Raw genomic sequence first — 70,429 nt, forward strand, 5'->3', positions numbered from 1 at the left:
AGCCTCAAAAGCCCTCTGCAAGGCAACACTACCAGAGGGGGTGAATTCCTTTGCACAGCTCCCAGCCAGGCAGTCACTCAGAGGGAGGGCACTGCTCTGGGCACAGGTGAGCAGGAGAGAGGGGCTGGGGGCAAAGACAGAGAAGTCAAACGCCCTCAGCAAGAGTCAGTGCCCAAAATCAGCAGTGAGGAAGGGGAAGGAGATGACAGGAGCAGCAGGAGCAGGGCACAGAGCTTCCCTGGGAGCTGTTTCCATGAGCAGCACAGGAGCCTGGCCAGCAGGGCCAGAGCAGAACAGGGCAGGCTGAGCACTGAGAAGGGGCAGCTCAGCACCAAGGCCATGGGCACCAAAGGGCAGCAATGGAGGGTGGCAGTGAGCAGCAAGGAGAGCAGCCAGAGCAGGGCACACAGGAGCACCGGGAAGCACTGGGAGCCATGGCAGGGCCAGCAGGACACGGGAGGACAAACAGAGCTGTGACAGCACTGAGGGCTGTCAGAGAGGAGACAGCAGCAGTGAAAGCCAAGAGGATGGCGAGCTTCAGCCCAGCTGTCACAGCCCACGAGCCCAGCTGGTGGCAGAAGCTCTCTGGGACAGAAAATATCCCCAGGCTGATGGTGATGGAGAGCAGGAAGGTGGAGCCAGCCATGGGCAGGCTGAGCACACAGGGGGTGATGGGGTTCCTGTGGATGCAGAAGCTGAGGAGCCAGAGCACAGCCCCATTCCCACCATCCCACACAGGCACAGCAGCAGCAGCAGCAGTGGGACAGGCACTTTGCTCCACTGCCTGCTGTCACACTGGCTCCAGTTGTCGTGGCTCTCCTCATTCCAGCTCCCCTGGGATGCCTTCCCACCGGGCTGGCTCCAGCAGGCAGGGCTGGCTCCCTCCGTGCCAGGGGACAAAGTGCTCATGGTGACACCTCTGCTGCTTCTCCTGCCCTCACACAGCTGCAGGGCTGACAAACAGACACACCAGAGCAACACTGCTGTCCCCCAAACGTGGCTTTTCCATCTTTTCCCACCCACAGCTTCCATGTGGAGCAGCACAGGGAGGGGTGAGGGACAGGACAGATGGCAGGGAGGATGTGGGAGCCTGGTCCTGTGTGCCTGGCACAAAAGCCAGGGAGATACCTCCTTCCTGGCTGTGGAAATGACAGAGCTGGAGCAGAAAAACAATTGGAGTAGGAGAGGATTGCCCATGGAAATATCAGAGAGCAAATGGCTTTGGTATGGATCTGAGCTGGACTCTCAGGTGTCAGTTGATATCACTGAGCTGCTGGATTCCTTCAGCAGGACACTCCTTTCAATATTCCCTCCCTTTTCCCACAGTGTTTATAGGTTTGAATTCCCTACAGACCTCAGTTCTGCCCCCAAAATCAATAACCAGGTTCCCCCAATGAGGGGGCCCTGATGAAGGTGGGAGAGAAGAGTCTGACCTGGTTTCCTCTGGCAGCCTGGAGAACTTGCCCGCAGTGCACTGCCCTCAGCTGCCAGGCTCCAGTTGCTGTCCCTGGGCCGGGATCTGCAGGAGGTTCCCTGGAATGGTCCCTTGGGAAAGGGGAGCGCAGCCCGCGGGCTGAGCCCGAGCAGCGTCCGGCGCGGGCTCTGTCCCAGCTCCTGCCACAGCCCCTGCTCTCCGTGCTGCCTCGTGTTCTCCAGGGCTCTCACACACAGGCAGCTGCCTCAGAGCCTGCCACGGGCTCAGGGCTCTGCTCCTCAGCTGCTCTTCACTCTGCCTGGGAAATGAGCATCGGGAGAGAGCCTCAGCAACCACACCTGTGCCCAAAGCACTTGGGCTCCATCTCAGCTTCTATTCTATTTTATAGCAACCTCAATCCTGAAATCTTGTGTTTTGAACTGCCTGAACTCGCCCCCTCTCATTCTTGAGGTGGATCCTTAGGACCTTGCACTACAAATGTGCTAGTAAACTTTGATTTCTGGTTCAAACCTAGTTTCCCCATGTGTATACTGCAGTTTCAGTGGTATTTTACCTTTACCATACAGTTTCCAAGAAGATTAATGCAATACTGAATTCTGTGTGCAAACTGGAGCACAGGCACACTCCAGAGGGATGATTTAGGATGTCAGCAGTGGCATTTCTTCCGTGAAGAGGAAAACCCATGCTGCTCTCTTGGCTTTAATCCTTAGAAAGTTGCAGATTTCCTTTGAGTCATCTTCCACAATCTCTTAGCAATCAGATAGCAGCCTACACTGAATTAGAAGGAATTCCTAAAAAGCTGACGTGAGATGATTCCTATCCAGGCTGACATGTGCCTCAGGGATCTGGGATGCTCCTGCTGGAAACTGCTGGCCCTGGGACCAGAACTGTCACCTCTCTTCCTGCTGACACCGTGTTTGTGTCCCCAGCTATGGAATCTCACATCCCCTCACCAGCCCAGTCCTTTCAAGGGCAAACACTTCATGATCCAGGAGCTGATGGGGCTCCAGGAGAGGCGGAGAGAAACTTTGGATAAGGGCATGGAGTGACAGGACAAGGGGGATTGGATTCCCACTGACAGAGGGTAGGGTCAGATTGGATATTGGGAAAAAATCCTTCCCTGTGAGGGTGCTGAGGCCCTGACACAGGTTGCCCAGAGGGATGGTGTCGCAGACATCTTTTCATAAAAATCCTTTCTTTAGCATTTTCCCTTCTGGGAAGCTAAGGCCCCAGACAAAGAATGTAAATAATTATCTGCTGCTGTGAAATGCAAGAGGTGCAGCTGTGATGGGCCCATATCAGATGTTTACAATTAATGCACAATCAAGGACTGAGCTCTCTCGGACAGAGTTGGAGAGAGCTCCTTTTTATCATTCTTTTTTATTCTTAGCTTAGCTACCCTTCTGAAATATTTTCCTTCAATTTCTTTTAGTACAGTCATAATGAAATATATATATCATAAAATAATAAATCAAGCCTACTGATCATGGAATCAACATTCTTATCTGTCTCTAGTCCTGAAAACCCTTGTGACCATGGACACAGGATGGGGTCAGGTAAAAGCAAACACAAGGGCTCCCATGTCTGAGGAGGAGGAGCATGAGCCCTAATGAAGGGCTGGAAAGGGGATCACAGCACCCTGGTCCCTGATAGCTTTCATTGCATCATAAGGGGATAGGCACTAATCAGGGTGGGCTCTAAGTGCTGCTGACCTGGCTGCAAGCAACTGACTGCTGTCCTTCCCTTGGGCTGTGTGAGCCTGCATTGCAATGACAGAAATGGGAATTCTCAGTTCAGTTTCCTTTCTTGGGGCCAGGGAAGGTTTTGGCAATGATCCTGAAAATCAACCCAGAATGGGAGTTGTTTCTGAGAAGCACACAGATGACTGCACAATGCTGTGAGCACTTCCAGCACTGCCAGCAGCATTCCAGTGCTACCAGCCCCACCAGCAGCTCTCTGCTGCTGGAGGGACAGTGACTCCTCAGGGTATATAAATGAGGAATGGTAGAAACCTGCTGAGAGAGTGAAAGCTTTTGGAGAATGTCCCATTTGGAAAAGAGTTTCTAATCAGAAGGAAATGAGGAGCCATTCAAAGAAATCTGCATGTCGAGCTACTTCCACTATGGCAGAAAAAAAAGGTCAAGACAAATAACACAGAGTAAGGGAAATTCTGATGTAGCCAAAGATGCAATTTCCTACTCCCTTTTGACTCCATCAAGCCTTGGGGAGCAACACCAGGACAGGGCACAGAGAGAGGAGCCAGCAGGACGGCAATGGGGAGCTCCTGGTGATCGGGGCAGTTTCTCCTTCATGTCCCTGACCTGGCAGGAGCCGCTTTAGGACATGGATCCCAAAGGAGCGAGAGGCACCAGGAAGCGCCGCTGATCTGCACAGACCCCTTTGCCTGCTGCTGCCCCACAGGGAACAGGTCAGTGGAATGTTTGCCTTCCTCCCTACCCCACCTTCCTCTCCTGCAGCAGCTGCTCTGTTCCTGACACCCTCTCCCGGTGACTGCAGTGCCCTGCCCAGCTCCTCTCTCTCCTCTTGTGCATCCCATCTGTATCCTAATACTGAAATGGGCCAGAACAAACATTCTAACACAATGCAACGCATGAGGAAGCAGGAATTCTTGACCTGCTTTTTTCTGCCCATGTTCATTTCTCATGCTGTTGGTTTCATTAAGGCCAAGTGGGGCTCCCAGCAGCAGCCACCCACGAGGCGCGACATCGTTATCCTCCTCACTGTGCTCCTCACTCTCCTCCTCAGCCTCTGGACTTTCCTACAGCAGCTCAGTTACATCACTGTGCCCCCCCAGATTTTTCCTGCTTACCTGCATCCCCAGTAGCATCAAACACTTCATGTACTTCTTAGTGGGGAGGTGCTGGAGGACAGACTGCCCCATGATGATCTCCCAGAAGCATTCTACTGTGGCGCCCTTAAGGGACTCTCTCCAGAGGGTCTTTGACGAGTAGAAAGAATAAACTGCCTGCAGAAAGTTTTTCCCTCTTGACACAGGCTCTGAACCTGTCCATCCCTTCCATTGCTTTGCTGAAGGACCTAGGCACAAAGCCTGAGGTTTTCCTTGAGTAAACTGATTAATAAATAGTCATGGGATTAATAAATCGCCGGATTAATAAATATCCACCCTTACTGTTTTGGTGTATTCCTGCAGGAGAAGAGAGCAGGAGCATTGCCTTGGGTGATTTTTGTGGGATGCTGTGCAGGGAGCACATTGCAGCATGGCTTTCCTCCTCCCTCCTGGATCCACATGGCTCCAAGCAGTGCAGCTGGGCTCAGTGCTGTTCCCCAGCTCTATTCCCCATGCAATGACCCTCATGGCCTCAGCCCCAGGGAGTGAACTCCATCTCCTTTGGCTCAGCAGATGAGTTTCATGAGTTTCATGAGTTCATGAGTTTCATGAGTTCATGAAAACATGAGTTTTCAGGGAGCTCTTGCCTGCAAAGCATGGGACACCTTAATCCCTGGGGACACACCCCGTATGGGGTGGTGGTGATTCCCCAAATCTCTGCAGGACTGCTGCCTCTGGATGGCAAGAGAGGGGTTGGGGTCACAGGGAGCATCACTCCCCTTCTGTCTGCCTTAAAAAAAGAGAAAACTTTAAATTTTGGAGTTTTTTTAACGTGAGTACTGTGTTCACGTTGAGAGTTGTAATGCTGATCTCTGACCATTGTGGGCAGTCAATAGCCCGAAGCGCTGCACAAGCTCGGGGAAGGCGGGACGGAGGAGGAGCTGTGTTGCAAAGCGGAATGCGTCTGAATGTGGGGGATGGATTACAAAGAGTCTCCAAATCCTGTTAGTATTTTGGGCAGTGTGCCTCTGGCTGCGAGTGAGCACCGAGCGTTTTTACTTTTACCTTATTTTGTCCCTTGCTTTGAAAAATGCATGTATTTTATGATTGGCTTTTCACAAATATTTAAAAGAACATTATATGTGTTGTGTTAGAAAGCAATGCTGTATTTTCTTAAGTACTGGGTTAAATATAATTTTAGGTTATAAAAATGGTTAAAATAGAAACTAAGCTATGTAAGATGCTTTGTTTAAAAGAAAGGACTCGCAGCGAGATAGCAGCCACAGGAGACACCTAGATCTTGCAGAGAAAAAGAATTTATTGCCTTCTTATCGCAAGAAACTAACTTCTTCCCACCTCGAAGGCGCTATTAGGATTGGAAGGAAGAAGTTGATGAAGACCAGACGGAATCCTGTGTTTGAATGGAATTTATGCATCATGTAAGAAGTGTATGAATATGCAACGGGCTATTGTTTTTAAGGGTTAATCCTCTGTTAACAGGTGTCCTTTTTTGGTCTCGTGATGCCCAGAAAAAGGTACCTGAACGTCCGTAACTCTTTGTTTTTATTGTCTCATATTGTCCTAATTCAGTTTGTCCAAATTGTTATTACTCTAATTGTGTTACTATTCTTTTTAACCATTTTATTACTTTTAAACTTTTTAAAAAATTTTAAAAACAAGTGATTGGCGTTTTTCACAATTTGGTAGCAGAGGATGGCTACTAACACCAAGCTGCCGGTGCTTCAGCAGAGTCAGAGTGGGGAAGGCGCGCCCTGCCCTCTTTAGCAGACTCGCTCTGTCTCCCCTGGGGTGACCGACAGACGCAGGTTACGGTCTGTGGACAAAAGAGGCAATAAAACAAAGAGAAGAGAAAAAGGCTCCCTACAGCCGCGGTAATTGACCCCCTAAGAGTAGTAGTGCGCATGAAGAACCCGGGAAGGAAAAAGGATTGGTAAGTATTTCTCAGGGGGGCAGGTACGGGGGTATGAATGTGTGTGAATGAGAGGCGGGCTGGTTGTCCCAGACCTGCTAAGTGAGTGTGGGATCTCCCATGCTGCGTTTTCGACTTTTCGTGAGAAAAGCAGCCAGTAAAGAGACAAAGCAAGTGATAAGAGAGTGAAAGAATCCCCCGGGGTAACTGGGACTGGGTCTCAGGGAGAGGTTGGACCCCTCGGAGGTAGGGAGCAAGGTTTCCTAGCCCAATCCACTAGGAAACGGGACAGGAGGGGCCCCTAAAACCTGCTGGGTTGAGGGATTTCTATTCCAAGAGCATCCAAAAGCCGAGTTGAGCAGAATTCTGTCGGAGTGAGGATATGCCCGAGAACACTCAGAGTGGGACAACACAGCTAGATTGAGGGATGAAAATTTGACCCAACAGCATCCAGGGTTGGACAACACAGCTGGATTGAGGGAGGAAAATTTTTCCTAACAGTATCCGCAGTTGGACAACACAGCTAGATTGAGGGAAAAATTTTTGCCCAACAGGATCCAGGGTTGAACAACACAGCCAGATTGAGGGATAAAAAAATGCCCAAGAACATCCAGGGTTGGACAACACAGCAAAACAAATTAAATGCCCAAGAGCATCTGTAGTTGTACCACACCACTGGGTTGAGGGACGGAAAATGCCCAAGAGCATCTGGGGTTGAACAACACAGATGGATTGAGGGAAAATTACCTGAGAGCCTCTGGGGTTGGACAACACGGCAGGACTGAGGGAAAATTACCCGAGAGCATCTGGGGTTGGACAACACGGCAGGATTGAGGGAAAAATTGCCCAAGAGCATTTGGGGTTGGATAACACAGCTGGGTTGAGGGATATCCAATAGCACCGGGACTGGCCAGGAACACTTAAACTTGAAATAGGTGATGTGAAAGTAAAAGGTACCTTATTGTTGTTTTGTGGTGTGTGAGAGTGAGACACATACAAAGTCAGCCTCAACTTCCCAGGTAGGTGGGAAGGGGGAGGCAGTGGAAAGAGGAGTGAGCGACCTGCACACCAGGCTGTAGCTCCCGGGTAGGTGGGGGCTTCTGGGCCAAAGAGGAACGAGTGACCTGCGAACCAAGCTGGCGTTCCCTGGGCATGTGAGGGGCCGTAGCTGAAGAGTGTGGAAGACAAGCAGACAGCCTCACAGGGGAACGGGCACCAGAGGCAGCCAGAGTCAGGGCCCGGTGACACTGAGACCTGGAGGTAAACCCCAAGGCGAAAGAGGGGGCCACAAGGACCTGTGATTTTCTAGCAATAAGGATCCACTTTGTGTCTTGGGAGTGTGAAGGAATGTGTGAAAGTGAATGAGAAATAAAAGCGAGTGAATGTAGACGAATGAAAGTATAGGTAATGTCGATAGTGCATTTTAAGCCTTATCATATCTCATTGGAGGGAGGTGGATTGCATTGAAAAGCAGTGTGAGAAAAAGGGGGGGTTTTGGGTGTAAGTAGTTGAAAGAAAAGTGGCATTTAAGTTGTTAGTAAAAAGCGAAAAACAGAAGCAAGAGACAAATTGATAGAATATTGAAAAATGAGACAGAAATCCAGTAAGGTGGATACAAGAAAAGAAAAGTGGGAGAAAAAAATTACCAGCAGAAATACCCCAAGATAGCACTTTGGGAGTTATGTTAACAAACAGAAATACAACTCTTTGCAAAATACAGGGTATGCAGAAGTTGATGAGAAAAAAACATGCAAACTTGTGAATTATATACTTAAAAAGAGCATTAGAAAATTTAACACAAAAGAAAGGAGTTATATATTGATACAAGGTATGCCTTTAGAGTAGCACATACCTTAAGAAAAATTTTAAAAGGGAGATTACTTAACTAAAGAAGAAAAAGTTTAGTACACGAGAAACTTATTTTCGAGGTTTTAGAGGCATTAAAATTACCTAAGAGACATAGCAATAATACATATTAAAGGACACCAAAAGGTAAAAACCCAGAAATAAGAAGCTATAATTGGCAGATCAAGAAGCTAAAGATGCAGCAGAAAATAGAGCTGAAAGAGTTAATATTAACTCCAAATGAAGAAAAATTGGAAATTCCAAAGTTTAGAGAAGAAAAAAAAAAGGGGGGGGGAATTTAAACAAGATAGGTGGCGAACAAGATAAATCGGGGAAATAGAAACATCTTGATGGAAGGCAATTAGATAATAAAACGCTTATTAGGGAATAGCAGAGGACATGTATCAGAAAGTCCGGTGGGATACTCAAGCTTTGTGTGATCATTTTTTAAGCAACTATGGGTGTACTGAGATTCTTAGAGTAGAAAAACAAGTACCTGAAAGATGTATAATTTGCCAAAAATTACATAAAAAAGTGATGAGAAAAACAATATGAGAAGGTCGTGAGTTAGCTCGTCGACCATTTCAAAGTATCCAAGCAGAAGTTTAGATTTGTTAAGCTCTGGATTTATTTGTAAAAACCGTTTAGTCTAGAAGAAAAAGAGTATACCACATGCTGGGGAGGGGGGAGGCTGTAAGAAAATAACATTTTTGAAAAGCATTAAAAGCAAAACTGGGAAAGTATAAAGCTGAGAACAAATTACCTCATCCATTCCCGTTCGTTCGTTCCCCCACTCGTTCGCACCACCCCTCCCAGCCCCTGTGCCGGCTCCGGCACAGTCCGTGTGTTCCAGTCCGTCTGTCCCGGTCCGTCTGTCCCGGTCCGTCTGTCCCAGTCCATCTGTCCCAGTCCGGCCGCCTGGCCCGCGGCCGCTCCGCAGTTCGTGCCGGGGCTGGGGTCTGTCCTGCCGTGTGCACCGTGGTTACCGCGCTGGCCGCACCGAGGGGGGGTCCCGTCTGTCCCGTCTGTCCCATCCCCGGCTGCCCTGGCTCTGTCGGCTCCCGCCGCTGCAGCCGCGGTCAGTCCCAGCTCTGTCTCTGCCGGATCAGCCACCGTGAGCCGTGTGGGGGCATCCATGCTCCAGCTCGGCCTGCACCGGAGCAGCCCTCGGGCCACCCAGGCTGCACACCCCGCCTTTGGAGCACCCAGACCCTGAGCTGGGCCGATCCCCTCGGGCCATCCCGGCTGCACACCCCGCCTTTGGAGCACCCAGACCCTGAGCTGGGCCGATCCCCTCGGGCCATCCCGGCTGCACACCCCGCCTTTGGAGCACCCAGACCCTGAGCTGGGCCGATCCCCTCGGGCCATCCCGCCTGCACACCCCGCCTTTGGAGCACCCAGACCCTGAGCTGGGCCGATCCCCTCGGGCCATCCCGGCTGCACACCCCGCCTTTGGAGCACCCAGACCCTGAGCTGGGCCGATCCCCTCGGGCCATCCCGCCTGCACACCCCGCCTTTGGAGCACCCAGACCCTGAGCTGGGCCGATCCCCTCGGGCCATCCCGGCTGCACACCCCGCCTTTGGAGCACCCAGACCCTGAGCTGTGCCGATCCCCTCGGGCCATCCCGCCTGCACACCCCGCCTTTGGAGCACCCAGACCCTGAGCTGTGCCGATCCCCTCGGGCCATCCCGCCTGCACACCCCGCCTTTGGAGCACCCAGACCCTGAGCTGGGCCGAGTCTCCCCGTCCTGCCCCGAGCTGTGTTCCTTTGGTAACCACAGCTCCGGCTGCTATGGGGAACTCTCTATAGGAATCACCTTATCGAAACACTAAAAGTTCAGTTAAAAGAAAGCCCTCTTCTGATTCTTCCTAAAAATACCGGAGAAAAGCTATAGAAGATAAAAATCCAAAAAGAATGGGATAAAGGGATTGGCCTATTTCCATTAAGAGAGGTTCTCATAGGAGGGGATGGATCAGAGCTTGTAAAGGCTCCTTTGACTTCGTCTGAGGTCTGAAATTTTAAGAAATAAGTAAAAGGGATATTTGGAGGATCCCATAGGCATAGCTGAACAATTAGACCAATTTTTAGGTCCAAACATTTATACTTGAGAAGAGATGTGGTTGGTAATGAAAATAATATTTTTCTCAAGAAGAAAGGCAATCAATCAGAGCAATTGAAATAAAAACATAGAAAAAAGATAATCCGCGGGGACTCCCAGAGAAGACAAAATGCCAACTGTACCTCCTGAGTGGGGTTAAAATAATGAGGAGGGGAGCAAACACATGAATAGTTATCGTATTTACATAACCAAGAGAATAAATGAGACAGCATATCAAAGCAAAATACGAAAACAGAAGATTTTTGAGGGACAGCTTTTAGAGGGGAAAGAAGAAACTCCAACTAAATAGATAAACAAACTTGAGAGAAAAAGGGAAATGGTCCTAGATAAGCGGAAGATCTGGAAATCTTTAAAGAAATGGGCACATAAAAAAAAAAAGTCATAGTCTCTAATTTTTTGGGGGGAACAAATACCATCTGGAGCCTGTGATAACTTTAAAAGTGGGTCCCCAAGAAGAAAACTTGGAATTTGTAATAGACACAGGGGCAGAGAGAACCTGACTGTTAAATGTTCCAAAAGGTTATAGTGTGAGCAAACATTTAGTGAAAGTACCAGGGGCAAAAAGAGAAAGTTTTACATTTCTAGTCATTAAAGATGTGGTAATTGAGGGAAGAAACTAAAATTTAGATGGGAGATGTGTTATTGGTCCCAGGGGCAGGTAGCAATTTATTGGGAAGAGTCTTACAAGTGCAATTAAGAATGGGAGTTATATCAGAAAATAGGAAAATGACAGCTAGAGTTTTGAAATTAGGCCAAGAGGATGAAGAAAAAAAAATCAACAAAGAAGTTTGGGCTGGAGAAGGAAATAGGAGAGGATTAAATACCGACCCCATAAGGGTTACAATTGAGAGAGAAGAAAGAGAGAATTTGAAGTACAGAGGTAGTTGGGTAACTCTGAGATGTTAGAATGTGACGTGATGATATCTTGGTGCTAGAAGAGAGCAGAAGTGTGAATGAAGGTTTTTGCATGAAAGGCAGGGAAGTGTCTTAACACATGGTTGTTAAGAGGTTATTCAATACCACTGGGGTCCAGAAAGGCCTTAGCAGAACGGGCCCTGCTTGAAGAGAAAAGAGGATAAGTTGACTGGAGAAAGAAAAAGAATATCAGGAGTACCTGGGGACGCCAGGTTTTGGGTTGTCAGTTTGGGAGGTGTCTGAGCACTCCCTACGAGCGGCGGGGTCTCGGGGTCTCGGCAGGGACCGATCCATGCAGGTGACCCGGGCGGTGCTGGCAGCACAGGACACAGGTTTGCAGCCAGGAGCGGGCTGGCTCCGGGGCGGAACTGCCGGGGGCTCCCAGACTGTCGGGGTCCCGAGTCCAGGATGGCAACGCCAGCCCGGTAAGTGGGCCGAGAGACAGAAGGAAAGAGAAAGAGAGAGAAGAAGAGAGAGAGAAGGAAAGAGAAAGAGAGAGAAGAAGAGAGAGAGAGGGCAGAAGGGACCCAAGGCATATCCCCAGGGTCCCCATGCCCGTGGCTGCTCTCCCCTGCTCCGGCCCTGCAGCCAAGGGGCAGCACCAGGGAAAGGCCAAGAACAGCACTGACAGCAAGGCTGTGAAGAGAGGGGAAGGGGCTAGCACTAAAAGATAAAATCAAAGCAGAGATTGATGACTCTTCAAACCTCACAAAGTAGTCTGTTTTTCTTAAGTAAGAAGTTTTTTGTTTTTTTCTTTTGTGTGATTTGTTTGCTGTTATCGAGAAGGGTTTTTTTTCCTAAAGAAGAAGAGGCTGCTGTAGAGAAAGCTTTTAGATAAACCCAGAAAGTTTAGAAGGAAAGCAAATAGTAAAAGTTAATGCAGTATAATCTTTCCTTTATTACTATGCTATTAAGAAGTCCTTTCCAGGTAATACTGAAGCAACAATCAAAATCACAGAAAGAAGGTGAATTCATGCCAGCAGAATCAAAGGACTTGTGAAGAAACCTGAAAAATGGACTATCACATTTGAACCGCGTGATACCGAACTGACTTTCCCATGGAGACTGAGTGGTTATAGTTTGAGAAAACCCAAATGATCCAAGAAATGTACAAAGAATAACACTGAATTAAGAAATAAGATAACGCTTATATTACTGGTTTCGAGCACTGCCTGAATAAAACATCTCCTTGGGGGAGGAATACCTCAGATAGAAGGATCCAGACTGTTTTTGTATTCTGACCTTAGCCTGAGAATTGTAGCGGGGAGAAGGGGAATTACCATTTCCATTAGTAAACTTTATTTGATTCATTCCAATACTGGACATGCTAGCTGGGTTATAAGTAAATGCTTAAATTGTGAGAGTAATTTGTATTGTGGTTCACAAAATTTATGCTCTTATTGCAAAAAGTGTTAAAGTAATAACATGGTTTTGTGGATGGGAATTATTAGTGCCTGTTGAATGAGAGATACCTGAAGTGGTAAGTGGGTAAGTGGTAATGGGAGAGATACCTGAAGTGTGTAAGAGACCACAGTTAAAGGGTGTCAAAAACAATTTGTCTAGAAATTAGTTAAGAGAAAGTAACATGAAAATAGAGGGCAAGATCAGATTGGTCTCTGTATTCGCCACCGAGAAGATCAAATACACCTGCTGTGGGTTGCAGCCTCACAGGCATGGGAGGTGGGAGTATAAGCCATACTGGGCCTCTGTTATTCCTGTTTCTGGCACTCATTTGTTGTCTTTTCCCTTTTGGGACACCAGCAAGATTGTGTCACAAATGCTACAGAAAGCATCACATGGAAAGACACCAAAGTTCCTCTTTTATTACACACACCCATGTCAACAGCCACTGTTATAACCCATCCAAATTAAGAACTTGTAGGCAAAATGGAGTAAATTATTGGATTACAAGAAACTTAAGAAAAAGTGGTTATAGATTTAGAACTGAATGTCCAAAAGAAGAGAGATGGATTTGTTTTAAATTAATCTTGAAGATACGGTTCAAGATTTCGTAAAAAAACAAATAATAAACGAAAAGGTTAAACAAGCACAGCAATCTAACTCTGTATTGACTCCAAATTATCTGTTGAATCGTATTACAAGATTCTAAGCGGTTATACAAATGATAGCAAATAAGGCTGCCCAGGCATTAGAGTTATTATTAAGTCAGCTAAGCCAAACAAAAACTGTAGGGTATTAGAATAAGTTGGTTTTAGACTATTTATTGGCCAAAGAAGGGGGTGTTTGTGGAAAGTTCAATATATCAGATTGTTGAAAATTGATGACCACAGAAAAGTCATTCTAGCAAAAGCAAAAGAAGTCAAAGAATAAAAAATTATATATGCATATAATAACCCAGGTACCAGTCCAAAAATTAGAAAACAATATTAAAATCTAGCTGGTGGGGTAATGTATTAGAAGAAATTAAGACCTTTCATTTTGTGCTACAACTGTTTCTATATTTCTTCCTTGTGTAATCCCCTGTTTTATTTTGCCATCATAGTCCAGAAGATGCAAATAGATAAGAAATATTGCTCAAGCCAAATGATTTACAAAGAATAAGAGTGGGGATTGTGAAAAATGCATGTATTTTATGATTGGCTTTTCACAAATATTAAAATGAATATTATATGTGTTGTGTTAGAAAGCAATGCTGTATTATTTTCTTAAGTACTGTGTTAAATATAGTTTTAGGTTACAAAAATGGTTAAAATAGAAACTAAGCTATGTAAGATGCTTTGTTTAAAAGAAAGGACTCGCAGCGAGATAGCAGCCACAGGAGACACCTAGATCTTGCAGAGAAAAAGAATTTATTGCCTTCTTATCAGAAGAAACAAACTTCTTCCCACCTCGAAGGCGCTATTAGGATTAGAGGGAAAAAGTTGATGAAGACCAGATAGAATCCTGTGTTTGAATGGAATTTATGCATCATGTATGAAGTGTATGAATATGCAATGGGCTATTTTTTTAAGGGTTAATCCTTTGTTAATGGGTGTCCTTTTTCGGTCTCGTGATGCCCAGAAAAAGGTACCCAGATGTCTGTAACTCTTTGTTTTTATTGTCTCATATTGTCCTAATTCAAATTCTCCAAATTGTTATTAATCTAATTGTGTTACTATTCTTTTTAACCATTTTATTACTATTAAACTTTTAAAAAATTTTAAAAACAAGTGATTGGCATTTTTCAAACTTGCTGTAGTTTAATACAATTCTAAAATTCTAAGTGAAGCGTCATTTCTCACGGGAAAGAAAAAGACCACTTGATTTTTAGGGGAAAATGAAAAAAATCAAGATCAATAACACAGAGGCTGTGGATCTCTGAGCAAGCCGAAGTTGTAAAACCACCATGACCCAGGCACTGAGACTTTTGGAACAGCAGCAGGTCATGGCACGGAGAGGAGCCGGCTGAATGGGGAGCTCCTGGTGATCTGGGCACTTTCTCCTTCATGTCCCTGACCTGGCAGGAGCCGTTTTAGGACATGGATCCCAAAGGAGCAAGAGGGACCAGGAAGCGCCGCTGATCTGCACAGACCCCTTTGCCTGCTGCTGCCCCACAGGGAACAGGACAGTGGAATGTTTGCCTTCCTCCCTACCCCACCTTCCTCTCCTGCAGCAGCTGCTCTGTTCCTGACACCCTCTCCCAGGGACTGCAGGGCCCTCCCAGGTGCCCCCTCCTCTGTCACTGCTTTGGTGGAGCAGTGACAGCACCACTGTGGCTCTTCTCTATTCCCAATTCTGGTGTTGTTTCCCAGAGCTTGGTGCAGTCACAGAGGACTCGGAAATAATTTTACAAATTTGTCTCCGTTAGATTTCCACACCCCCGGAGTAACTGATATTGACTTTTTCCCCGTAAAAATCAAGTGATTTGTTTTCTTTGTTGTGAGAAACGACGCGTCCGTCCTTAAAATTTAAAAAATTTATTAAACTACAGCAAGGGACAAAATAAGGTAAAAGTAAAAACGCTCGGTGCTCACTCGCAGACAGAGGCACGGCCAGAGGCACACTGCCTGCAACAGAAACAGGCTTTGCAGACTCTCGGTAATCCAACCCCGGCATTCAGACACATTCCGCTTTTCCAACAAATCTCCTCCTCCGTCCCGCCTTCCCTGAGCTTGTGCAGCGCTTCGGGCTTCGGCTCCCCACAATGGTCAGAGATCAGCATTACAACTCTCAACATGAACACAGCACTCACGTTAGAAAAACTCCAAATCTTAACAGAGCTTCTTTGAACATTATAACACACATAATATTCATTCAACATTTGCGAGAGTCAATCACCATAGCACCTGTTCATAACATTTTGAATAGCTCCTCATTTCCCCCTAATTAGAAACACTCCTTCCCTGTAGAGTGTCCCATTCTTTAACTTCCTTCCCTGACCAGACAGATTTCTGCTATACCTCCTTTCTCTTCCCAGAGGGGTCACTGTCCCTCCAGCAGCAGAGAGATGCTGGTGGTGCTGGTGGCACTGGAATGCTGCTGGCAGTGCTGGCAGTGCTGGTGAAGCATCTGGCTGCTTGTCAGAAACTGCTCCCATTCTGGGAAGAGCTCCAGAACCATTACCAAAGCCTCCCCTGGGCTCATGGGATCATCCCTGCGCCATGGATTCCCATTCCTGTCATTCCAACGCAGGCTCACACAGCCCAAGGGAAGGACAGCACTCAGTTGCTTGCAGCCAGGTTATCAACACTTGGAGCCCACCCTGATCACTGCCAATCCCCTTGATTACGCAGTGAAAGCTATCAGGGACCAGGGTGCTGTAAACCCCCTGCCAGCCCTTCACCAGAGCTGCTCCTGCTCCTCCTCAGTCCTGGGAACACTTGGGGTTGTTTTTGTGGTTGTCGATCCCAGACTGTCCCTTTGCAAGCAGGGACACCTTCCACTATCCCACGTTGCTCCAAACCCATGTCAGTCTGGCTTTGGACACTTACAGGGATCCAGGGGCAGCCACAGCCTCTCTGGGCAATGTATGGCAGGGCCTCCGCACCCTCACAGAAAAGGATTACTTCCCAATATCCAATCTGACCCCACCCTCTGTCAGTGGGAAGCCATTCTCCCTTGTCCTGTCACTCCATGCCCTTGTCCAAAGTCCCTCTCCAACTCTCCTGGAGCCCCATCAGCTGCTGGATCATGAAGTGTTTGCCCTTGAAAGGACTGGGCTGTTGAGGGGATGTGAGATTCCATAGCTGGGGACACAAACACGGTGTCAGCAGGAAGAGAGGTTACAGTTATGGTCCCAGGGCCATCACACACACACGGCAGTTTCCAGTAGGAGCATCCCAGATCCCTGAGGCACATGTCAGCCTTGATAGGAATCATCTTGGAATTCACTGTAGGTTGCTGACACCCATGAAAACTTTTGCTTTGAAATCTTTGCCCTGGAAAGGAAGCTCAGGGTGGAGTGGCCTGGGTGACGCAGGAGACAAGGAAGGTACTGGGAAGTAGAAAAAGTACATTGGAGGATCATGATCCTCCTGAACTTGCTTTGGGAGAAATTCCCTGGCTGAGTTGTTCTTCCATGGACAAGAGGTTGCACCATGGAAATTTTCTGCTTTCCAATGGACAGGATAATGGGAGACAGGGAGAGAAAAACCCTCTCAGATGTCAAACTCTCTCTTTACTGTTAGTTATTAACAACTCTCTGCATAAATGCTCCTAAGCTGTTTAACCTCATGTGTATGTCCAAAGCCTGACTCACTACACACGGCTTCACACTCACTTCCCTTTCCAGAAGAAGTGGCACGTTGGCTTCCCCTGGATTTAAGGCAGTGGGAAAAGGAGGGACAACTTCCCCCTGAGCAAGAGATGTGGCATCTGCCCAGGTCTCTCCCAGGAGGAATCAGGAGCTCTTGGCACTGCCAACATCATCCCAACCATTGCTGGCACGTGCCTTAGGAAGGGCTCTGGTATGAGACAGGGATCTGCCCTCCTCCCAGACCAGCCAGAGGCTTTAGAATGGGATAAAAGAAGGAATTGAGGCATTTTGGACACTGTTTAACAGAGACAGGCCCTGCAGTGAAGCCTGGATGTTGTTTATTCAACAAATTCAGAGGGTGGGACTACCACAGTGGAAAGAAACAGAAACCATGAATCCAAATCTGATTGAGGGGTAGTTACAGAATGACAAAGATCAGGAGAGGCTGGGCTGTGGCTGGAGCTGCTGTGCAGAGTGGCTGTGCAGCTCCTCCTGAGGGTGGCCAGGTTCAGGATGGAGGTGCTCAAGGGCTTCCCTGGACACTGATGCTGGGGACACAGAGGATGGATGGCCCCATTCTGCAGAACAGCTGCATAACCCCCTAATTTCTGTGCACTTAAATGGTCCAAGTGTCTGGTGATGGGAATTTCCATATTCCACGTACTTTATGGACACAGGCACAGGAGTTCAGTGGAGTTCACTATCGACCCTGCACTTTCCTCAGAAGAATTCAATTCTGGAATTCAAGAATGTGAGACATTCCCACTGAAAGGACAAGGGAATGTTGCTGTCCCTCCCCAGCTCTGCAGCCCTACCTGGTGTCCCTTCCCATCCCAGTGATCCCAGTCCCTCTCCTGCCATCCAGAGGCACCAGCCCTGCAGGGATTTGGGAAATCACCACCACTCCATGATGGGTGTGTCTCCACGGATTAAGGTGTCCCATTCTTTGCCGGCAAGAGCTCCCTGAAAACACCATGGAACTCATCTGCTGGGCCAAAGGAGATGGAGTTCATTCCCTGGGACCGAGGCCATGAGGGTCATTGCATGGGGAAGAGAGCTGGGGAACAGCACTGAGCCCAGCTGCACTGCTTGGAGCCATGTGGATCCAGGAGGGAGGAGGAAAGCCATGCTCCAGTGTGCTCCCTGCAGAGCATCCCACAAAAATCACCCAAGGCAATGCCCCTGCTCCCTTCTCCTGCAGGAATACACCACCACCAGGGTGGGTGATCTGGCGGATATTGATTAATCGGGAGGCTCCAGGAAACCTTCAGCTACCCTCCTGGGTTCATTCAGCAGAGGAAGTGAAGGGATCAGGCTCAGACCCCTGTGTCCATGGCAAGATCATGGCTGTGGGCAGTGTTTTCTTCTGCCTCCTCAAAGACCCTCTGGAGGGAGAGCTGGAGGGACTGCACAGAGCAGGGTCTCCGGCACCTGCTCAACTCGGCACCCTATCAAGAAGTCGATAAAGGGTTTGATGCTGCTGTGGATGCAGGCAAGCAGGAAAACAACCTCTGAGGGCACATCCATGTAACCGAGCTGCTGCAGGAAATTCCACATGCTGAGGAGGAGAGTGAACAGCACAGTGATGACAATAACGATGTCACGCCTCTTGGGTTTCTGCTGCGGGGAGCCCTGCTTGGCATTAATTAAATCAATTGTGCTGGAAATGACCAAGGGTACAGCCAAGAAGAGCAGGATGAGGGTGTACATGGAGATGAAAGCAGCTCGGCAGTGCTCCTGCTAGTGTGATGGGCACAGGAATATCACCGAGGGAATGACAGTGAAGAGAGCAAAGAAGGTCCAGTATTGGACAGTGTCCAGCACCCACAACAGGTGCTTGGGAAGATCGTGGCGGCAGCAGAGCTTCCAGATCTCTCCCGTGGACAGCACCTTGTTGCTGCGCATCAGCCAGAGCAGTGCCCAGCAGTGGGAGACCACTGACAGCTGGAAAAGGAAATTCACATACATGAAAGGCATCATAAGAGAGCAGGACATGTCCTCCACCAGGATTAGGAGGGCGGAGGGGACCGCAAAGAGGAGAAAGAGGAAGTCCATGACAGCCAGGTCAAAGATGCCAGCGTTCCTGCTTTTTTTCAGGCTGAGGAGGCCGATGACAGCCCCGTTCCCAGCCAGCCCACAGAGGCAGATGAGCAGGGTCACACTGTGTATGGCCACACTGGTGACATCTGTCACACACAGATCATCTCCTTCAGTGGGTGAGGCAGGAGATGGGGACACGGTGGTCACCTCCATGGATGGACGCTGGGCAGGCAGTGGGATGTGGCCCCTGGCTGTGGTCAGAGTGGATGGGCAGTGAGTGCTTGGAGAATCCAGGGATGGACCATGTGGCTCCTCAGCAGCTCCCTGGCAGTGGGAAGGATTCCATGGGGAGAAGTGAAATGTGCAGGGAAGGAGGGCAGTGGGAATGGTGGGATGGGAGAGGGAGGTGGGCGGGTTGGGTTGTTCTGCAGGGGATGTGGAAGGGAAATGGAGAGGATGGATGACCTGGGGAGGGCCCTGCGGTCACTGGAGAGGGTGTCAGGAACAGAGCAGCTGCTGCAGGAGAGGAAGGTGGGGTAGGGAGGAAGGCAAACATTCCACTGACCTGTTCCCTGTGGGGCAGCAGCAGGCAAAGGGCTCTGTGCAGATCAGCGGCGCTTCCTGGTCCCTCTTGCTCCTTTGGGATCCATGTCCTAAAGCGGCTCCTGCCAGGTCAGGGACATGAAGGAGAAAGTGCCCAGGTCACCAGGAGCTCCCCATTCAGCTGGCTCCTCTCTGTGCCATGACCTGCTGTTGTTTCATAAGGCTCAGTGTCTGAGTCAAAGTGGTTTTACAACTTCGGCTTGCTCAGAGATCCACAGCCTCAGAGTTACTGATCTTGATTTTTTTGTTTTTCCTACACATCAAGTGGTCTTTTTCCTTGTTGTCAGAAACGAGGCCTCACTTAAAATTTTTAGAAGTTTATTGAACTACAGCAAAGGACATGTAAGGTATAATGTTGCTGTAAATAAGGTAAAAGGAAAAGTGCGCGGTGCGCACTTGCACCTAGAGGCACACTGCCCAAAACACTAACAGGCTTTGTAAACACTTTGTAATCCAACCCCCACATTCAGACACATTCCGCTTTTCCAACACAGCTCCTCCTCTGTCCCACCTTCCCAGAGCTTGTGCAGTGCTTTGGGCTTGGACTGCCCACAATGGTCAGAGATCAGCATTACAACTCTCAACATGAATACACTACTTGTATTAGAAAACCTCCAAAGCTTAAGTGGAGCTAGGTGACCTGGGCACTTTGTCCTTCATGTCCCTGACCTGGCAGGAGCCGCTTTAGGACATGGATCCCAAAGGAGCAAGAGGGACCAGGAAGCGCCGCTGATCTGCACAGACCCCTTTGCCTGCTGCTGCCCCACAGGGAACAGGTCAGTGGAATGTTTGCCTTCCTCCCTACCCCACCTTCCTCTCCTGCAGCAGCTGCTCTGTTCCTGACACCCTCTCCAGGTGACCGCAGGGCCCTCCCCAGCTCCCTCCTCCTCTGCCCTATCTTGACGTCAAAATAGGCTGAAATAAACATTCTAACACAATGGGAAGCATTAAGAAGCAGGAATTCTCTACCTGCACAGGACACAATGAAGGATCTCTATTTGATCTGTGTGTGTAGTGAGACTTTACAACAGGGGTTTTGTGCAATATAACCACACATAATCATTAATGGGTGTTTCTTATCTAATACACAAACATCTCTTTCTTTAAACTAATTTTCATGTGTTCTCCTCCTATTGGAAGTCCTTTCCTCATCCTCGAGGATCATTCAGAGGGGTCTCTGGTGTTTGTATTCACTGAATGCTGAGATATTAAAGGCGACCTTGTCTTGAACTTTTCCTTTGGCCATGTAGTGTTGCTTCTTATTACAGAACTTTCCCTCAAATCACTGCAGGCCTCCAAATCTGTTTCTGCACTGGCTCCAGATACATTTGTCATCGGAGCTGGGCTTTCCTCCTCCCTCCTGGGTCCTAGAACCCTGTGGCCCGCAGGAGCAGGGACACTGTCAAGGTCCCAGTAGGAGTGGAGCTGTCAAGAGAAAAAACTCAGCTCTGGGTGGGTTCTGGGGTGTCAGAGATGGCTAGAGGGGTCAGGAGAGGGTCAGAGGGGGCTGCAGGGGGTCTGGATGGTGGCAAAGCCAGAGGAGAGCAGAGCCTGACAGGACACGCTCAGAGTGGGGGAGCGGCTCCATCTGGGAAACCTGTGGGATGTGATAGGATGGGGTGAGGATGGAGAGTGGGGTGGGAATGGGGTGCAGAGATTGGGAGAGGATAGGATAGGATAGGATAGGATAGAATAGGATAGGATAGGATAGGATAGGATAGGATAGGATAGGATAGGATAGGATAGGATAGGGGAGGGGAGCCGAGGGGAGGGGAGGTTAGGGAGCAGCTCAGCTCTGCTTCCTTGAATGCATGGGAGGCTTTGGCAATGATCCCGGAGCTTTTCTGGGAATAGGAGTTGTTTATGGGAAGCACACAGCTGTCTCACTAGCACTGCCAACCTTCCCGTTCTACCAGTATCCCTCTGCTCCTGGAGGGACCATGACCCCTCAGGGAAGAGAAAGGAGGAATGGTAGAAACCTGTCAGGAGAGGGAAGGCAGTCGGAGAATGGCACATTCTGCAGGGAACGGGTGTTTCTCATCAGGAGCAAATTAGGAGTCCCTTACAAAATGTTTTATTAGGAACTTTTCAGGTACATCCTCTCTATCAAAAAAAACCCCAAGATAAAAAACTGTGAGGAAGCAAAATTCTGATGTAGACAAAGATGCAATTTCCAACTCTCACATGACTCCACCAAGGCTTGGGGAGCAACACTAGTGTAATAGATGTTAAAAATAATTCATGCTATTAAAGAATGTATTTTATAAAGATTGTGAAATCCGAACATGTCTCTGACCACACATGGCCCGAAAGCAGATGTCTATTCAGATTCTGAGATGCCCGGACAAGGCTAAGATAGCAATCGACACTTTAGTGTAAGAATAGACGCTCCCAGAACAATGAGCACCAGTATCTCGAGTTGTCAGAAACTGCCTAAGAGATCATCGTCCTGTGGATAACATCAATCAAGACAGCCAGGGAAACCAGAGCATACATGTGAATACATGGCTTCCCTGAAGTCAATTAACACTGGCTATCCACCTGGAGACGGTCTTTGTCCAGCTCTGAAGGCTGAAAGAAACAGCAATGAATGTGAAGAGTTACAAAAGAAATTGGGACTCCTTCGCCTCGGGCACAATAAGCTTTATAAAACCTCGTTGCTTGCGTGAACAAGGGAGGATTTGATGCGATAGAGGTTGGATCCAGGTTCACCCAGCGTCGTTCCCGGGATCGACACTGTATCTTTGGCTGTGGTAGTTTTGAAGACCGTATCTCATTTGTGATAATTTGGCTCACGATTGATCATTTATAACACCAGGATAGGGCATGGAGAGGAGTGATATGGGATCCAGTGGGACAGGAATGGAGAGCTCCTGGTGACCTGGGCACTTTCTCCTTCATGTCCCTGAGCTGGCAGCAGCCGCTTTAGGACATGGATCCCAAAGGAGCAAGAGGGACCAGGAAGCGCCGCTGATCTGCACAGAGCCCTTTGCCTGCTGCTGCCCCACAGGGAACAGGTCAGTGGAATGTTTGCCTTCCTCCCTACCCCACCTTCCTCTCCTGCAGCAGCTGCTCTGTTCCTGCCACCCTCTCCTGGTGACCGCAGGGCCCTCCTCAGCTCCCTCCTCCAATGCCCTGAGCTTTGCTTCTGCATCCCCTGCTGAACAGCCCAATCCTCCCACCTCCCTCTCATATCCCACCATTCCCACTGCCCTCCTCCCCTGCACATCTCTCTCCTCCCCACTGAATCCTTCCCACTGCAGGGAGCTGCTGAGGAGCCGCATTGTCCATCCCTGGATTCTCCAAGCACTGACTGCCCATCCACTCTGACCACAGCCAGGGGCCACATCCCACTGCCTGCCCAGCATCCATCCATGGAGGTGAGCACCGCATCCCCTCCTTTCACCTCACCAACAGATGGACCTGGTCAGTGTGAGATCAATGTCTCCAGCATGGCCATGCACTTTGTGATGCTGCTCGTTGGCCTCTGTGGGCTGGCTGGGAACGGGGCTCTCCTCTGGCTACTGCACATTAATACCATCACCGATTTCATCTTCAACCAGGCCATCACCGACTTCCTCTTCCTCATCTTCATGGTCCCCTTCACCCTGGTATTCCTTGTGGAGGAGGTTTCCTTCTCTGCTATAATGTCCCCAATGTATTTGAGCTTGCTTTTCCAGCTGTCGCTGTTCGCCTACAATATGGGGCTGTACCGGCTGACGTTCATCAGCATTGAGAGGTGCAGGTCCATCCTCTGCCTGGTATTCTGTGGTTGCCAACTTCCTGAGCATCTGCTGAGGGTTGTGATGAGTCTCCTGTTCTGGGCCTTCCTCTTTGTTGTCATTGCTGTCAATCCCACGGTGACTTCCCTGTGCCAGTCACACGAGCAGGAGCAATGGCAGGTGGCTGTCACCTCCATGTATGCTGTCAACCTTTTTCTATTTGCTGTACCCATGGTCATTTCCAGCACAATCCTCTTCATTCATCTCAAGCCTAGCTCCCAGCAGCAGCCACACAAGAGGCTTGACATTGTTGTCTTCCTCGTTGCACTCGTCAGTCTGCCCCTCAGTCTCTGGTCTCTCCTGGAGCTCAGTTACACAGGTGTACCCTCCCAGGTGGTTTTCCTGCTCACCAGCATCAATAGCAGCATCAAACCCTTTATCTACTTCTTGGTGGGGAACTGGAAGAGAGACTGCTCCATGGGGAGCTGCTGGAGACACTGCTCCATGGAGAGCTGCAGGAAGTACTTCTCCATCCAGTCCCTAAGGGAGGCAATCCACAGGGTGTTTGAGGAGCCAGAAGAAAACACTGACTGTGGAAATGATCCTGTGGTAAACACCGGGGTCTGAGCCTGTTGATCCCTTCCACTGTACTGCTGAAGGACCCTGGGACAGTGACTGAGAAATTCCTTGAGTCTCCTGATCAATAAATACCCACAGGATCACCCTCCCTGTGCTGCTGCATCCCCAGTCCCTTTCTAGGTCGCTCTGGGCTCTGATCCGTGCTTGGGAGGCCTCAGCCTTGAGGAGCAGCCCCTGGGCTCAGCTCCTGTGGCACTGATCAGAAACACCCTCTGCTCCCAGCAACTGCTGCTCTCCAACCACCTCCTGGGCTTTTATCAACAGCCTTGCAAATTATTGTACTGCCCTGGATGCCACAGCATCCCTGCTCTGACACTGTCCCAGGAAGCTGCTGGCCCCAAGTGTGGCCAGGCTGAGCCATTGCTGTGAGTGCCGCCCATGCCTTGGGGCCCTGTGAGCAGCGGCCCCAAAGGAGAGCCTTGGAGCTCTGCTGGGCCCAGCAGCGCTGAGCAGAAGCTCCCTGGCACTGGGGCCTCTCCCAGCTGGGATCTCTCCCGGCTGCTGCCCTGGGCTGATCCTCGAACGCCCACGGCTCCTGGGCCCATCCCCCCAGGGCTCCGGGCCCAGCCCTTGGCCCAGGGAGGAGATGCAAAGGGATCCGCAGGGAGCATTTCACTGCCTGCCAGGGCAATTGCTCACAGGCACCTTGCGCTCACTCTGCCTGCCTGGCTGGCTGTGTGCACACACGTCTGCATCTGCTCTGGCAAATGTGGCAGAAATGCTGCTCTCTCAGCTGTGTTAGTACCTGAGACATCTGAGCGAGTCAGGCCTGGAAGCAAGGTTAAGGCATGAGATACCATTCCAGCTAAATGCTGTAAAGTGTTATTTCTTTGCTGAATTTTTTTTTTCAAGGTACAAAAGCAGGAATGGCTGGGAGCAGGAGAGACACTGCTCATGGTCCTAGATGAGTGGGAATGTAGGGGAAAATCTGGTCCCAGCGCAGGCCTTGAGGTTGTCATGTTGGAAAAGAAATGAAATTTTGCAAAATGTTTAATTATAGTTTCGTTATGAGTTGTGTGTGAATTGGTTTGTTAAAAGCAGTTTGTAGCCGTTGATAGTGTGTGTGTTGGGTTTGTGTGTAACCTAGCAGGTAGTCTTAGGAATTCAATAAATATTTAAAGTAGTGCAGGAAAGTAAGAATGCTAACCTGTCTGGAGGCAGCGTACAATGCTCTTAGAATAAGATAAGCAGAAGATTTATGATCTTGCTTGTGAACTAAGGAATGTATCACAAGGGGACTGTGACTAGGCAAGGGGAACTGTTTCTTGGAGACCTTGTTATGAATCGCATGTATAAAAAGGGAAGTACTCATATGTGAAATTGGGGGCTCGGACTTGGGCCTTAGTCCGCCGGCACCCTCGGGCCCTTAATAAAGCACCCACAAAACTTATCCGAGTTTTGTGTCATTTATCAATCGGGCAACAGTTTTTCTGGTGATCGCAGCAGGACTCCGAAGGTTGCCGGGGTGGTTCCGCGTCTCGATCCACTCCAAGCCGGCACCGAGCATTTCTCGGGGAGTCATCGGTTCGTACCCACCCCTGCGCCTGTCGGACAACTGCATTAAGGTAGGCCCGGAGGTGCTTTATATTGGAAAAAGGTGATAATTGGATTTGGATTTGGTGGTTTGTAGAAAAGCCTAGGCTCCGACCATAAGACGTCTAAGGTCGCAGGACCGGAACTCGCCTCCTGTTTTTTTTTTTTTGGGAAGGACGGCGAGAAGGTATATTGGTTTAAGGTATATTGGTTTATTGGGATTAAAGGTGGAATTAAAGGCTGTAATATGATGTCTTTTAAAACTTTTAAAACCTTAGTGCAAGCCAATGGTAAAATACCTGGAAATACGCCATTAGGTTGTATATTGAAACAATGGAAAAGTGAGGGGTATTATCAAGAATTGGATAAAAGCAAAATGATAGATTATTGTAATCACTGGTGGCCTGAATATGAGATTGGGGAAGCGGGATGGCCAGTGAATGGTACACTGGAATTGGGGATAATGGAATCTCTGATGCAATTTTTAAGGAAAAATGAGAAATGGGATGAAATACCATATTTAGATTTGTTCTTTGTTTTACACCGGAAAGATGAATGGCAAAAGGAGTGCGGTATTTTGGTTTTAGAAGTGAATGATGAAAGGGAGCATGTGAGATGTAAAGAAAGAAAGGAGCGTAATTTGTATCTTTCAATCGAGGAAGATTTGTCTTATTGTATAGCACCCCCGAGGGTTCCGGTTGCTCCTAATGTGCCCCCTGCCCCCCCTGCGGATATAGCTATAAAAATGGGATCTAGTGAGAGTGATAGTGATGGTGATGATGGTGAAAAGAATGAGAGTGTTAAAAGAACTCCGTCAGCAGGGCGGACTCGCCAGGAGAGGAAGGGGCAGAAGGGGCCACAGTTAATTGCGCCGTTAAGGGAAGCTGTGGGACCACAGGGAGAAAGGATACTTATAAAGGTGCCTTTCTCCCCCAGGGATTTGGTAATATGGAAGCAATCAGCGGGGAGTTATCAGGAGGATCCTGAAAGGGTGGCAAGGGTGGTTAAAATGGTAATAAAGACTCAGAATCTGGACTGGAATGATTTACAGGTATTATTAGATACTATCATGGATTCCACGGAAAAGGAAATGGTTATTAGGGCCACTAGAGAAAAGGCTCGTGAGGAGATTCGGTTGAGACAACTAAATGAAACAGTTGATGAATTGGTACCTAGTGAGGAACCAAGGTGGGACCCAAACCCTACGGGAGGAATAAGGGCTGTAAAACGATATCAGGAATTGTTGGTGAAAGGAATTAGGACAGGAATACCTAAGACTATGAATTGGTCTAAGCTGTATTCGGTCAAGCAGGACAAGAATGAGTCTCCGTCTGCCTTTTTAGAACGATTAAAAGACATGGCTTGGAAGTTTACTAATTTAGATGTAGAGGATCAATCAGGAAAACTTCAATTGCCATTGTTGTTTATGGGGCAATCACAAGAGGATATTAGGAAAAAGTTACAAAAGCTGGAAGGAGAGGACACTCAGAGTTTGGATAAAATGTTGGAGGTAGCATGGAAGGTATACAACAACAGGGAAAAAGAAACTGCAAAAAGACAACAAGCTAGTATTCTGGCTGTAATGCAACAGACAGGGGCAGGAGGAAGACCCATTAGGGGTCGAGGTCGGGGAGGAGCTAATCGCAGACAGAGGGGGCTGGCAAGAGGTCGGGGAGGATTTGGGTTTGCACCTAATATGGGGAGGTTGGATCCAAACCAGTGTGCGTTTTGCCGACAATTGGGACACTGGAAAAATGAATGCCCGCTTAGAGGAGGTATGGGCATGGGAAACATAGGATTAAGGACAGGTCCAATGGGGAATGCTCCTGTGGGAGGATTCATGGGAGGACCAGCAGAGGTAGCTCAAGCACTAATTTTGGGAAACTATCAGAATCAAAGCTGACTAGACCAGGGTTTGAGGGTAGTTTTAGAGATAGATGGAAAGGATCAAGAATTTATGGTAGACACTGGAGCCACATATTCTGTACTTAATAGACGATTGGGACCTTTGAGTGACACAACGGTACAGGTGGTGGGGGCAACAGGGAAGCTAGAGGAACAACCATTTTTACAACCTTTAAATCTTAGGTTTGGGGGGAAGGAATTAGATCACCAATTTTTGTATATGCCAAATTGCCCCACACCCCTTCAGGGCAGAGACCTGTTGTCCCGACTTAATGTGAAAATAATATTTGAGGGGGAAAGGGTGAAATTGGAAATACCTGAGGAACAAATAGCAGGCATTTTTGTGATCAAGGAAGTGGATGCCTCTCCTATTCCAGAAGAAATTGAGCAGGCTGTAGTACCCTGGGTATGGGAGTCAGGGGTCCCCGGAAAATCTAAAGCTGCGCAGCCAGTAAAGGTGGAACTAAAGGAAGGGGCCCAACCAGTGAGGGTAAAGCAATACCCCTTGAAGCTTGAGGCAAGGAGGGGAGTAGCCCCGTTAATTAAACAATTTTTGGTTCAAGGAATATTACAGGAATGTGAATCGGAGTATAATACTCCAATTTTTCCAGTGAGGAAGCCTAATGGTAAGTACCGTTTGGTACAGGACTTGAGGGCTATTAATGAAATAGTGAAAGACATACATCCAGTTGTTGCTAATCCTTACACCTTGTTAACATCTGTATCAGAGGAGTTTAAATGGTTTTCAGTGATTGACCTTAAAGATGCCTTCTTCTGCATCCCACTGGCAGTAGAGAAATATTTTGCCTTCGAGTGGGAGAGTCCTGATTTTGGGAGAAAGAAGCAGCTTACGTGGATGAGAATCCCACAGGGATTTAAAAACTCCCCTACTATTTTTGGAAACCAACTGGCCAAGGAGCTAGAGGAATGGAAGATAACCCAGGTAACAATATCCCCATCCTTGTATGTAGTTCTGCAGTACATGGACGACATTTTTCTGGCTACCAAGGAAAGGGAAATGTGTGTGGAATTAACAATTCAATTACTCAACATGCTGGGCCAAGCAGGGTATCGGGTTTCTAAGGAAAAAGCTCAATTGGTCAAAAATAGCGTTATTTATCTCGGTTGTGAGATCACACAAGGGCAGAGACGTTTGGGAGTAAACCGAATAGAGGCAATATGTGCTATTCCTTTGCCTCGTAACCATCAGGAATTGAGATCTTTTCTAGGAATGGTGGGATGGTGTCGACTGTGGATCATGAATTACGGTCTCCTAGCCAAGCCACTGTATGAGGCCTTGAAGCAGCATTGGTTGGAGTGGACGACACAGCAAAAGAAGGCCTTCCAGGAATTGAAGCAGGCACTAAAGGAGGCCCCAGCCCTAGGACTCCCTGACCTGACCAAGGAATTCCAGTTGTACGTGAATGAGAGGCAAAAACTGGCATTGGGGGTCCAGAAGGTGGGATCCTGGAAGAAGCCAGTGGGATACTTCTCTAAACAACTGGATTCGGTAAGTTCCGGGTGGCCCTCGTGTTTACGAGCCGTGGCGGCAACAATAATTCTTATTCAAGAGGCCCGGAAATTGACTTTGGGGGCAAAAATGAAAGTGTTTGCTCCCCATACGGTCATGGCCATTTTGGAGCAAAAGGGGGGTCACTGGCTATCATCCAGTCGAATGTTGCAATACCAGGCTATCCTGAGAGAACAGGATGATATTGAAATAAAGACTACTAATCATGTTAATCCAGCAGAGTTTTTACGCAGTGACCAGGAGGCTGGGGGACTGGTGCACGATTGCGTAGAGGTAATTGAACAAGTATATGCCAGCAGACCCGACCTAAAGGATGAACCACTGGAAGACCCTGAATGGGAACTATACACTGATGGATCCAGTTTTGTCGAGAATGGGACTCGCTATGCCGGGTATGCAGTGGTAACATTGGATCAGGTAATAGAGGCAAAGGCTTTGTTACCTGGAACTTCGGCCCAGAAGGCAGAGGTGATTGGACTCACCAGAGCCCTGTATTTGAGCAAGGACAAAAGGGTTAATATCTGGACGGATTCTAAATATGCCTTTGGTGTGGTTCATGTACATGGGGCGTTATGGAAGGAAAGGGGGCTTTTGAATTCACAGGGAACCGACATCAAGCACCGGGAAGAAGTGCTACAGCTACTGGATGCGGTACATAGTCCCAAAGCAGTTGCAGTTATGCATGTTAGAGGACATCAGACTGCGGAAGGAGACGTTTACAGAGGAAATCGATTTGCTGATGTTACAGCACGGCAAGTGGCACGGGAAATATGGACTCAAATGGCATTGGTACCGGTAAGAACGAATCTGGCTACCCCATACCTGAATCAGGAGCCCAAATATTCAATAGAAGATGGAAAACTAATAAACTTGCTAGGGGCACAGAGGAATCAGCTTGGGTGGTATGTTACACCAATGGGACAAATAGTGGTACCTACTTGCATAATGAAATTTATTTTGGAATCAGAATATAATAAATGTCATTGGGGGGCAGAAGTATTGGTAAAATTTTTGGAGAATGAGATAATCTCTAATCAGATGTTAACAATGGCAAAAAGAGTTAATGCAATGTGCCCGGTATGTTTGAAAAATAATCCAGTAGTTAGGAGACAAATACAAATGGGAAAGCTGCAAGTCGGGCCACAACCAGGAGATTACTGGCAGGTTGATTTTTCCGAATTGCCTAGGGCACAGGGATACAGATAGTTGTTACTGTACGTATGTACGTTCTCAGGGTGGCCGGAAGCTTTTCCATGTAGAACTAATCAGGCTAAGGAGGTGGTAAAAACCTTGTTAAAAGAAATAATACCAAGATTTGGAGTACCTTTAGGATAGTCATCAGATAGGGGTCCGTATTTTATAGCCGGAGTAGTACAGGAATTAGCATGACTGTTGGATATAACTTGGAATTTGCATACCCCCTGGAGACCTGAGTCTAGTGGGCAGGTGGAAAGGATGAATCAAACCCTGAAAGGACAAATCAAAAAGATTTGCCAGGAAGCTAAACTGCACTGGCCTCAAGCTTTGCCTTTGGCCCTACTCAGGATTTGAATTAAACCAATGGAAAAGATAGGCGTAAGTCCATATGAGATACTACATGGCAAACCATATCATGCAACTGTATTAAAAGGGGAGGTACATGTGAGTGGGGACCAGGCAATTGCAGAGTATGTTATGTCACTTAATAAGATCTTGAATTCTTTAAGAAATACGTTACAGTGGAATAGACCGCTCACGCTGGAGAATTCTGTCCACGACATTCAGCCTGGGGACCAGGTGTACGTCAAGAAGTGGATCACGGATCCGCTACGGGAATCATGGAGCGGACCCCACCAGGTGATGATGACGACCTACACGGCGGTGAAGGTCCAGGGGATGGATGCTTGGATCCATTACACCAGGGTAAAGAAGGCACCGTTCCAATGGGAAACCCAGATAGTGTCTCCAACCCGGATGATCTTCTGTGCAAAGCCGCCTTCTTAATTATATTACTGCTAGTGATCATGAGACTAGTACCCATTCAAGGGTCTACTCTAGTACAGGTTGAAGAAACAAAGGTTACAGTCATGGAAGGGATGGATGTTCAATTAACTTGTGTTATATTTGACAGCCAGAGAATTGAGGCCGGTGAAGTTACTGCAATATGGCAACAGGGGGCTGAAAGAAGCCGAGGCAAGATCGGAGTCGGTTGGGATCAGGATAAACAACAAGGAAACATGGTATTGAATCTTACTAAGGTAACCACAAACAATACAGGAGAATATACATGTTTGGTCAAGATACGGGATAGTTTTGATTACAAAAAAATGAGATGAGGGTTTTGCCAGGGACAGGGGATCGTGCTGAAAACATAAAGGTTGATCCAGTATCAATGGCAGTGGACATGTGGGATGGGCCACCCCTCAGAATAAATTGTTCCTTCCTAGTAAGATCAAGATATCAAAGGAACCTACGGGTCAAATGGTGGAAGCAAAATAGGGAACTGACCTGGGACAGAATAGAGGACGGGACCAGTTGGTGGGAGAAGGAAGGCAAAGGTTGTGGGTGGTCGAATGTCACTAATCCTAGAATAGGAAATGCATGGTGGAGGCATGACAGAATGATGTTATCCTTAGAGAGACACGGTAGAAGGAGTAGACGGGAGGCTAATGATACAATAGAACGGAATGCTGAGCAGGAAAACTTAGTGGTAGGATTAATTAGAGATTTTGGGATCATGCAGAACATGACTAAAATAACAACTTGCCTACCGTTACCACAGGCTGCAGGTGAACCAATTCCCTGGGGAATAATACTGGTAACCAAAATGCCTGAAACATTCAAGAATGTTTCATGGTCCTGCCAGTCAGTTCCCAAACCAGTAGATGTATGGAGGGATTTGTGTATGACCATTCGGGCTATGACTAGAGAGGAATGTGAAAAGAAACCCAATCATTATGGTTGGATTCAAAATACCAGGAAGTGTTTAATTGCAACCCCAATAGATGAGCCATGCAATACAGTACGAATAAGAATGAAATCCCACCGAAATGAGATGAGTTGTCAGAATGTCACACAGAATTTTGACACCTGGAATAGTTGGAAGACATTATGGGGACCCAGTGTTTTGGAACACTATAATTACCTTGGGGAAGTACAATGGTGCATCCAATGGTCAGGAGTAAAGAATCAGTCACATTATAGGGCCCTTATCACGTCTACATCTTCCCGAGAGTTCAGACCGCAGAAAGAGGATTGGAATTGTGCTGAGGTTTTTACATGTGATACACCGGAAGACCGAATTGGATTGGTACCGGTGAAAATGGCATTAAAGTGGGGATGCGAGTGTAGGGGGTATGATCACATGGTTAGCCGAGAGTCCATGGATGGACCTATAGATTGCAGATATACTACTGTGCATAGCCCTGGAAATCTAGTCTGGGTGTTGGGACATGGACAGTGGACCACACATTTACCTCTAGATGGATCAGTAACACAAATCACCCTAGGGGTTCCCACATTGTGTCCATACGGGAAACAGAGTAGATTGATCCAAAGGAAAGGACTCAGAAAGAGGAAAGAATCCCTAGAGGAGCAGTGGCATGAACCTGGCTCAGGAGTACAATTTGGATGGATATTAGAGTCATTATTCCCTCCGGTAGCGACATATCGAAATAGGGAGATGCTCAACAATTTGTTAGGACAGACAGAAAGGCTGGCAGCAGCTACTAAGAAGGGATTTAAAGATCTAAATTTGCAATTGCAAGCTACATCAAGAATGACCCTACAAAACAGAATGGCATTGGATTTGCTACTGTTAAAAGAACATGGAGTTTGTGGTTACCTAAGTAGGAGAATAGATCATTGCTGTGTACACATTCCAAATGTTACACTTGAAGTTGAGAAAGATATTTCTCAACTGGCAGAAGTGGAAACAAAAACCAAGGAAATTGAAAAGGAAGCACAGCATAACTGGATAGGAGCAGTATTTGATTCTTTGGGGCTTCACCTGTCTGGCTGGATTACGTCTGCTATACAGCATGCACTAATGTTTTTAGTATTTTTAGTGACTATATGGATTGTATATAGATGCCTTTTAGGTGTGATTGAAAAGGAAAAGAAGCGATCTCTCCGGTTGCTGAAGGCGATGACCTGCGGGTGGCAGAATGAAGAACACTCCCCACCTCGTTATGAAGATGTTACTGTCAATACTGTTGATTGAGCATCCTTGCAGCAGGACTGAAGGATGCTCAAAAGGGGGGAAATGTTGGAAAAGAAATGAAATTTTGCAAAATGTTTAATTATAGTTTCGTTATGAGTTGTGTGTGAATTGGTTTGTTAAAAGCAGTTTGTAGCTGTTGCTAGTGTGTGTGTTGGGTTTGTGTGTAACCTAGCAGGTAGTCTTAGGAATTCAATAAATATTTAAAGTAGTGCAGGAAAGTAAGAATGCTAACCTGTCTGGAGGCAGCATACAATGCTCTTAGAATAAGATAAGCAGAAGATTTATGATCTTGCTTGTGAACTAAGGAATGTATCACAAGGGGACTGTGACTAGGCAAGGGGAACTGTTTCTTGGAGACCTTGTTATGAATTGCATGTATAAAAAGGGAAGTACCCATATGTGAAATTGGGGGCTCGGACTTGGGACGTTAGTCCACCGGCACCCCCGGGCCCTTAATAAAGCACCCACAAAACTTATCCGAGTTTTGTGTCATTTATCAATCAGGCAACAGTCAGAGGGGTCCAGAAGGGTCAGAGAGCTCTCAAAGGGTCTGGAGGAGGTCAGGAAGGGTCTGGAGGCTGCTGATCCCAAATGTCTCAGCTGGAGGCAGCAGAGCCCAATGCACAGTGCTTCAAGGCGGGGAGCAGCCACAGGATGGGATGGGTTGGGATGGGATGGGATGGGATGGGATGGGATGGGATAGGGAGTGGAGTGGAGATGGGAACTGGAAGTGACACCAAAATCACCCAGAATAAATTTTCAAACACAATGGGAAGCATTAGGAATCAGGAGTTCTTTACCTCCAAAGGACACACAGTACGATGTCTGTTCGGAAGAATGAAAGTTTGCCAAAATAGTCTCACATATATGTATGCTTAGCAGAAAGATTTTTGAATGTAGAATCTGATGAATGAATAGAGATGGAAGCAAGTTTTGATATAGAAGAAAAGAATTGCTGAGCCAATCTTGCTGGATAACCAAGGAGGCAAAGGGTAAGTTAGTGAGAAGGGGGTTTTATGACTTAGAGCAAAGGATAAACTCACCTCAAACAAGAAGATGTTTTTACCCACCAGAGAGATAGCACAGGCAAACAAGCCTGCTGATGTTGCAAGTAGAAAAAAGGTCTCAGAATTTTCGAATGCAAGAAAACTGATTAACAAGTTCTAGCTTAAACTGTAATGTACAACTTTTAGTGATTGGAGAAAAGGAACATGAATATGGTAATTGTAGTATTTCGGGTAGGCTAGAGATAAAAGTTAAGGTATAGATTGGTTCTACTGTATTAAGATGCTCAGCAAAGAAAAGTATGTAATGCAATGTAACCTAAAGCAAAGGGTCTCCAGGCCTGCCTGCAGCTGGAGCTGACAGCTGTGGGCACAGGCTCTGTCACCCACCACCCTGGACTGCTGTAACCTCTTGGATGTAAGAAACTGCATCTTGAAGCCCCACCTGGAGTCCTGCATCTCTCATTACAGCTCTTACACGTCTCCATATTTCTGTTTGGTGTGAGACTTTACAACAGGGGTTGTGTGTCTTTCTTATCTAATACATAAACATCACTTTCCTAGGACTCATTTCCATGCATCCATCTCCTTCTCCAAGTCCTCTCCTGATCCTGGAGGATCATTCAGAGGGGTCTCTGGTGGTTGTATTCACTGAGTGCTGAGATATTAAAGGTGACCTTGACTTGAACTTTTCCTTTAGCCATGTGCTTTCGCTTCTTGATACAGAATTTGCCCCAAAACCACTGCAAGCCTCCAAATCTGTTTTTGCACTGGCTCCAGCCACATTTATCATCCTGTGTGATCCTGAGGAGCACATTGGAGCTGGGTTTTCCTCCTCCCTCCTGGATCCTAGAACCCTATGGCCAGGAGGAGCAGGGACACTGCCGGGGTCCCTGGTGGAGCAGGGGGAGCTGTCAGGGGAAAAAAAATCAGCCCTGGATGGGTTCTGCCGTGTCAGGGCAGGCTGGAGGGGTCAGGAGAGGGTCATAGGGGGCTGCAGGGGGTCTGGATGCTGGCAAAGCCAGAGGAGAGCAGAGCCTGACAGGCCGCGCTCAGAGTGGGGGAGCGGCTCCATCTGGGAAACCTTTGGGATGTGATGGGATGGGGTGAGAATGGAGAGTGGGGTGGGAATGGGGTGCAGAGATTGGGATAGGATAGGATAGGATAGGATAGGATAGGATAGGATAGGATAGGATAGGATAGGATAGAATGGGATAGGGAGCAGCTCAGCTCTGTTTCCTTGAGCCCAGGGGAGGCTTTGGCAAATATCCCTGAGCTCCTCACGGAATTGGAGTTACTTCTGACAAGCACCCAGCTGCCTCATCAGAACATTCAGCACTGTCAGCATTCCAGGGCCACCAGCACCACCAGCATCCCTCTGCTGCTGGAGGGACCGTGACCTGTGTCAGAGAAGGAAAGCAGGGAATGGTAGAAACCTGCCAGGAGAGGGAAGGCAGTCGGAGAATGGGCCACTCTGCAGGGAAGAAATGTTTTCCATCAGGAGGGAATGATAAACCATCTGCAAAATGTTTCATTTGGAGCTTTTGACAAAAGTCACTTCCTCTGTAGCAAAAAGCCATGATAAATAAGTGTGAGGAAGTGAAATTCTTACAGAGCCAAAGATGCAATTTCTGACTTTCCCATGACTCCACCGAGCATTGAGGAGCAACACCAGGACAGGGCAAAGAGAGAGGAGCCAGTGGGGCAGGAGTGGGGAGCTCCTGGTGAGCTGGGCACTTTCTCCTTCATGTCCCTGACCTGGCAGGAGCCGCTTTAGGACACGGATCCCAAAGGAACAAGAGGGACCAGGAAGCGCCGCTGATCTGCACAGAGCCCTTTGCCTGCTGCTGCCCCACAGGGAACAGGTCAGTGGAATGTTTGCCTTCCTCCCTACCCCACCTTCCTCTCCTGCAGCAACTGCTCTGTTCCTGCCACACTCTCACGGTGACTGCAGGGCCCTCCCCAACTCCCCCCTGCTCTGCCCTGAGCTTCCCTTCTGTGTCTTCTTCTGAACTCCCAAGCCTCCTACCTTTGTCTCCCAGCAATTTCTACTGCCCTCTTCCCCTGCACATCACATCCCTCTCCACTGAATCCTTCCCACTGCAGGGAGCTGCTGAGGAGCCAAAGGGCCCATCCCTGGATTCTCCAAGCACTGACTGCCCATCCACTCTGATCACAGCCAGGGGCCACATCCCACTGCCTGCCCAGAGTCCATCCATGGAGGAGGCCACCGTGTCCCCATCTCCTGCCTCACCCACTGAAAGAGATGATCTGTGTGATATAGAGGTCACCAGTGCGGCCATACACAGTGTGACACTGCTTATCTGAGGAGCCAGAGCACAGCCCTGTTCCCAGCCTGAAAACCCATAACATTGGCATCTTCAAGCTGCCTGTTGCCGACTTCCTCTTCCTTCTCCTCACCGTCCTCTCTGCCCTCCTCTTCCTGCTGGAGGACGTGTCCTGCTCTCCTGTAATGCCCCTGCTGTACCTGCGTTTCCCTTTCCAACTCTCAGTGGTCTGTGCTACAGGAGGCTGTTCTGGCTCAGGCCAGCTGGCACTGTGCTCTACATGTACAACATCTTCCAGCGCTGCCACTGGGACCTTTCCGAGCGAATGTAGCTGGTGGTGGGAAGTGTCCAGTCCTGGGCCTTCTTTGCTCTTCTCACTGTCATTCCCATGGTGACATTCCTGTTCCACTCACAAGAGCAGGAGCACTGCCGGCTGCCTCTCATCTCCATGTACACCATCATCCTGTTCCTTATGGCTGCTCCCGTGGCCATTTCTGGCACAATTGATTTCATTAGAGCAAAGTGGGGCTCCCAGCAGCAGCACCCCAAGACGCGTGACATGCTTCTCCACCTCACTGCACTGTCAACTCTCCTCCTCAGCTTCTGCCATTTCCTGCAGCAGCTTGGGTACATCGATGTGCCCTCCCAGGCTGTTTTCCTGCTCACCCTACCAACAGCAGCATGAAACCCTTAATCTACTTCTTGCAGGGAGTTCCTGGAGGACCTTTTCCATTGTGAGCTACTGGAGGCATTGTACAGTGAGGTCCCTCCGGTTCTCCCTTCAGAGGGTGTTTGAGTAGCAGAAAGAAAGAACAGCCGATAGCACTGAGTCCCCCAGGGACATGGGGATGTGAGCCTGTGGATGCCTTCCACTGCTCTGCTGAAGGACCTGGGCCAGAGGCTGAGAGCTTTCGTTTATATTATTCAGGAATAACTGATGAATAAATATCCACAGGAACACCCTCCCTGTGGTGTTGTATTCCTGCAGGAGAAGGGAGCAGGGGCATTGCCTTGGGTGATTTTTGTGGGATGCTCTGCAGGGAGCACATTGGAACATGGCTTTCAGGCTCCCTCCTGGATCCACATGGCTCCAAGCAGTGCAGCTGGGCTCAGTGCTGTTCCCCAGCTCTATTCCCCATGGAATGACCCTCATGGCCTCAGCCCCAGGGAATGAACTCCATCTCCTTTGGCTCAGCAGATGAGTTCCATGGTGTTTCCAGGGAGATCTTTTTGGCAAAGAATGGGACACCTTAATCCCTGGGGACACACCCAGCACGGGGTGGCAGTGATTTCCCAAATCCGTGCAGGGCTGGTGCCTCTGGATGGCAGGAGAGGGATTGGGATCACTGGGAACATCCTTCCCCTTCTGTCCAGCAGAGCCGGCCCTGCATTCCCAGCTGATGGGAAGGGACACCAGGTAGGGCTTCAGAGCTGGGGAGGGACAGCAACATTTCCTTATCCTTTCAGTGGGAATGTCTCACATTCTTCAATTCCAGAACTAAATCCTTGTGAGTAAATTGTGAACTCCACTGATCCTTTGTGCCTGTACCAGAGAGTACACGAAATATGGAAATTCCTATCACCAGATGCTTGAACCATTTATTTGTACAGAGATTAGGGGGTTATGCTGCTCTTCTGCAGAATGGGGCCATCCATCCTCTGGTTCCCCAGCATCAGTGTCCAGGGAAGCCCTTGAGCACCTCCATCCTGAACCTGGCCACCCTCAGGAGGGGCTGCACAGCCACTCTGCACAGCAGCTCCAGCCACAGCCCAGCCTCTCCTGATCTTTGTCATTCTGTAACCACCTCTCAATCAGATTTGCATTCATGGTTTTTGTTTCTTTCCACTGTGGTGGTCCTAGCCTCTGAATTTGATGAATAAACCACATCCAGGCTTCACCGCAGAGCCTGTGCCTGCTAAACAGTGTCCAAAATAGCTCATTTCCTTCTTTTATCCCACTCTAAAGCCTCTGGCTGCTCTGGGAGCAGGGCAGGTTCCTGTCTCATACCAGAGCCCTTCCTAAGGCACGTGCCTGCAATGGTTGGGATGTTGGCAGTGCCAAGAGCTCCTGATTCCTGCTGGGAGAGACCTGGGCAGCAGCCACATCTCTTGCTCAGGGGGAAGTTGTCCCTCCTTTTCCCACTGCTATAAATCCAGGAAAAACCAACATGCCACTGGTTCTGGAAAGGGAAGTGAGAGTGAAAGCTGTGGGTGATGAGTCAGGCTTTGGAAACACATGTGAGGTTAAACACCTAAGGAGCATTTATTGACAGAGTTGTTGATTATTAACAGAAGAGAGAGACTTGGTCATCTGAGAGGGTTTTTCTCTCCCTGACTCCCATTTCCTGTCCATTGGAAAGGCAAATCTTTCCAATGTACAACCTCTTGTCCATGGAAGAACAGCACAGCCAGGAAGTCCCACCCAAGACAAGTGCAGAAGGACCATTATACGTCCATGTACTTTTTCTCCTTCCCAGCACCTTCCTTGTCTCCACTGTCACCCAGGCCACTCCCTACCTGAGCTTCCTTTCAAATGACCAAGACTTCAAAGCAAAAGGTTTCCTGGTTGTCCCAGCCCATGGAAGAAGGAGAGATGGAATGAGATGATCTCTGCTGTTCCTTCCAACCTGTCCTGGAGTGACTTTATGAGCTGAATTGTATCCCCACTCATCTGTTTAGCCCAGAAATAGGTTTTGCACATTTCAGACTGGTTCTTGAGCAAAGAGGGGCAGAGCAGATGCAGCAGTTTGTTTTCAGAAGCTGCGCTCACTCCTCCCCATTCCTGCTCCCAGACCGTGCTGTCTGCAGCACAGACATGCAGCACAGAGCTCTCCTTTGCTTTTGGGTTTTTTCACCTTGCTGTGGCAGAGAAGTTCCCTGGACTGTGGTTTTCCTTTCGCTTGGAACTGTTCAAACCTGCTCTGGACTGAAAACCCAGAAGAGCACTGGGAGCTCACACCTGTGGCCCACCAGGGCCTGGGACGTGGCATTTTCCAGCACCAGAGGGACTGAGAAGGGACTGAGTGAGCCAAACTACACTCCACAACAAGGACTGTCTGAATTTGCCAACTCTTCAGAACAGCAAGAGATTTTATTGTTTCATATTGTTTTCATTTCTAATGCTTGTGAATACTTTCCTTGTTAAATAAACAGTTCTTCCACTTTTCTCTCAGGAAATCTTTTCCTGAACCAGCTGGGGAAGAGGCTGCTTGAATTTGTTTTCTTGAGAAAGCCTCTGAAAGGGGATCCCATTTAAAGGTTTGCTCCCAAATATTCACTAAACCAGGACACAACCAAAACCATTCCATGAGTATTCCTCCTGTCACCAAAATTGCCCCAGGCAGGAGTTCCCCTGCTGCACACAGCACCAGCCTGACAGAGCTCAAGGAGCATTTGGACAATGCTCTCAGGCACAGGCTGGGATTGTTGGCATGTCCTGTGCAGGGCCAGGAGCTCAACTCCATGATCCTTGTGGCTTCCTTCCAACTCTGGATATTTTATGGTTCTATTTTGTGATGTCTCTCTTTCTTGATGATTCCACTTGATGATGATTCCACTGTGTTGTCCCTATGCCCTGGCTCTGGCACATCCTCAAAAGCCCTCTGCAAGGCAACATTAACAGAGGGGGTGAATTCCTTTGCACAGCTCCCAGCCCCTGAGGAAGTCAATCAGAGGATGGGCACTGCTGTTGGCCAAGGAGCCAGAGCACAGCCCCATTCCCACCATCCCACACAGGCACAGCAGCAGCAGCAGCAGCAGTGGGACAGGCACTTTGCTCCACTGCCTGCTGTCACACTGGCTCCAGTTGTCGTGGCTCTCCTCATTCCAGCTCCCCTGGGATGCCTTCCCACCGGGCTGGCTCCAGCAGGCAGGGCTGGCTCCCTCCGTGCCAGGGGACAAAGTGCTCATGGTGACACCTCTGCTGCTTCTCCTGCCCTCACACAGCTGCAGGGCTGACAAACAGACACACCTGAGCAACGCTGCTGTCCCCCAAACGTGGCTTTTCCATCTTTTCCCACCCACAGCTTCCATGTGGAGCAGCACAGGGAGGGGTGAGGGACAGGACAGATGGCAAGGAGGATGTGGCAGCCTGGTCCTGTGTGCCTGGCACAAAAGCCAGGGAGATACCTCCTTCCTGGCTGTGGACACGATACAGCTGGAGCAGGAAAACAATTGGAGAAGGAGAGGATTGCCCATGGAGATATCAGAGAGCAAATGGCTTTGGGATCATTTTGTTTGCCCAATTATCCCATCATAAAAAAACCCAAACAATATTAAAAGTAGTAACAATTTAAATTGAATAGTAAAATAAAAAATAAAAAATTGGATACAGTATAATTTGATTAAAATAAGGGATAATGTGTTTCCAATAATAGCGCATAAGCAAACGATAACCGGGGGGGGGGGAGGGGGGTACAGAGGGCAGGGTTCTGGGGTCCTTGCCACCTCACGTACGAGCTTGCTAAGTAAAATTACCCTTTATATACCATGTGTCAATACCATCTCCTCCTATTTTCGGTTCGTCATATCTCTATCTCTGCCCTCATTACCTTGCTTATCACGCATGCGCCACCACTCGGTTTGGTGGTCGCACAAGTCTTTGGGGGTCGTCACTGATGAAGGCTCTGTAGTCTTCTTCGTTGTCCTTTAATTCACCTTTGGGTTACACAGGCGCACCAAGCCAGAACAATGTAAGCCAAGACTAACGTATCACTGCATCTACATATCAAGACAATAAATCCCTTATAATTAGCCTTTTCTTGGGACCCAACCAGGTTCTTGGTTATTTTTAGAAACTGTATCTTCAGCTTCTTTCTTGTGGTCCTTGAGAGCATCTGCTGGGAAGGGGGGTTGGAGCCCCTCCTTTCCCTCTCTTCTTTGGCATTACAACTTTTAACTATTAACTATTTTATTATTCTCAAATATTAATTAGTGTATCAATATTGATTATTGTTTCAATTTTTATCAGCACGAATCATACCTACTTATCACAATTGGAACTCTTCATCTCTTCATGTTTTCATGTGTTATAGGGAAACAGAGTCTCTTCTTTATAACTTTACAAGAGGATTGCAGCCTTAAGATCAAGGTATCTCCTTATCCCTCCTGTCTGGGATCTAACAGTTCCTTTACTGACTTTGATGTTTTTATGTTGCTTTTTACATGCTTGTATGTAGTTCTTTTCTCTCACTCGAGGGAGGACTGAAGGACTGAACGAGTTAATACCTTGCTGAAGGCTTGTAGATGGTCAGACGGGGCTCGGTGTTTTGGGGAGCTGGGACCAGAGGGGAGGAGTTGATGGGCGAACCTCTGGCCCCGGCCCGGGGCTGTTCCTGGGGTCCGGCTCGGGCCATGGGGCTCAGGCTAAGGCAGAGGCGAGGCTGAGCAAGATGTCAGAGTCACAGCTCAGCTCAGCATTGGCTCTGCGGCCTGCCCTGCCCTGCCCTGCCTGAGGCCGACAGGTGAGGCTGGGCCGGGGCAGCCCCGGGAAGGGGGCGGCTCCACGGCAGGGCCGCCCAGCTGGGATACCGCTGTACCTGCCACAAGAGAAAGAGCTTTCCCGAGATTCTCCATCTTTAACATGTGTTTTTCACAGAGGCGTACACAGCTTTCCCAGTCGCTCTACAGATTGAGCGTTCAACAGAAACTGACACCACTTCTGTAAACACCTCCCGTGCAAAACCACCACACAGCCCAATGAGGGGGCCCTGACGAAGGTGGAAGAGAAGAGTCTGACCTGGTTTCCTCTGGCAGCCTGGAGAACTTGCCCGCAGTGCACTGCCCTCAGCTGCCAGGCTCCAGCTGCTGTCCCTGGGCCGGGATCTGCAGGAGGTTCCCTGGAATGGTCAAGCCTGAACTTGTCCCCTCTATTTCCTGGGGTGGGTCCTTAGGACCCTGCACAACAAATGTGCTGCTAAACTTTGATTTCTTGTTCAAATCTAGTTTTCCCACTTGTATACCATAATTTGGCACTGGACACGCACCTCGCAGCGTCCAAGAGGATCCATGCAATAATAAATTCAGTGTGAGCTGGTGCACTGGCACGCAGTAGAGGGATGATTTGGGATTTGAGCAATGAAATTTCTTCTGAGAATGAATGCTGCTCTCATGGCTTTAATCCTTAGAAAGTTGCAGGTTTCATCTGAGTCGTCCTCTATACTCCTTTGGGACTCACACAGCAGCCTACAGTGGATTCCAAGATGGTTCCCACCCAGGCTGACATGGGCCTCAGGGATCTGGGATGCTTCTGCTGGAAACTGCTGGCCCTGGGACCAGAACTGTCACCTCCCTTCCTGCTGACACCGTGTTTGTGTCCCCAGCTATGGAATCTCACATCCCCTCACCAGCCCAATCCTTTCAAGGGCAAACACTTCATGATCCAGGAGCTGATGGGGCTCCAAGAGAGGTGGAGAGGGACTTTGGACAAGGGCATGGAATGACAGGACAAGGGGCAATGGCTTCCCACTGACAGAGGGTGGGTTTAGCTTGGATATTGGGAAGAAATCCTTCCCTGAGGGTGGCAAGGCCCTGGCACAGGTTGCTCAGTAAGGCAATGGCCGTCCCTGGATCCCTGAAAGCGTCCAAGGCCAGGCTGGATGGAGTTTGGAGAGACCTGGCATAGTGGAAGGTGTCTCTGCTGGCAGAGGGACAGTCTGGAATCAGACAGCCACAAAAACAATCCTAAGTGTTCCCAGGACTGAGGAGGAGCAGGAGCAGCTCTGGAGAAGGGCTGGCAGGGAGTTCACAGCACCCTGGTCCCTGATAGCTTTCACTGCATCATCAAGAGGATTGGCAGTAGTTAAGGTGGGCTCCAATTACTGATAGCCTGGCTACAAGACACTGAGTGCTGTTCTTCCCTTGGGCTCTGGGAGCCTGCATTGGAATGACAAAAATGGGAATTCTTGCCTCAGTTGTCCTTCCTTGGGCCCAGGGAAGATTTTGGCAATGGCTCTGGAGCTCTTCCCAGAATGGGAGCAGTTTCTGACAAGCAGCCAGATGCTTCAACAGCACTGCCAGAACTGCCAGCAGCATTCCAGTGCCACCAGCACCACCAGCATCCCTCTGCTGCAGGAGGGACATTGACACCTCTGACAAGAAAAATAAGGAATGGTAGAGAGAAAGTGAATGGAGTATGGGAAATTTGGCAGGGAAGGAGTATTTCTAATGAGAAGGAAATGAGGATCCATTTGCAAATTCTTCAGGCGGACTGTTGACAGAAGTCAATTCCTTTGTGGCAAAGAAAAAAAAAATCAAGATAAATACCTCAGAGGGAGTGGAGCTGTGACATAGCCAAAGTTGTAGAACAACTTCCACCTGCCCTATGACCCCACCAAGCCTTGGGGAGCAGCACCAGGACAGGGCACAGAGAGAGCCAGTAGGACGGGAATGGGGAGCTCCTGGTGACCTGGGCACTTTCTCCTTCATGTCCCTGACCTGGCAGGAGCCGCTTTAGGACATGGATCCCAAAGGAGCAAGAGGGACCAGTGTTGGAGAGTTTTTCAGGAATGGCTTAAAGAAAGAGGCCATGAGACATACAATTGAGAGAAAAGTAGAAGAGAAAAGTAAAGCAGTTTCTAACAGTTCTCAGCCTTCTGATTTCCATAAACAATTAGACTCTCTCAGGCATCACTTTATAAACAATAAAGTTCTCAGGCTGTCTTCCCATAACAAGAAGAACACCGTCTCTGGGAAAAGCTGGCACCCTGAGAACTGATGAAGAAGTTTTGGGAACACTGGTTCTGTTTTTAATAAACAATTGTAGGTATTCTAAAACAAGAGGAGTGGTTAGAAATTTCTCTGTTAGCCTATCATGACATTGGATTACAGAATATGCATGAAGTTCGTTAGTACTGTTATATAAGGTGATTGATTGATCAATAAAGTTGGAGTTCGATGCATTAAAGGATGGTCGTCTCCCCTTCATCTCCAACAGACCAGGAAGCGCTGCTGATCTGCACAGACCCCTTTGCCTGCTGCTGCCCCACAGGGAACAGGTCAGTGGAATGTTTGCCTTCCTCCCTACCCCACCTTCCTCTCCTGCAGCAGCTGCTCTGTTCCTGACACCCTCTCCCGCTGACCACACGGCCAACCCCAGGTCATCCATCCTCTGCCCTGAGCTTTTCTTTCACATTCCCTGCCAAATAGCCACTGCCCTCCCACCTCACTCCTCCCCACTGAATCCTTCCCACTGCAGGAAGCTGCTGAGGAGCCACATGGTCCATCCCTGCATTCTCCAAGCACTGACTACCCATCCACTCTGACCACAGCCAGGGGCAACATCCCATTGTCTGCCCAGCGTCCATCCATGGAGGTGACCACCGTGTCCCCATCTCCTGCCTCACCCACTGAAGGAGATGATCTGTGTGAGACAGATAACACTGATGTGGCCATAAACAGTGTGACACTGCTCATCTGCCTCTGTGGGCTGGCTGGGAATGGGGCTGTCATCGGCCTCCTCAGCATGAGAAGCAGGAACTCTGACTTCTTTGACCTGGCTGTCATGGACTTCCTCTACCTCCTCTTTGCGGTCCCGTCTGCCCTCCTCATCCTGGTGGAGGATGTGTCCTGCTCTCATATCTTGCCCCTGCTGTACCTGAATTTCCTTTTCCAGCTGTCAGTGGTGTCCCCCTACTGGGGGCTGTTGTGGTTGATAGGTGGCAGTAATGTGCAGTGTGTGTACAAGCTCTGCTGGCTCTGCTGCCACTGGGAGCTTCCCGAGCGCCTGTTGTGGGTGCTGGGCACTGTCCAATACTGGGCCTTCTTTGCTCTCTTTGCTGTCATTCCCACGGTGACATTCCTGTGCCCATCACAGCAGCAGGAGCACTGCCGGGCAGTTTTCATCTCCATGTACACCGTCATCCTGCTCCTCTTTGCTGCACCTGTGGCCATTTCTCACACAGTCGATTTCATCAAGTCCAAGCAGGGCTGCCAGCAGCAGCAACCCAAGAGGCGCGACATCGTTGTCGTCATCATTGCACTCTTCACTCTCCTCCTCAACCTCTTCAATTTCCTGCAGCAGCTCGGTTACATCGCTGTGTCCTCACAAGTTGTTTTCCTCCTCACCTGCATCCACAGCAGCATCAAACCCTTCATCTACTTCTTGGCAGGGAGGCGCTGGAGGCCCTGCTCCGTGCAGTCGCTCCAGCTCTCCCTCCAGAGGGTCTTTGAGGAGCCAAAAGTAAAAACAGCCTGCAGAAATTACCCTGCCATGGACACGGGGGTCTGAACATGCTGATCACTTCCACTGCTCTCCTCAAGGATCCCAGTAGGGCCCAAAGAGGCTGAAGGTTTCCTTGAGCCTCCTGATTAATCAATACCACCCACCGCATGGTGCTGTATTCCTGCAGGAGAAGTGAGCAGGGGCATTGGCTTGCGTGATTTTTGTGGGATGCTCTGCTGGGAGCACATTGCAGCATGGCTTTCCTCCTCCCTCCTGGATCCACATGGCTCCAAGCAGTGCAGCTGGGCTCAGTGCTGTTCCCCAGCTCTATTCCCCGTGCAATGACCCTCATGGCCTCAGGCCCAGGGAATGAACTCCATCTCCTTTGGCTCAGCAGATGAGTTCCATGGTGTTTCCAGGGAGCTCTTGCCTGCAAAGAATGGGACACCTTAATCCCTGGGGACACACCCAGCACGGGGTGGCAGTGATTTCCCAAATCCCTGCAGGGCTGGTGCCTCTGGATGGCAGGAGAGGGGTTGGGATCACAGGGAGCATCCTTCCCCTTCTGTCCAGCAGAGCTGGCCCTGCATTCACAGCTGATGGGAAGGGACACCAGGTAGGGCTGCAGAGCTGGGAAGGGACAGCAACATTCCCTTATCCTTTCACTGGGAATGTCTCACATTCTTGAATTCCAGAACTGAATCCTTCTGAGTAAAGTGCAGGGTCGATAGTGAACTCCACTGAACTCCTGTGCCTGTATCCAGAAAGTACATAGAATATGGAAATTCCCATCACCACATGTGTGGACCATTTAATTTAATTAATTGAAATTAGGGGGTTCTGCTGCTCTTCTGCAGAATGGGGCCATCCATCCTCTGGTTCCCCAGCATCAGTGTCCAGGGAAGCCCTTGAGCACCTCCATCCTGAACCTGGCCACCCTCAGGAGGAGCTGCACAGCCACTCTGCACAGCAGCTCCAGCCACAGCCCAGCCTCTCCTGATCTTTGTCATTCTGTAACTATGCCTCAATCAGATTTGTTGAATAAACCACATCCAGACTTCACTGCAAAGCCTGTGCCTGTTAAACAGTGTCCAAAATGGCTCATTTCCTTCTTTTATCCCATTCTAAAGCCTCTGGCTGCTCTGGGAGCAGGGCAGGTCCCTGTCTCATACCAGAGCCCTTCCTAAGGCACGTGCCAGCAATGGTTGGGATGTTGGCAGTGCCAAGAGCTCCTGATTCCTCCTGGGAGAGACCTGGGCAGCAGCCACATCTCTTGCTCAGGGGGAAGTTGTCCCTCCTTTTCCCACTGCTTTAAATCCAGGGAAACCAATGTGCCACTGCTTCTGGAAAGGGAAGTGAGGGTGAAAGCCTTGTGTAGAGTCACGTTTTGAGACACACATGAGATTAAACACCTTAGGAGCATTTATAATGCTCATAAGCATTTTTAACTCCTAAGGACTTGTTTATAATTAAGAGAACAGAGACACTTTGACATCTGAGAGGGTTTTTCTCTCCGTGTCTCCTGTCTTCCTGCCCAGTGGAGAGTAGGAACTTTCCATGGTGCAACCTCTTGTCCAGGAAATGACAGTTCAGCCAAGGGAGTTTCGCCCCAGGCAAATGCAGGAGGATCATGATCCTCAATGTACTTTTCCAACTTCCCAGCACCTTCCTTGTTTCCAGTGTCACCCAGGCCACTCCCCACCTGAGCTTCCTTTCAAAAGAGCAACGATTTCAAACCAAAAGTTTTCCTGGGTTTCCCTGCCCATGCCAGAAGGAGAGATGGAATGACATGATCTCTAAGGTTCTATCCAACCCAAACCATTCCATGAGGATGCCTCACTTCATCCAGCAACCACGCCAGGCAGGAGTTCTCCTGCTGCACACAGCACCAGCCTGACAAAGTTCAAGGAGCGTTTGGACATTACTCTCAGGCACAGGCTGGGATTGTTGGGATGTCCTGTGCAGGGCCAGGAGCTCAACTCCCTGCTCCTTGTGGCTCCCTTCAAACTCTGGGTTAGAGTGGCTCTATTTTATGATGGTTCTCTTTCATGATGATTCCACTTGATGATGACTCCCCTGTGTTGTCCCTATTCCCTAGGCACATACTTAAAAGCCCTCTGCAATGCAACAATTACAGAGGGGGTGAGTTCCTTGGCACAGCTCCCGGCCAGGAACTAATCAGAGGGAGGGCACTGCTGTTGGCCGAGGAGCCAGAGCACAGCCCCATTCCCACCATCCCACACAGGCACAGAGCAGCAGCAGTGGGACAGGCACTTTGCTCCACTGCCTGCTGTCACACTGGCTCCAGTTGTCGTGGCTCTCCTCATTCCAGCTCCCCTGGGATGCCTTCCCACCAGGCTGGCTCCAGCAGGCAGGGCTGGCTCCCTCCGTGCCAGGGGACAAAGTGCTCATGGGGACACCTCTGCTGCTTCTCCTGCCCTCACACAGCTGCAGGGGTGACAAACAGACACACCAGAGCAACGCTGCTATCCCACAAATGTGGCTTTTCCCATCTTTTCCCACCCACAGCTTCCATGTGGAGCAGCACAGGGAGGGGTGAGGGACAGGACAGATGGCAAGGAGGATGTGGTAGCCTGGTCCTGTGTGCCTGGCACAAAAGCCAGGGAGATACCTCCTTCCTGGCTGTGGAAATGACAGAGCTGGAACAGGAAAACAATTGGAGAAGGAGAGGATTGCCCATGGAGATATCAGAGAGCAAATGGCTTTGGGATGGATCTGACCAGGACTCTCAGGTGTCAGTTGATATCACTGAGCTGCTGCATTCCTTCAGCAGGACACTTGTTTCAATATTCCCTCCCTTTTCCCACAGTGTTTATAGGTTTGAATTCCCTACTGACCTCAGTTCTGTCCCCAAAATCAATAACCAGGTTCCACCCAATGAGGGGGCCCTGGTGAAGGTGGAAGAGAAGAGTCTGACCTGGTTTCCTCTGGCAGCCTGGAGAACTTGCCTGCGGTGCACTGCCCTCAGCTGCCAGGCTCCAGCTGCTGTCCCTGGGCCGGGATCTGCAGGAGGTTCCCTGGAATGGTCCCTTGGGAAAGGGGAGCGCAGCCCGCGGGCTGAGCCCGAGCAGCGTCCGGCGCGGGCTCTGTCCCAGCTCCTGCCACAGCCCCTGCTCTCCGTGCTGCCTCGTGTTCTCCAGGGCTCTCACGCACAGGCAGCTGCCTCAGAGCCTGCCACGGGCTCAGGGCTCTGCTCCTCAGCTGCTCTTCACTCTGCCCGGGAAATGAGCAACGGGAGAGAGCCTCAGCAACCACACCTGTGCCCAAAGCACTTGGGCTCCATCTCAGCTTCCATTCTATTTTATAGCAACCTCAGTCCTGAAATCCTGTCATTTCAACAGCCTGAATTTGCCCCCTCTCATTCTTGAGGTGGATCCTAAGGACCCTGCACTATAACTGTACTGTTCAACTTTGATTTCTGATTCAAATCTAGTTTTCCCACATGTATACTGAAATTTCAGTGGTATTTCACCTTCACCATACAGTTTCCTGGAAGATTCATGCGATAATAAATTCTCTGTGTGAGCTGGAGCGCTGGTACCCAGCATAGGGATGATTTAGGATGTCAGCAATGGCATTTCTCCTGAGAAGAGGCAAATCCATGCTGCTCTCTTGGCTTTAATCCTCACCAGCCCAATCCTTTCAAGGGCAAACACTTCATGATCCAGGAGCTGATGGGGCTCCAGGAGAGATGGAGAGGGACTTTGGACAAGGGCATGGAGTGACAGGACAAGGGGGAATGGCTTCCCACTGACAGAGGGTGGGGTCAGATTGGATATTGGGAAGAAATCCTTCTCTGTGAGGGTGCTGAGGGCCTGGCACAGGTTTCCCAGAGGGATGGGGTCAGGTAAAATCAAACAGAAGGGCTCCCATGTCTGAGGAGGAGGAGGATGAGCCCTGATGAAGTGCTGGAAAGGGGATCACAGCACCCCAAAACCTGGTCCCTGATAGCTTTCATTGCATCATCAAGGGGATTGGCAGCAATCAGGGTGGGCTCTAAGTGCTGCTGACCTGGCTGCAAGCAACTGAGTGCTGTCCTTCCCTTGGGCTGTGTGAGCCTGCGTTGGAATTTCATAAATGGGAATTCTCAGCTCAGTTTGCTTTCTTGGGGCCAGGGGAGGTTTTGGCAATGATCCTGAAAATCAACCCAGAATGGGAGTTGTTTCTGAGAAGCACCCAGATGCTTGCACAGTGCTGTGAGCACTTCCAGCACTGCCAGCAGCATTCCAGTGCTACCAGCCCCACCAGCAGCTCTCTGCTGCTGGAGGAAAAATGACCTCTCAGGGGAGATAAATAAGCAATGGTAGAAACCTGCTGAGAGAGGGAAAGCATTTGGAGAATGTCCAATTTGGAAAAGAGTTTCCAATCAGGAGGAAATGAGGAGGCACTCAAAGAAATCTGCATGTCGAGCTGCTTCCTCTATGGCAGAAAAAAAAAGGGCAAGACAAATAACTCAGAGTGAGAGAAATTCTGATGTAGCCAAAGATGAAATTTCCTACTCCCTTTTGACTCCACCAAGCCTTGGGAAGCAGCACCCGGACAGTGCACAGAGAGAGGAGCCAGCAGGATGGGAATGGGGAGCTCCTGGTGACCTGGGCACTTTCTCCTTCATGTCCCTGACCTGGCAGGAGCCGCTTTAGGACATGGATCCCAAAGGAGCAAGAGGGACCAGGAAGCGCCGCTGATCTGCACAGAGCCCTTTGCCTGCTGCTGCCCCACAGGGAACAGGTCAGTGGAATGTTTGCCTTCCTCCCTACCCCACCTTCCTCTCCTGCAGCAGCTGCTCTGTTCCTGACACCCACTCCTGCTGACCGCAGGGCCCTCCCCAGATCCTCTCTCTCCTCCTGTGCATCCCGTCTGTATCCTAATACAGAAATGGGCCACAACAAACTTCCTAACACAATGCAAAGCATGAGGAAGCAGGAATTCTTGACCTGCACAGGACACAGAGGGATCTCTCCTTGTATTGTGTATATGGTGAGATTTTACAACACAGAATTAATCCATTAGAAACATATGTAGCCATTTAGAAGTTATTTTATCTAATACACAAACACCATTTTCCTACTACTCATTTCCATGCATCCACCTTCCCCTGGAAGTCGTTTTATGATCCTGGAAGTTTATTAAGCAGTGTCTCTCTGGTGCTCACTTTCAATGAATGCTGCCATATTAAAGGTACCCTTGCCTTGCACTTTTCCTCTGGCCATGCACTGTTGTTTTTTGTTCCAGAATTTGCCCCAAAATCACTGCAGGCTTCCTTATCTGTTTCTGCACTGGTTCCTGCCATGTTTGTCATCCTGTGTGCCAGCCTTTACATCCTGTGAGAAACAAACACCCACTTTTTTTAATTTTAAATGGTCAATAAACCTTAATAAAAATGCAACAAAAGGACTAAATAAGGAGAAGCAGGCCTGGGAGCTTCCCTCATGGCTGCCCACCACGTGGCTGGCTGATCTTCAGGATGGATGCTTCACCTTTGATACCCCGGGGGGTTGCATCAGCTAAACCTGGCCCCTCCCAAAGTCTGTCAGTCAGCCCTTCTTTGTGTTTATTGCTGGAGCCTGCTTTCCTGCAGCTTGACTGGAGGGTCAGGTGTCCTCATGCTGCACCTCTTCCCCCCCCCCCCAGCAACAAGCTTTTGTACAGCCCTTCTTTCCACCTGTCCTAGATGACTCAGGCTCTCTGATGGCAACAGGACAGAGGGGAGAGAAGGGGACTATGGGGAGAACAGGGGACATCTAAACAACAGACTGCAATGACATAATTATATATCAATAAAGCTTCTCGTAATATTCACACTGTATTCATCCCTTAAGTGAGAGCCAATCATCCCATTATCCATCTATAACACATCATTCTAAATTTTGGCCACTTTGCTTTTGAAGAAATTCAGAAGAACTGAAAATGTTTATTCTCTGTGTTATTTATCAGCCTCCTGCCAAACAGCCCAACCCTCCCACCTCCCTCTCCCACTCCACAATTTCCACCACCCTCCTTCCCTGCACATCTCACTCCTCTCCACTGAATCCTTCCCACTGCAGGGAGCTGCTGAGGAGCCACATGGTCCATCCCTGGATTCTCCAAGCACTTGACTGCCCATCCACACTGACCACAGCCAGGGGCCACATCCCACTGCCTGCCCAGCGTCCATCCATGTGGATAAGCATCATGTGTCCCCCCTGCCATGTCACCCACTGAAGGAGATGATCTCTGTGAGACAGATGTCCCCAGCATGGCCACACACAGTGTGACCCTGTTCATCTGCCTCTCTGGGCTCGCTGGGAACGGGGCTGTGCTCTGGGTCCTCAGGTTCCACATCCAGAGGGACACCATGAAACCCATCACTGCCTACATCCTTGACCTGGCCATCATCAACATCCTCTTCCTCATCTTCATGGTCCCCTCCACTCTGCTCTTCCTGCAGGAGGATTTCTCCTGCTCCTCCATCATGCCCCCAGCATCCATACGCTTCCTTTTCCTCCTCTTCCCGATGTTCCACAGCGTAGGGCTGTACCGGCTGACGGCATCAGCATCGAGAGGGGCAGGTCCATGCTCTGCCCACCTGGGCTCTTCTGCCACCTTCCCCAGGGCCTCTCATGGGTGGTGGTCAGTGCCATGCTCTGGGCCCTTTCCATCACTGCCATCGCTGCCATTTCTGCGGTGAATTCCCTGTGCCAGTCACAGGAACACAAGCTCTGCCAGGGAGCTCTCATCTCCCTGTACATCCTCAACTTCCTCGTCTTTGCTCCATCCATGGTCATTTCCAGCACAATCCTCTTCATTCACTTCAAGGGTAGCTCCCAGCAGCAGCAATCCAAGAGCCTTGACATCATTGTCTTCCTGGCTGTGCTCCTTACTCTCCCCCTCAGTCTCTGGAATTTCCTGCAGCAGCTCGGCTAAACCACTGTGTCCCCCCGGGTTGTTCTCCTGTTTGCCTGCATGCCCAGCAGCATCAACCCCTTCATCTACATCTCAGTAACAAAGTGCTGGAGGCGCTGCTCCATGGGGTCCCTCAGGGGGTTCCTCCAGAAGGTGTTTGAGGAGCCAGAAGGGAGCAGTGCCCCCAGTAATGATGCCACCATGGACAGGGGGGTCTGAGCCTGTTGAACCCCTCAAGTGCCCCCATGCAGGACCATGGGGCAGTGACTTAGGATCACCCTCCCACCCTTATTCCTGCAGGAAAAGGGAGCACAGGCACTGAAAAGGGCCATTTGGGAGGGATGCTCTGCAGGGAGCGCATTGGAGCATGGATTTGCTCCTCCCTCACGGGTCCTAGAGCACTTTACCCCCAAATGCATCCTTCCCAATATGGCTGTGACCCCAGAATTCCCCCTGGCACCTGGTTCCTGCATCCCACTGAGGACTAATATCAATAAACAGCACCGTGAACCCTGAGCTGCCTTTGCCCCCTCTGCCAGCGCTTCCCGGCTTCCTCTGGCTGCTGCTGCCAGCTGGGAATGTGGCTGGAGGGAGGGGACAGAGAGGTAGTTAGCCAGGAATTCTGTGATTGTTTAGGAATTTCTGTAATGAAAGATGCTTAATGAGTCAAGGCTTATTTGACTGTGGTTTTTTAGCTGATTTTGATTTAGATCTGTTTTGGCTGAGTGTCAGTAGAAGACTTTATTAGCGCATACCCCATAGAGAACTTACTCAATAGATCAAGAAAAAAAATCAATAAAGTACTTTTAATTTATCATATAATTAGAAAAAATTGGATGTCATAGAATAAGAATGATATCTTGAGACGTTTAGGATATCAGAGGCCTATGCACACCAAAAGATGTAATTAAAAAATTGCAAGACATAATTTTAATGGCAATAAGGGAGCCATTTCCTAGGCTTGTACATCAAATTTACTAAAATATAGTTCACTGGAAAAAAACCCAGGTTATCCATTTAACTAAGATAGATGGCATATTTTAGTACTAATTAAAAGAAACAACACACCTATACCATGACGTAAGAAATTGGGAGTATCTATAAAAAAATCCTGGATATTATAATGCAAAAAAATGCCTGAAAAGTGTTGTTTCTTTAAATCTGTCTATGGCAAAGATATTTCCAATATGTTCACAATTTTGACTCCAAATTGTTATTAGTCTAACACACTTTTACTGTTAGACTTAAAATGTCTTGATTTCAGAGGTGACACAGCCATGGCTTGTGCTCCCTTCAGCAACCATGATCCCCAGTGCCCAGAGCTGGGCTGGCACAGACACGATGGCCCAGGGGCTCAGCATTCCCCATCCCAAGTGCTCTGTGAGTGTCACAGCAAAGATCTCCCCTGAGATCTTTAATTTCTAATTTTGTAAGCCAGGTGCAAAGATTTCTCTGCCTTCAGAAATTCTTCCTCTCCACTGCCTTCAGCTGCTCCCTCAGCAGGCTCAGGTGGTGCAGCAGCAAGGAGAGGAGGAGGCCGTGATCCTCAGCACAGCCACCCCCTTCCAGGAGCAGGGTGACACCTGTGTTTGTCACCATGGACTCCACGGGCATCACCCCCCTCCCTGGGGCTTCCCTGAGGCCACCAGCCCCACCACACCCCACACCTTCTCTCCAGCCCCACCACACCCCACACCTTCTCTCCAGCCCCACCACACCCCACACCTTCCCACCACATCTTCCCAGCAGCTCCATCATGTCTCACCCCTCCCACACCACCCTCCCATCCCACTCCCCATGCAGCCCACCCACCTCCCGTCCTTCCCATCCCTCCCAGCCCCGGGCCTCAGGCTCCAGTCCCTCCCCACGGGCTGCTCACCCCAGCCTGCCCCGGAAGGCTTTGGGGCTGTCTTTCTCTTGGAGATGCCCCTCCCCAGCTCCATCCCTGCTCTCCAGCCCCCCAACCTCCTTTGGACACAAACAAGAGGCACTACAGGGATGGCTCCACTGCTGTTCATTGCGCTGCAGAAGCATGGAATTGCCAGGAGGAGCAGAAACACTGCTGGGGCTCCTGAGTGGGGCAGGAGAGGAGCGGGGCTGTCTGGAGGGGAAGGCAGCCTGGGGGGAATTCCTAGAGGATGTCAGAGGGGCATGATGCCTTAGGATTTTAGCCTTTCTATTTTTCATATCCTGTACTGCATTAGTGCATTACTCTAAACTCCATGGACAGTGTTAGTTAACTGTCTGCACATTTTGGTCAGACAAACCAATCTCTCTAGGCCTGAAATTCAAGGACACTCTACTGCCTCAGACCAAGAAAAGTACAGACAAAATTGAATTGAGGGAGGGCAAACTGGGACTAAATGACTTAATTTTCTGAAGCTGTAATTGGAGGATTAACCCCTGATCTGTAAAAGGACCAAACTTATATCTATCTGAAAAACTCATGGCCATTGCCCATTTTGGGTGCAGCCCCTCTCGGAGGCTTTGCGAGCCCAAGGTGAACATTTTGAAAGCCTTTCATCAAAGCCTCCTTTTATTCTCTTCACCTGCTCTGGCCTCTGTTCCAGGGAGCCAGCCCAAGGCATCAGGCAGACAGGGGCTGGTGGGGGCAGGAGGGCTCTGGGTGCCACCAATCCCAAATCTGCCACTGGACAGCAGCAGAGCCCAACAGGCCACACCTGCAGCCAGGGAGATGCCAGGGACTGGGAACCCATCGGGATGGGATGGGATAGCATGGCATGGGATAGCATGGCATGGGAGGCGATGGGAGGCGATGGGAGGCATGGCATGGCATGGCATGGATGAGGACTGACACCAAAGCTCTTAACACCAACTAATGGTGTTGCCAAGTGAAGTATTGGGCAGCAGGACATGCAGAAGGATCTCTCCTTATTTGTATGTGTATTGTGAAACTTTGCAACAGTGGTTTTATCCACTATAGCCATACGTAGACATTAAAAAATTGTTCTTGTCCAGTACAGAAGAACCATTTTACTAGAACTCATTTCCTAGCACCCACTTCCCACTGAACATCCTTTGATGCTCAAGGAGGTTCACTGAGAGGGGTCCCTGGTGTTCGTATTCACTGAGTGCTCTGATATTAAAGCTGACCTTGCCTTGAACTTTTCCTTTGGCCATGTGCTCTTGCTTCTTGTTACAGAACTTACCCCAAATTACTGTGGGCCTCCTTATCACTGTCCCCCGTGCTTCCAGCCATGTTTATCATCCTGCGTCCACACCTATATATCCTTTTATCTTTCTGCCCTGGTAATCTTTAAGCAACTTCAGAGGAGGTGAAAATGTTTATTGTCTCTTCTTTAGCAATGTCCTGCCAAACAAGCCCAACCCTCCCAACTCCCTCTCCCACCCCACCATTCCCACTGCCCTCCTTCCCTGCACATCTCACTCCTCCCCACTGAATCCTTCCCACTGCAGGGAGCTGCCAAGGAGCCACATGGTCCATCCCTGGATTCTCCAAGCACTGACTGCCCAGCCACTCTGACCACAGCCAGGGGCCACATCCCACTGCCTGCCCAGCGTCCATCCATGGAGGTGACCACCATGTCCCCATCTCCTGCCTCACTCACTGAAGGAGAAGATCTGTGTGAGGCAGATGTGACAAATGTGGCCATACACAGTGTGACCCTGCTCATCTGCCTCTGTGGGCTGGCTGGGAACGGGGCTGTCATTGGCCTCCTCAGCCTGAAAAGCAGCAAAAATGGAATCTTCGACCTGGCTGTCACTGACTTCCTCTTCCTTCTCCTCACAGTCCTCTCTGCCCTCCTCTTCCTGGTGGAGGACGTGTCCTGCTTTCATATCATGCCCAGGCTGTACATACAGGTTTTTTTTGAGCTGTCTGTGTCCTCGTATTACTGGGCACTGTTCTGGCTGATGGTCAACAGCCCCGTGCGGTACATGTACAAGATATGGAAGTTGTGCTGCCACTGGAACCCTCCTGAGCGCATGTGGTTGGTGGCAAACAGTGCCAAATCCTATGGCTTCTTTACTCTCTTCACTGTCATTCCCACGGTGACATTCCTGTGCCCATCACAAGAACAGGAGCGCTGCCGGGCAGCTTTCATCTCTGTATTCACCCTCATCCTACTCTTCTTTGCTGCACCCGTGGTCATTTCCAGCACAATCGATTTCATTAAGGCCAAGTGGGGCTCCCAGCGGCTGCAACCCATGAGGAGTGACATCGCTGTCTTCCTCACTGTGCTCCTCACTCTCATCCTAAGCCTCTGCAATTTCCTGCAGCAGCTCGGGTACATTGCTGTGTCATCCCACATTGTTTTCCTGCTCACCAGCATCAACAGCGGCATCAAACCCTTCATCTACTTCTTGGCAGGGTGGTGCACAAGACCCTTCTCCATGGCGAGCTGCTGGAGGCTCTGTAGAGTGCGATCTCTCAGGGATTCCCTCCAGAGGGTCTTTGAGGAGCAGAAAGAAAAAACTGACCACAGCAATGATGCCTCACGGACACGGGCATGTGAGCCTGCTGATCACTTCCACTGCTCTGCTGAAGGACCTCAGCCAGAGGCTGAGGGTTTCCTTGAGTCTCCTCATTAATAAATATCCATGGGATCACCCTCCCCATGGTGGTGTATTCATGCAGGAGAAGGGAGCAGGAGCATTGCCTTGCGTGATTTTTGTGGGATGCTCTGCAGGGAGCACATTGCAGCATGGCTTTCCTCCTCCGTCCTGGATCCACATGGCTCCAAGCAGTGCAGCTGGGCTCAGTGCTGTTCCCCAGCTCTATTCCCCATGCAATGACCCTCATGGCCTCGGCCCCAGGGAATGAACTCCATCTCCTTTGGCTCAGCAGATGAGTTCCATGGTGTTTTCAGGGAGCTCTTGCCTGCAAAGAATGGGACACCTTAATCCCTGGGGACACACCCATCATGGGGTGGCAGTGATTTCCCAAATCCCTGCAGGGCTGGTGCCTCTGGATGGCAGGAGAGGGGTTGGGATCACAAGGAGCATCCTTCCCCTTCTGTCCAGCAGAGCCAGCCCTGCATTCCCAGCTGATGGGAAGGGACACCAGGTAGGGCTGCAGAGCTGGGGAGGGACAGCAACATTCCCTTATCCTTTCAGTGGGAATTTGTCACATTCTTGAATTCCAAAATTGAATCCTTCTGAGTAAAGTGCAGGGTTGATGGTGAACTACATTGAACTCCTGTGCCTGTACCAGAAAGTACATGGAATATGGAAATTCGCATCGCCAGATGCTTGGACCATTGAATTGCACAGAAATTAGGGGGTTATGCTGCTCTTCTGCAGAATGGGGCCATCCATCCTCTGGTTCCCCAGCATCAGTGTCCAGGGAAGCCCTTGAGCACCTCCATCCTGAACCTGGCCACCCTCAGGAGGAGCTGCACAGCCACTCTGCACAGCAGCTCCAGCCACAGTCCAGCCTGTCCTGATCTTTGTCATTCTAAACCACCCCTCAATCACATTTGCATTCATGGTTTTTGTTTGCCTTCATCGGGGTAATATTGGACCCAAAATTTGTTGAATAAACAACATCCAGGCTTCATTGCAGGGCCTGTCTCTGTTAAACAGTGTCCAAAATGGCTCATTTCCTTCTTTTATCCCATTCTAAAGCCTCTGGCTGCTCTGGGAGCAGGGCAGGTCCCTGTCTCATACCAGAGCCCTTCCTAAGGCACGTGCCTGCAGTGGTTGGGATGATGTTGGCAGTGCCAAGAGCTCCTGATTCCTCCTGGGAGAGACCTGGGCAGCAGCCACATCTCTTGCTCAGGGGGAATTTTTCCCTCCTTTTCCCACTGCCTTAAATCCAGGGGAAAGCAATGTGCTACTGCTTCTGGTAAGGGAAGTGAGAGTGAAAGCCTTCTGTGGAGTGAAACCTTGAGACACACATGAGGTTTAACATCTTAGGAACATTTATAATGCTAATAAGCATTTCTAACTCCTAAGGAATTGATTATAATTAAGAGAACAGAGAGACTTTGACATCTGAAAGTATTTTTCTCTCCCTGTCTCCCCTTTTCCTGTCCAATGGAGAGTAGGAACTTTCCACATCATCTTATCCAGGGAATGACATTTCAGCCAAGGGGCTTCTCCCAAGGCAAGTGCAACAAGATCATGATCCTCAATGTATTTTTCCAAGTTCCCAGCACCTTCCTTGTCTCCACTGTCACCCAGGCCACTCCCTCCCGGGGCTTCCTTTCAAAAGAGCCATGATTTCAAATCAGAAGTTTTCCTGGGTGTCCCTGCCCATTGCAGAAGGAGAGATGGAATGAGATGATAGCTAAGGTTCCTTCCAACCCAAACCATTTCATGAGGATTCCTCACGTCATCCAGCAACCACCCCAGGCAGGAGTTCCCCTGCTGCAAACAGCACCAGCCTGAGAGAGCTCAAGGAAAATTTGGACAATGCTCTCAGGCACAGGCTGGGATTGTTGGGATGTCCTGTGCAGGGCCAGGAGCTCAACTCCATGGTGCTTGCGGCTCCCTTCCAACTCTGGATATTTTATGGTTCTATTTTATCATAGCTGTGACTGCTCAGGCAAGAGATATGAGGAATGGTAAAAGCCTGTCAGGAGATGGAAGGCAGTCAGAATATGGGAGATTTAGCTGAGAAGGAATATTCCTAATCAGGAAGAAATAAACCATGTGCAGAATATTTCATTTAGGACCTTTTGACAAAAAACAATTTCTCTGTTGCAAAAAACCCCAAGATAAGTGTCTTGGAGGAAACAACATTTGGATGTAGCCCAAGATGCAATTTGTGACTGCCCTGGGACTGCACTGAGAGCTGGGGAGCAACACAAGGACAGGGCACAGACAGAGGAGCCAGCAGGATTGAAATGAGGAGCTCCTGGTGATCTGGGCACTTTCTCCTTCATGTCCCTGACCTGGCAGGAGCCGCTTTAGGACATGGATCCCAAAGGAGCAAGAGGGACCAGGAAGCGCCGCTGATCTGCACAGACCCCTTTGCCTGCTGCTGCCCCACAGGGAACAGGTCAGTGGAATGTTTGCCTTCCTCCCTACCCCACCTTCCTCTCCTGCAGCAGCTGCTCTGTTCCTCCCATCTTCCTCTCCCACCCCACCATTTCCACTGCTCTCCTCCCCTGCACATCTCACTCCTCCCCACTGAATCCTTCCCACTGCAGGGAGCTGCCGAGGAGCCACATGGTCCATCTCTGGATTCTCCAAGCACTGACTGCCCATCCACTCTGACCACAGCCAGGGGCCACATCCCACTGCCTGCCCAGCGTCCATCCATGGAGGTGACCACCGTGTCCCCATCTCCTGCCTCACCCACTGAAGGAGATTATCTGTGTGAGACAGATGTCACCAGAGTGGCCACCCACAGTGTGACACTGCTCATCAGCCTCTGTGGGCTGGCTGGGAACGGGGCTGTCATCGGCCTCCTCAGCCTGCAAAGCCGTAACTCTGGCATCTTTGACTTGGCTGTCACTGATTTCCTCTTCCTTCTCTTCACAGTCCTCTCTGCCCTTCTCTTCCTGGTGGAGGATGTGTCCTGCTCTCATATTATGCCCCTGCTGTACCTGAGTTTCCTTTTCCGGATGTCAGTGGTCTCCTACTACTGGGGGCTGTTTCAGCTGATACGCAGTATCCCTGTGCTTTTTGTGCGCAACCTCTTCCAGCGCTGCTACCCCTATGACCTTCCCGAGCGCATGTGGTTGGTGGTCGGAAGTGTCCAATCTTGTGCCTTCTTTGCTCTCTTTGCTGTCATTCCTGCAGTGACTTTCCTGTGCCCATCACACGAGGAGAAGTACTGTCGTGCGCCTCTCATCTCCACATACACCCTCATCCTCCTCTTCTTTGTTGCACCCATGCTCGTTTCCAGCACAATGGATTTCATTAAGGCCAAGTCGGGCTCCCAGCAGCAGCAACCCAAAAGGCGCGACATCGTTATCGTCATCACTGTGCTCCTCACTCTCCTCCTCAGCGTCTGCCATTTTATGCAGCAGCTCGGTTACATCGATGTGTCCTCACAGGTGGTTTTCCTGCTCACCTGCATCAACAGCGGCATCAAGCCCTTCATCTACTTCTTGGCAGGGTGGTGCACAAGACCCTTCTCCATGGCGAGCTGCTGGAGGCTCTGTAGAGTGCGATCTCTCAGGGATTCCCTCCAGAGGGTCTTTGAGGAGCAGAAAGAAAAAACTGACCACAGCGATGGTGCCTCAGGGACACAGGGATGTGAGCCTGCTGATCACTTCCACTGCTCTGCTGAAGGACCTCGGCCAGAGGCTGAGGGTTTCCTTGAGTCTTCTCATTAATAAATATCCATGGGATCACCCTCCCTATGGTGGTGTATTCACGCAGGATAAGGGAGCAGGAGCATTGCCTTGGGTGATTTTTGTGGGATGCTCTGCAGGGAGCACACTGGATCATGGCTTTCCTCCTCCGTCCTGGATCCACATGGCTCCAAGCAGTGCAGCTGGGCTCAGTGCTGTTCCCCAGCTCTATTCCCCATGCAATGACCCTCATGGCCTTGGCCATGGTGATTTCCCAAATCCCTGCATGGCTGGTGCCTCTGGATGGCAGGAGAGGGGTTGGGATCACAGGGAGCATCCTTCCCGTTCTGTCCTGCACAGCCAGCCCTGCATTCCCAGCTGATGGGAAGGGACACCAGGTAGGGCTGCAGAGCTGGGGTGGGACAGCAACATTCCCTTATCCTTTCAGTGGGAATGTCTCACATTCGTGAATTCCAGAATTGAATCCTTCTGAATATCAAAGTGCCGGATGAAGGGTGAACTCTACTGTAGCCTGGAACAGGTGAACAAAAAGAGCTTTAAACATGGAAATTCCCATCACCAGATACTTGGACCATTGAATTGCACAGAAATTAGGGGGTTATGCTGCTCTTCTGCAGAATGGGGCCATCCATGCTCTGGTTCCCCAGCATCAGTGTCCAGGGAAGCCCTTGAGCACCTCCATCCTGAACCTGGCCACCCTCAGGAGGAGCGGCACAGCCACTCTGCACAGGAGCTCCACCCACAGTCCACCCTGTCCTGATCTTTGTTTCCAGAGCGGTAATTCCTGGCTCAGAATTTGTGGAATAAATAACATCCAAACTTCACTGCAGGGCCTGCTTTGGTAAAACACTGTCCAAAACGGCTCATTTCCTTCTTTTATCCCATTCTAAAGCCTCTGGCTGGTCTGGGAGCAGGGCAGGCACCTGTCTCATACCAGAGCTACCAGAGCCCTTCCTAAGGCACATGCCTGCAATGCTTGGGATGATGTTGGCAGTGCCAAGAGCTCCTGATTCCTCCTGGGAGAGACCTGGGCAGCATCCACATCTCTTGCTCAGGGGGAATTTGTCCCTCCTTTTCCCAATACCCTAAATCCAGGGAAAACGAACATGCCACTGATTCTGGGAAGGGAAGTGAGAATGAAAGTCATGTGTGCAGTCAGGATTTGTAGACACACATGACGTTAAACACCCAACGACCATTTCTTAAAGGAGTTGGTAATAATTAACAGAAGAGACTTTGACTTTTGAGATGGTTTTTCTCTCCTTGACTCCCATTTCCTGTCCATTCGAAAGTCAAAACTTTCCATGGTGGAACCCCTTGTTCAGGGAAAAACAACTCAGCAAGGGCGTCCCTCCCAAGGCAAATGCAGAAGGACCATTATCCTTCCATGTACTTTTTCTGCTTCCCAGCATGTTCCTTGTCTCCACTGTCACCCAGACCACTCCCTACCTGAGCTTCCTTTCAAAAGAGCAAGACTTCAAAGCAAAACGTTTCCTGGCGGTCCCTGCCCATGGAAGAAGGAGAGATGAAATGAGATGATCTCTACCGTTCCTTCCAATTTGTCCTGGGTGACTTTATGAGCTGAATTGCATCCCCATTCATCTGTTTAGCCCAGAAATAGGTTTTGCACATTTCAGACTGGTTCTTGAGCAAAGAGGGGCAGAGCAGAGGCAGCAGTTTGTTTTCAGAAGCTGCGCTCACTCCTCCCCATTCCTCCTCCCAGACCGTGCTGTCTGCAGCACAGACATGCAGCACAGAGCTCTCCTTTGTTTTTAGGCTTTTTTCAGCTGGCTGAGGCAGAGAAGTTCCCTGGACTGTGGTTTTCCTTTTGCTTGGAACTGTTCAAACCTGCTCTGGACTGAAAACCCAGAAGAGCACCAGGAGCTCACACCTGTGGCCCACCGGGGCCTGGGTTGCGGCATTTTCCAGCACCAGAGGGACTGAGAAGGGACTGAGTGAGCCAAACTACACTCCACAAAAAGGACTGTCTGAATTTGCCAACTCTTCAGAACAGCAAGAGATTTTATTGTTTCATATTGTTTTCATTTCTTATGCTTGTGAATATCTCCTTGTTAAATAAACAGTTTTTTCAACTTTTCTCGAAGGAAATCTTTTCCTGAACCAGCTGGGGAAGGGGAGCTGCTTGAATTTGTTTTCTAGAGGGATCCCATTTCAAGGTTTCCTCCTAAATTTTCCATAAACCAGAGGACACAACCAAAACCATTCCATGAGGATTCCTCGTGGCACCCACAACTGTCCCAGGCAGGAGTTCCCCTGCTGCACACAGCACCAGCCTGACAGAGCTCAAGGAGCATTTGGACAAGGCTCTCAGGCACAGGCTGGGATTATTGGCATGTCCTGTGCAGGGCCAGGAGCTCAACACCAAGACCCGTAGAGATAATTTCCAACACTGGATATTTTACTGTTCTATATTGTGATGATTCTGTTTCATGATGATTCCACCTGATGATGGTTCCACTGGGTTGTCCCTATGCCCTGGCTCTGGCACTAAAGCCTCAAAAGCCCTCTGCAAGGCAACACTACCAGAGGGGGTGAATTCTTTGCACAGCTCCCAGCCAGGCAGTCAGTCAGAGGGAGGGCACTGCTCTGGGCACAGGTGAGCAGGAGAGAGGGGCTGGGGGCAAAGACAGAGAAGTCAAACGCCCTCAGCAAGAGCCAGTGCCCAAAATCAGCAGTGAAGAAGGGGAAGGAGATGACAGGAGCAGCAGGAGCAGGGCACAGAGCTTCCCTGGGAGCTGTTTCCATGAGCAGCACAGGAGCCTGGCCAGCAGGGCCAGAGCAGAACAGGGCAGGCTGAGCACTGAGAAGGGGCAGCTCAGCACCAAGGCCATGGGCACCAAAGGGCAGCAATGGAGGGTGGCAGTGAGCAGCAAGGAGAGCAGCCAGAGCAGGGCACACAGGAGCACCGGGAAGCACTGGGAGCAGGGGCAGGGCCAGCAGGACACGGGAGGACAAACAGAGTTGTGACAGCACTGAGGGCTGTCAGAGAGGAGACAGCAGCAGTGAAAGCCAAGAGGATGGGGACCTTCAGCCCAGCTGTCACAGCCCACGAGCCCAGCTGGTGGCAGAAGCTCTCTGAGACAGAAAATATCCCCAGGCTGATGGTGATGGAGAGCAGGAAGGTGGAGCCAGCCATGGGCAGGCTGAGCACACAGGGGGTGATGGGGTTCCTGTGGATGCAGAAGCTGAGGAGCCAGAGCACAGCCCCATTCCCACCATCCCACACAGGCACAGCAGCAGCAGCAGCAGTGGGACAGGCACTTTGCTCCACTGCCTGCTGTCACACTGGCTCCAGTTGTCGTGGCTCTCCTCATTCCAGCTCCCCTGGGATGCCTTCCCACTGGGCTGGCTCCAGCAGGCAGGGCTGGCTCCCTCCGTGCCAGGGGACAAAGTGCTCATGGTGACACCTCTGCTGCTTCTCCTGCCCTCACACAGCTGCAGGGGTGACAAACAGAAACACCAGAGCAACGCTGCTGTCCCCCAAACGTGGCTTTTCCATCTTTTCCCACCCACAGCTTCCATGTGGAGCAGCACAAAGAGGGGTGAGGGACAGGACAGATGGCAAGGAGGATGTGGGAGCCTGGTCTGGCGTGTCTGGCACAAAAGCCAGGGACATGCCTCCTTCCTGGCTGCGGACAGGACAGAGCTGGAGCAGGAAAACAATTAGAGAAGGAGAGGATTGCCTATGGAGGTACCAGAGAGCAAATGGCTTTGGGATGGATCTGAGCTGGACTCTCAGGTATCAGTTGATATCACTGAGATGCTGGATTCCTTCAGCAGGACACTCATTACAATATTCCCTCCATTTTCCCACACTATTTATAGCTTTGAATTCCCTACAGACCTCAATTCTGCCCCCAAAATCAATAACCAGGTTCCACCCAATGAGGGGGCCCTGGTGAAGGTGGAAGAGAAGAGTCTGACCTCGTTTCCTCTGGCAGCCTGGAGAACTTGCCCGCAGTGCACTGCCCTCAGCTGCCAGGCTCCAGCTGCTGTCCCTGGGCTGGGATCTGCAGGAGGTTCCCTGGAATGGTCCCTTGGGAAAGGGGAGCGCAGCCCGCGGGCTGAGCCCGAGCAGCGTCCGGCGCGGGCTCTGTCCCAGCTCCTGCCACAGCCCCTGCTCTCCGTGCTGCCTCGTGTTCTCCAGGGCTCTCACACACAGGCAGCTGCCTCAGAGCCTGCCACGGGCTCAGGGCTCTGCTCCTCAGCTGCTCTTCACTCTGCCCGGGAAATGAGCAACGGGAGAGAGCCTCAGCAACCACACCTGTGCCCAGAGCACTTGGGCTCCATCTCAGCTTCTATTTTATAGCAACTTCAATCTTGAAATCTTGTCTTTTGAACTGCCTTAACTTACCCCCTGTCATTCCTGAGGTGGATCCTAAGGACCCTGCACTACAAATGTCCTCTTAAAGTTTGATTTCTGATTCAAATCTAGTTTTGCCATGTGTATGCCACAATTTCAGAGGTACTTCACCTTCACCACACAGTTTCCAAGAAGATTTATGCAATAAAAAATTCTTTGGCTCAGCTGGAGGCCTGGCACACAGCAGAGGGATGATTTAGGATGTCAGCAATGGCATTTCTTCCGAGAAGAGGCAAATCCATGCTGCTCTCTGGGCTTTAATCCTTAGAAAGTTGCAGGTTTCCCTTGAGTCATCCGCTACATCCTCTACATCCTCCCTTTGCAGTCAGGCAGCAGCCTACAGAGAATTCCAAGGAATTCCTGGAAAGCTGAGGTGAGATGATTCCCACCCAGGCTGACATGCGCCTCAGGGATCTGGGATGCTCCTGCTGGAAACTGCTGGCCCTGGTACCAGAACTGTCACCTCTCTTCCTGCTGACACCGTGTTTGTGTCCCCAGCTATGGAATCTCACATCCCCTCACCACCCCAATCCTTTCAAGGGCAAAAACTTCATGTTCCAGGAGCTGATGGGGCTCTAGAACTGGTGGACAGGCATTTTGGACAAGGGCATGGAGTGACAGGACAAGGGGGAATGGCTTCCCAGTGACAGAGGGTGGGGTCAGATTGGATATAGGGAAGAAATCCTTCCCTGTGAGGGTGCTGAGGCCCTGGCACAGGCTGCCCTGTGAGGCTTTGGCTGTCCCTGGATCTCTGAAAGTCACCAAGGCCAGGCTGGATGGGGTTTGGAGCAATCTGGTATAGGGGCCGTTATCTCTGCTTGCAAAGCGACAGTCTGGGATCAGGTGTCACAAATGACCCCAAGTGTTCCCAGGATTGAGGAGGAGCAGGAGCAGCTCTGGTGAAGGGCTGGCAGGGAGTTCACAGCACCCTGGTCCCTGATAGCTTTCACTGCATCATCATGGGGATTGGCAGTAATTAGCGTGGGCTCCAAGTGCTGATAGCCTGGCTGCAAGCAACTGAGTGCTGTCCTTACCTTGAGCTTTCAAGCCTGGGTGAGAATGCAAAAATGGGAATTCTTGCCTCAGTTTTGCTTCGTTGGGCAAAGGGCTAGCTTTGGCAATGGTTCTGGAGCTCTTCCCAGAATGGGAGCAGTTTCTGACAAGCTGCCAGATGCTTCACCAGCACTGCCAGCACTGCCAGCAGCATTCCAGTGCCACCAGCACCACCAGCATCCCTCTGCTGCTGGAGGGACAATGACCCCTCAGGGAAGAGAAATAAGGAATGGTAGAGAGAAGACAGTTGGAGAATGGGACATTGTGCAGGGAAGGAGTGTTTCTAATGAGAAGAAAATGAGGAGCCACTTTCACAGTTCTTCATGTGGACTTTTGACAAAAGCCAATTCCTTTGGGGTCAAGAAAAAAAAAATAATCAAGATAAATAACTCTGAGGGAGTAGAGCTCTGACGTAGCTGAAGTTATAAAACAACTTTCACCTGCCCTATGACCCCATTGAGCCTTGGGGAGCAACACCAGGGCAGGACACAGAGAGGAGCCAGCAGGACGCGAATGGGGAGCTCCTGGTGAGCTGGGCACTTTCTCCTTCATGTCCCTGACCTGCCAGGAGCCGCTTTAGGACATGGATCCCAAAGGAGCAAGAGGGACCAGGAAGCGCCGCTGATCTGCACAGACCCCTTTGCCTGCTGCTGCCCCACAGGGAACAGGTCAGTGGAATGTTTGCCTTCCTCCCTACCCCACCTTCCTCTCCTGCAGCAGCTGCTCTGTTCCTGCCATCCTCTCCTGCTGACGCCAGTGCCCTCCCCAGCTCAACACTTCTCTGCCCTGTGCCTTACTTTCATATTCCCTGCAGAACAGCCCAACCCTCCCACCTCACTCCTCCCCACTGAATCCTTCCCACTGCAGGGAGCTGCTGAGGAGCCACATGGTCCATCCCTGGATTCTCCAAGCCCTGACTGCCCATCCACTCTGACCACAGCCAGGGCCACATCCCACTGCCTGCCCAGCGTCCATCCATGGAGGTGACCACCGTGTCCCCATCTCCTGCCTCACCCACTGAAGGAGATGATCTGTGTGAGACAGATGTCACCAGCGTGGCCATACACAGTGTGACCCTGCTCATCTGCCTCTGTGGGCTGGCTGGGAACGGGGCTGTGCTCTGGCTCCTTGGCTCCTGCTGTTTGTCCAGGAACAGCACCATCCTTTACATTCTCGTGCTGACTCTTCTGGACTTCCTCTTCCTCCTTATTCTGTTGCCCTCCCCTCTGCTCTTCCTGCTGGGGAATGTGTCCTGCTCTATCATCATGCCCTTGCAGTATGTGTGGTTTCTTTTCAGGGTGCCACTGGTGTCACACACCTTTTGTCTGTACACACTGACATGCATCAGCATCCTGAGGTGCCGCTCCATCCACTTCCCCCTCTGGCTCTGCTGCCAGCGTCCCCAACACCTGTCATGGGTGGTGCTTGTCCTGCTCATCACTTTCATCACTGTCTTTGCCACCATGATTTCTCTGTGTTTTGTCCAGCTATCTGAGCAATGCTGGCTGTCTCTCATCTCTGTGCACGCCTTCAACCTTCTCCTCTGTGCTCCCGTCGTGCTCATTTCCAGCACAATCCTCTTCATTAAGGTCAAGCCTGGCTCCCATCAGCAGCAACCCAAGAGACTCAACATTGTTATCTGCCTCATTGTGCTCTTCACTCTGCCCCTCAGCCTCTGGAATTTACTGCAGTACCTCGGCTACACCATTGTGTCCTCCCAGGTTGTTTTCCTGCTCGCCTGCATCCACAGCACCATCAAACCCTTCATCTACTTCATGGTGGGGAGGTGCTGGAGGCCCTGCTCTGTGGGGTCCCTCCAGCTCTCCCTCCAGAGGGTCTTTGAGGAGACAGACACTGCCCACAGCCATGATCCTGCCATGGACACAGTGCTCTGAGCCTGTTGAATCTTCCCGCTGCACTACTGAGGGACTCTGGGACTGTGGCTGAGGAACTGCTTAATTCACCTGATGAATAAATATCTAAAGTGTCACCCTCCCTGTGCTGGTGCATCACCCAACCCCTTTCCAATGAGAGCAATGGCGGATTTGTCTTTACAAACAAGCTGTGGGTCTGCTGGTAGATACAACTAGCACTGGGAGATAAAAGAAACAATGGGAAGGATTCCACAGATTGATGAATGGAAGAAGATATTTCCATTTACAAAGAAACTTTAGGTATGCTGATAAATGAAATTAGACATCAAAACGTGAAAGAAAGAATGGGGAAGAAAAACCCCTAAATTGTGTAAGAATTAAAAATTGAAAGGGTGGGTTATACATAAGAGGGAACTCTTTAGTGTCAGGTGTATAGGGGAGTCTGTACCTCTCAAGTACCTGGGCCAGTGGGGAAAGAGAGTAGGGAAACGCACCCAGGAAATTAGAACAAAAAGGGAGGCTGTGCCCTCACAAAAATTGGAGAGATCCCAGGGGAATGCCTCATAGCCTCTACCTTTACTCAAATAAAGTCAAAGGACTCCTCAGTCTCCTGTTCGTACATAAACCTCTGATGTTTGTGGATCAATTTTCCTAAAATCAGGCTGCACTGGGATCTCAGAAAGGCTCCTTAGGCCTCAGCCTTGAGGAGCAGCCCCTGGGCTCAGCTCCTGTGGCGCTGATCAGAAACACCCTCTGCTCCCAGCAACTGCTGCTGTCCAAACACCTCCTGGCCTTTTATCAACAGCCTTGCAAATTCTTGTACTGCCCTGGATGCCACAGCATCCCTGCTCTCCCACTGTCCCAGGAAGCTGCCGGCCCCAAGTGTGGCCAGGCTGAACCATTGCTGTGAGTGCCGCCCATGCCTTGGGGCCCTGTGAGCAGCGGCCCCAAAGGAGAGCCTTGGAGCTCTGCTGGGCCCAGCAGCGCTGAGCAGAAGCTCCCTGGCACTGGGGCCTCTCCCAGCTGGGATCTCTCCCGGCTGCTGCCCTGGGCTGATCCCCGAACACCCACGGCTCCTGGGCCCATCCCGCCAGGGCTCCAGGCCCAGCCCTTGGCCCAGGGAGGAGATGCAAAGGGATCCGCAGGGAGCATTTCACTGCCTGCCAGGGCAATTGCTCACAGGCACCTTGCACTCACTCTGCCTGGCTGGCTGTGTGCACACACGTCTGCATCTGCTGGGGCAAATGTGGCAGAAATGCTGCTCTCTCTATCAGGCATAAATAGGGTTAAAAGCTGCTAAGTGATATTGCTCTTCTGAATTGATAAGTTTAAGCTGTAACTGAAGTACTGTTTGAGTGTTGGAAAGCATTTAAGCTATTTTCCTTTTAATCCTTACCCACGCTGTCATTTTGTCATATGCCCTTGAATACACACAAACACACAAATAGGGATAGCACATTGGTTTGCTTAATAATAAAGCTGTTTTTTACTGATTTCCTTGCTGGTGGTTTTGTGCCTTCAGAAATTCTTCCTCTGCCCTGGCTTTGGCCTCTCCCTCAGCAGGCTGGGATGGTGCAGCTCCAAGGGGAGGAGCACTCCGTGCTCCTCAGCACAGCCACCCCCTTCCAGGAGCAGGGTGACATCTGTGTTTGTCACTGTTGTCTCCACAGGGCATCACCCCCTCCCTGTGGCTTCTCTGAGGTCTCTGAGCTGGGGTTGTTCAGCCTGGAGAAGGGAAGGCTTCAGGGAGACCTTAGAGCCCCTTCCAGGGCCTAAAGAGGCTCCAAGACCTGGAGAGGTGTGTTGGACAAAGGCCTGAAGTGACAGGACACGGGGGAATGGCTTCCCACTGCCAGAGAACAGAGTTAGGGGGAATATTGGGAAGAAATTCCTCCCTGTCAGGGTGAAGAGGCCCTGGCACAGGTTCCCAGAGATGCTCTGCCCTCCCCATCCCTGGAGGTGTTCCAGGCCAGGCTGGATGGGGTTTTGAAGCAGCCCGGTCTAGTGGAAGGTGTCCCTGCTTGCAAAAGGTGAGATCAGGAAAAAACAACCACAAGTATTCCCAAGGCTGAGGAGGAGGAGGATGAGCTCTGGTGAAGGGTTGCAAGCGGCACCCCAGCACCCCAACATCTGGTCTCCAATAGCTTTTACTGCATCATCAAGGGTATTGTCAGTAAGAAATGTGGGCTCTGATGCTGATAACTTGCTGCAAGCCTATCTTGGTTTGGCACTGGCCAAACGCCAGGCACCCGTGAAAGCCGTTCACTCACCTTCTCCTGCTCTCAGCTAGGCAGGGGAGAGGGAAACAAAAATTAATAAAGGGCTCATAAGTTCAGATGAGGACTGGGAGAAAAAACTTTTCACGAATAGAAAATGGTTTCAAATTAAATGGTAATAAAGAAATTTATTATATACAGAGTCAGAGGATGATAATGAGAAGTAATAAAAAATTTTAAAGCACTTTTTTTTCCCCAGGCCCTCGCTCATTCCCAGCGACAGTGCAGGGAGACAGGGCAAGGGGTTTCTTCACCGGCATTGAAGCACTGCCTACGAAACACTGTTTGCCTGGGAAAAAACAGGTTATTCATTA

The 70,429-nt window shown here is 49.9% G+C and overlaps 4 protein-coding genes and 3 pseudogenes across 4 annotated transcripts; 5 read left to right on the forward strand and 2 right to left on the reverse strand.

The window, feature by feature from the left end:
* Nucleotides 1–18,066: 18,066 nt before the first annotated feature.
* On the reverse strand, nucleotides 18,067–19,003 carry LOC128937130 (mas-related G-protein coupled receptor member H-like; annotated as a pseudogene).
* Nucleotides 19,004–22,767: 3,764 nt separating this feature from the next.
* On the forward strand, nucleotides 22,768–23,742 carry LOC128937069 (proto-oncogene Mas-like). Its single transcript, XM_054276423.1, has one exon. It carries the CDS (start codon nucleotides 22,768–22,770, stop codon nucleotides 23,740–23,742), a length of 975 nt encoding a protein of 324 aa, XP_054132398.1.
* A 20,779-nt stretch (nucleotides 23,743–44,521) lies between these two features.
* LOC128936985 (mas-related G-protein coupled receptor member H-like) lies at nucleotides 44,522–45,442 on the forward strand. Its single transcript, XM_054276299.1, has one exon. It carries the CDS (start codon nucleotides 44,522–44,524, stop codon nucleotides 45,440–45,442), a length of 921 nt encoding a protein of 306 aa, XP_054132274.1.
* A 6,142-nt stretch (nucleotides 45,443–51,584) lies between these two features.
* LOC128937101 (proto-oncogene Mas-like) lies at nucleotides 51,585–52,498 on the forward strand (annotated as a pseudogene).
* A 7,028-nt stretch (nucleotides 52,499–59,526) lies between these two features.
* LOC128937102 (mas-related G-protein coupled receptor member X1-like) lies at nucleotides 59,527–60,549 on the forward strand. Its single transcript, XM_054276458.1, has one exon. The coding sequence runs from the start codon at nucleotides 59,527–59,529 to the stop codon at nucleotides 60,547–60,549; it is 1,023 nt and encodes a 340-aa protein (XP_054132433.1).
* Nucleotides 60,550–61,905: 1,356 nt separating this feature from the next.
* On the reverse strand, nucleotides 61,906–63,789 carry LOC128937105 (mas-related G-protein coupled receptor member D-like; annotated as a pseudogene).
* A 3,153-nt stretch (nucleotides 63,790–66,942) lies between these two features.
* LOC128936981 (mas-related G-protein coupled receptor member H-like) lies at nucleotides 66,943–67,860 on the forward strand. Its single transcript, XM_054276295.1, has one exon. The coding sequence runs from the start codon at nucleotides 66,943–66,945 to the stop codon at nucleotides 67,858–67,860; it is 918 nt and encodes a 305-aa protein (XP_054132270.1).
* The last annotated feature ends 2,569 nt before the right edge of the window (nucleotides 67,861–70,429 follow it).

This window comes from Melozone crissalis, unplaced genomic scaffold, assembly GCF_028551555.1.
Source record: "Melozone crissalis strain CALT ecotype California unplaced genomic scaffold, PUWL_Pcris_2 ptg000018l_1, whole genome shotgun sequence".
Classification (NCBI taxonomy): Eukaryota; Metazoa; Chordata; class Aves; order Passeriformes; family Passerellidae; genus Melozone; species Melozone crissalis.

What these genes read in the sequence shown, in the direction of transcription:
- LOC128937069 (XM_054276423.1), top strand. Translation starts at nt 22,768, where the DNA reads ATGGAGGTGAGCACCGCATCCCCTCCTTTCACCTCACCAACAGATGGA.
- LOC128936985 (XM_054276299.1), top strand. Translation starts at nt 44,522, where the DNA reads ATGGAGGTGACCACCGTGTCCCCATCTCCTGCCTCACCCACTGAAGGA.
- LOC128937102 (XM_054276458.1), top strand. Translation starts at nt 59,527, where the DNA reads ATGGAGGTGACCACCGTGTCCCCATCTCCTGCCTCACCCACTGAAGGA.
- LOC128936981 (XM_054276295.1), top strand. Translation starts at nt 66,943, where the DNA reads ATGGAGGTGACCACCGTGTCCCCATCTCCTGCCTCACCCACTGAAGGA.